Genomic DNA, 72089 nt, shown 5'->3' on the forward strand with positions numbered 1-72089 from the left:
CTGGGACCTAAAAGTTGCATAGTTGGTAGATATAAGTCTGAAAAAAAAAAACCAAAAAACCAACAAATCCTAACTTGGACATTAGCTGTCAGTTTTACAACATCCTGATCAGACAAATATGATCCATACCTCTCTGTAAAACCTGAAATTTAAAACTAAACCTAGAACTGAGCTGCTTATATCATCTACACTTTTGTTCTTTAATGGAGGAAACACGGATTCCTGCTCTGTTTATAATAACATTTTCTTCAAGTGAGATTCGTTTTGGAAAGCAATTTTTTTTTGTAAATTATAGGTATGGTTGAGCCAAACTCCACACTCAGCATACAGAGGTAAAGCAACATCACTGAATAAAGTGGAGCATTGAGAACATGCAATGGGAAGAAACAAGAAGCTTAGATTTGTTCCACTTATTAAGAAATTAAAACGGGTGGAGCTCAGTCCAGACAATGTTTTTGACCAGCTGTCCAGAACTTATTCAGAGCTATTCTAATGATTCTTCTTCATACAAATATATTCTGCATGGAACATACGAAACGGTCATTCATTTTTTATTTCTTGCCCTTTATCTGACATTATAAATAAAAGAGGGTCAATTAGTACATGTTTTAGTGGAGGTTCTTGCCATTTGATAAACTTCATTATAAATGAAATATGACTAATTTCAGCCTTGTATGTAGCTTGACAAATTAACCTTACGCCCTCCATATGGAACTGAATAAAGAAAAGTTATTTGAAAACACGCTGCTGGGAATTAATTTAGCATGTCAGTGGGGCAAACATTTCCTGTATGAACGTGGAGGAAAAGTGCCAAATAGCTAAGTTGTTTTAATTTATTACAATTCCACCCGGCAGGCAGTCTTACCTCTCTCTTTGGAGGAGGTGTCGGAAATTACTTTCTTACACCCAGACCGTGATGTAAACACATCATAGATTTATTCCAGTAAATGCTTCTATGTTGTTCTGCTTTTTTAATACCACCGCTTGTCCCTCAAAAATGGGACACTACTGTTACACCACACAGCAACAGGCAAAATGCTCAAGTGTCAAGCCTGGGAGTTACAGAGATTGACAGGAGAAGTAGTCTAGGATCATAGTTAAAAGCACCAAAAGTGCTGCAGATTTACTGAGGAACTGAGGTTAGCTTTTATTAAAGCACGTATACTGAAATCTATCGGCTACCAGTTAGGCTGTGTCCTTGATGAGACCATCTCACTTGCATCAGACTTTCTCTTCATTGCCTCAAACTGAGATGACATATGTTTCGTCCAGCAGTATTAATTTGCTTACCATTAAAAAAACTCTAAATTACTGCTTAATACTTCTTTCCATCTTTTGCTTTCTCTCTTTTGCCCCCTCTTCCTTTTTTTTCTTGAAAGAAATGGTTGCTAAAACTGTTCATGGTGATTAATAGAGTGTTTCTGAATGCTGGAAACATATCTAGTAATTACACTGTTCAGACATGAAGATTGTATTACCTCAAATTGCCTGGAATGATGTCAATTTATCAAACTTCCTGCAAGAAGTTCATCTCTGCTGTAAAGCGATCACTCTCTCTCCGTTACCCTGCTTTATCTAATACACAGGGTCCAGAGGGGATTTATCCACTCTCTTTTTCAAGTCCATCCTCCTTTGGATTCTGCCAGACCAGTAGAAAAAAAAATGAGAGTATGTTTTGTGACTGCCTTGTTTATTTTATCGTCTTTCAGTGCAGTGGAGGGAGAGGATGTATAATTTGATTTGAAAGCCCAAGACATTTAAGCAACAGCTCTTCGACAGAGCAGCAGTAATCATGTCTGCTTACTGAGGTAAAACACTGTCTGTTTGTATTGAAGACAGAAGATTTCATTTATGCTTGTTTAAGACTAACAGATTAAAAAGTATAAAGATTCCTTTCTTATTACACACTGTTTTAGTGTCTTTAATACAAATTTCAAAGTACATGTCCTGGATGTTTTCCTGTTTGTTTGATGCTGCCAGAAGGAAGAGAACATGTTTGTAACATTTGTCTGCCCATTAACAGTCAAAAGGCGTCTTACAAAATTATTTTTACCCTTGAAATACCAACAACAGAATAATTTACTTAAAGTAGAGTGTGCAAATGTAGCATTATTCCTTGATGTTATTCCAGTGCTTTGATATTAGCTGGCCTGAAAATAAATGTAAGGTTAATTGGAGACTTGTCTTAGTCAGAGAGCAGTTACTCACTGGCAGTTCAGACTATTATCACTCAAAGACTGAAAATTAACATAACTTCTTAGTAACCTGAATTCATATTTTTTAGTTTTTTTTCTTTCAGTCTTATATTATTTCGCCCTCCTCCATCATTAAGATCTAAGTTCTGTCTGTTGTGAAATAGATGATTACAGTTGATTAGGTTGTTTCTCAATAAAATGTGAGCCAAAAAAGGATATATTAATCCTATTTCTCTTTGTTCTATAGTGCTATGTAAACACTAAGGAGTTTCAAGAATGTCACAGACATACAGGCAGAAAAATCAAGTTAAGCAACAGTAAGTACTAACTAAAAAAATAGTTCTGGAATTTCTGATCTATTTACAAAGTTCTTGTTAGCCGAACAATGCAGACAGCAAAGTCATCAGCTGTATTCAGTTAACGCATCTTAATCTTCAAATAGGAATCATAAACAGGTTGGTCCAGTGCCTTCAGGATGCCCCATTTTCTGCTTTTATGAGTGGAACCAAACCTTCTTTAAGATTCGGAGTTTATCTAGACTCAGCTGCTTTCAATATTTCAGATCAAGGAAGAACTTTCAGCTGGAACACTCAAAAAAGCCTTTTGGGACTTTATTAACTTTACTTAGAATAAAAGAAATGTTTCTTGGTTTTGTATTTTACAAAGACACCAAGACACTTTTATCTTTGAGGTAGTGTATCCCTGTGATTTCACTCATTAGGCAACCACAATGATGTACTGCTGGGTAAGTCTGTCAAAACCTTCTACGCTGGATCTGTAGTCCAGAGAACCAGTGAAATAATATAGTGAGTGCACTCGTCAAAGATATTGTTAACAAGAAAAGAAATAGGTGCTAAATAAAATCCAAGCCAGGATTAATATCCTTTGATAACACTTCATCTTATAATTTTCATATTACTGTGCTGCTACATCTATATCCTACACTCACTACAGTTTTGACGTGTCAGGTTTGCATTCTTGATATAAGTGATTTTATCTTTGTTAGCATTTCTTCATGGACTCAGGGAATAACTCAAGGGATTCATGACTTATTTTAAAAATGTTTATCATTATTTCGAGGTTTCATTTAAGCTTAACGATCAGTTCATATATTTTTAAAGCTCTTCCTCAGAAAGCACTACTATTGATGTAGAAGAAAATCTTTGAACTGAACCACCTTTATCAGTTTTTTCTTTAATACAATATGAACCATTATATTTACAGAGGCAATTACAATTATCTCATGCCCATGTCTCTTAAGAATCACTCTAATGATACCTGATAATAGAGATAGATAATGATATCTACCAGTAACAGATAATATCTACTAGTGGTAGATAATATCTACCACAACGACACCTGTTGCTTCTATTCTCACCGACAAGTTTAAAGACTATTTTATTATTTGGTGTCTGGATTTTTTTGCATATGCTTTTTCTATTTCTTTTTAATGACCTAATGGGCTACTTCAGACATCCCTGCTATACAAACTGTCTTGTACCTCCTCATGTCAGAGAAAAAAACTGTTGCTACTGTGCCTACTATTGCTATTAGATTACATAGCATAAAAATCACTGTTCACTGAGAAAGATGATGTTGCCAGCACTGTCTGCCAAAGTGACACTGAACAACTTCAATCCTATCTCCCACTGTGCTGTTCTCCAGGTTGGCACTCAGGTAAAATAAAATGACCATAGCTTGCTGTCAGGCTTAAGAATGTGTTCTCTAAAATATGACGTGAATAATTCTCTTCTTCACCATTGCTTTAGAACTTGAAGTCTCTTGAAGAAAGATCTGTATAATTTGACAGTATTTTTTTATTGTGAAATAAGGGTTTTAACTCTATTTTCAAACTGTGTGTATGAATATTTTTTAATGTATTCTTTACTTACTTACATACAGGAAAAGTCGTGAGTCCCTAGTCAAGGAAGAAAGAAGTTAATAAAGACCAAAGTCTCACATATACATAACATTGAAACTAAAATTGTTTTCTAACTTTATACAATTACAACATAGACCTATATTTTGACATTATAAAGATGCTAAACTTGGAAAAAAACATTTGCATTTAATTGTATGCGTACAACAAAAGCCCAATCATTAGTGAGATTTCTGATATCACATGAAGTGTTAATGTAATGAGAAACATGTCTGAAACTATTTGTATATATACATACCTGTAAGAGAGGTGCAAACTTTAGTTTTGTTTTTATAGTTGCTGCTGCTGTTGTTCATGACATTTTTACAGTATGATTTGTTTTTTAAGGTACTTGGATTGAATGTCATAGTGTATTTCAGGCTGATGCTTTTTTTTAGTGGGATGGACGTGTTCAAATTCCTTAGAGTTTTTTCAAGGGGCAAGTGTCATTGTGAGGTAGATTTGATACAGCGATTGGAAACATGACACTGCTATCTTGTGGGAAATATTTTTCTTCTTTCCCCCATGTTGTGTCACTTCCCTCCCTCCTGATTTCAGTAGAATTCAGCTCAAAGAACATTACTGGCTCTCCCTATATACAGATTTCTAATAGACAAAACCCCACAAGGCATTCTGTTCCTTAATAGTAGGAACTGCTTTGCATGGAAGTAGTTTCGGCTTTGATAAAATATTAGTTACGACTATTTTCTTTCTTTTCCAGCATGACGCAATTTGGATTCCCTATTATACATACATGGAGATGTTTATACAACACTCCAAAATTCATATTACTGAAATAAAATATAAGCTCCTTGTTAAGAGAGTTGTAAGGCAGGAAATGACCAAAATGATATGATCTCTCTTGAATTGAAGATAGGCAGTGTCAGTAGCAAAACTTCTTCTATGCTAAATGCAGAATTTAATGTCCTTTCTCTGTGGTAGATCCCTAAAGAGGCAGCTTGAGATAGAATGATAGAATGCTTTGGGAGAAATCTTAATGATATTCAACAGTATGCATAAAATTCAGTTTTACAGCAGTGGTATATGGTGATAAGGGAGAGGGTGGAGATTTTCAGGGTAGTTGGGCAAGGGGGTAAGTAGCTGCGAAATGAGGAAAGAGGCATTGGCAGAGGCTATGAAAGGTGAGAACGAGGAGACTTATGGGGAATTTGGAAGGGCAAGAAGCCTTTTTTTGTTTCTTTGCTCTCCCCCCACTCAACTCTCTCTCTAATGTAATTTGCAACCCCTTCACTGATCTGATTTTGAAGAGCTGATTTAAATGTGTACTTCACAGTTGTCCTCTTTTTGCTTCTGCCCCTGACTGCAGCCTGTTCAGGTACCCGATGCTCCCATGCTGCTTAGATGTGAGTGGAATGGAAAGAGGGAGGGAAGCAAGAAAAGAAGGAAGGAAAGAAGAAAAGGAGGAAGAGAGAAAGGGAGGAAAGCGGAGGGGAGGGAGGGAATGATAGGGGGAATGGGATGAATGACAATGATGACAAGAAAAGGGAAAAGAATATAAGAGTCTATGTATGTGTCACGGTAGCCACTGCGTTCTTGGGAAAGGATTCCTTCTCTCTTTTACCACACTCCAGCCGCTCTTCTTGTCTCTCCTATGATGGCAGCTGTACCCAGGTCTTACTTCCTCCACCATGCAACTCTATTTGCTGTATTTAAATTTAATTCAAGGGAGTAGAATTGTTATAGTGTGATCTAGTGTAGTTACTGTACCGGTTTGAAAAATTCGGACAAATGTGATGTGATTCTGAGCTTCTAAACTCTTGCTGAATTTGTAATAGAATAAACAAGCAAGAGGGAAACTTCCCTATTGTGGCTTTCTCATCAAACATTTACAGAGTACATACAGAAAGGAGGGAGGCATGAGAGACAGGAAGATTTTGTTTTGTTGACCTTTTTTATTCTTTAGCATAAAACTCAACATTGAAGAATTGGAAAAATCTTTGCAGTGTCTAAGCATTTGGTGAGGAGAGACTTATTTTTAACAATAAGGCACTACGGTTGTAACAGCCTGGCATTATCATTTCCTTAGTACATGACATACAGGAAGACCCACTAAAAGGTAATAGCTCCTGGGGAAGGAGGGAGAAGTAAGAAGGAGCAGGGAATCAATGAACAGACATCTTTGTGGTGACATTCTCATCATATGAGCTGGAAACTGGAAGCTTAAAACAGTTTTTGCACCTTGAGTCATCAATAATTTTCAAACATCATCCTCAATAAAAGATGTGGGCCTGATGGATCGTGATGGAATGCAGGTTTTAAGTCTCCTCTTGGTTGAATTGCTTGTTGGCACTCGTATACTAAAACAAATCTAAGTTTCCTCTGCACCCCCACCTCATTTTTTTAGACAGTAAATATTCTAGCATGAAGTTTTTAAATATTTTATGTCTAGAGTGCCTTTTTCATTAAGAATACACTTTCTTTCCTGACATTGAGAAAATGGATAAGGATCATCACTTAAAAAAATTTTGTTTAAATGCAGATTTTGAATGGCTGCCAGAACTGAATAAAAAATCCCTGCAGAACAAACACTATAAAAATCAATAGTGTTCTTTCCAGGGAGGTATATTTCTCTGGTCATGTCTCCTCACATTTCATTGCAGTACTTTTTGTGGTTTTAAGACTTTTTCCTTTCATAAAAGCGATGCCTTGTACCTGGTTGAACTAGAAAGAAGTGTTGTACTCTGTGGGTGTAAAATAAATAACCGATCATCATAATTGAATAGGAGTTTCTTATGAATCTATTTAACTTCTGGTTTTCAATATTGCAAGGAAGGAATCAAAATTATCTTTAAATTGGTTCTTTAACACATTATTGACTATTTCATATATATATATTATTCATATACATATATGAATACGGCCACTTGTGCACAATCTCACATTTCTCTGCATTTCTCTGGTTCTCCTCTTTCCTTGTTTTTTTGAATAAAGGAGAACTAGTAAAAACGAGGAATTGATTTTGGCTCAGGGCTTTGATGGAGTGTTTTTTTCTGCCTGTGCTTTCTGGACAGATGTCTGTGTCCAACTAGACCTAACCTCATCCTGTTCCTTGTGACAGTTTGTGCAGATCTTTCAGTTGAGGTGGTTTGTGATGACTTGTTAACTTGTTTCAGATTAAAAGACCTACAGTTTAAGCATTATAAACTAGCTTAACTCATTTTCACTTAAATGGGTTAATAAATATTTTTTTTCGATTCTAAGGAAATAGCATCTAGCAGCAAGACAGTGTAGAGCTAGGGGCTGTACAGCTGCATACCACTTCAAGTTGGTATACCTGTAGCCAAAACAAAAGATGTCAAAATGATGATGAGAGTTTACACCCATGGACTACTGATATTCTTGAACACTGTTATTTCCAAAAATTTTATATATCATGTCTAATATATGTACAAATGTCTTCATTTTTTTTTTTTTTTTAGGGAGACGGGAGGAATTAAAACAAATATATGTGAATTCTATATGAAAAAAAAGTCTCATTCTGAACTGGTTCAGCAAATCCATAGCTGGATAAATAGACCAGAAATACTTCCCTCCACACGTGGTACATAAAAGTCTCATTACATGCAAGTAAACTCAGCAATGACCTCTTAGTCTTCTGACCACTGCAGTCTTTGCAGGAAAGACAAAATGAGTGGTTTGTGACAGAGGATTTATCAGATAAATGATTCTGCCGTCTTCTGTAATTGAAAAACAATACTTGAGTAAGCAAAGAAAAATATACACAAGATGTAATTTCCATCATAGCAGTTTGTTGCCCAAATGAAAAACTTGCAATGCCAGAGATAAAATATAGTAAAGTTCCTCAGCTACTACTGAGATATCCTGTCACACAACTGGCATTATTCTAGTGGGTTTTACAGATTATATAGTTCTGCCAGCTCAGAGGCAGACAGAGAGTCTTGCCTATTATGAAGTTTTGCCAAAACACTTTAAAGTGCTGCAAGTGTCTTGTATATCAAAACAAAACATATTTTAAAGTAAAGGACTGGATTCAACTGTCCCCAAATTATTTTTTTTTTGTTTTAGTTCTCATCAAGTAAGTGTGAAAAACTGTCGGGGTATTCTTGAGTATTGCAGATTTAGATTGAAAGTCATATTGTCATTATTAAATGCAAGAAGAGATGGTAGACTTTATAGGTTTTGTCATCAATCATATTTATGTGTCTCCTTTATCCCCTAGACATAGCCAAATATTGTTATGCATGGAATCTACCTAGTAAAAGAAAAGCATCGTGATTGTGAATGCTATTTGGTCAAATTAGATTGCCAGAGAATGACTGTAATGCCATTAATTTATTACGTTCTGATTTGAAATCCTTCCCAAACATATTTCAGTTATTTTGCTTTGTTTGTTCTCTCCCTGCTCCCCATCCCTGGCCCCAATATATGCTTCCTGGCAAGATTATTTGGTTTGGGCAGGATAAAACTCATAGTACACTGTGATCAGTGTCCTCTTGAGGCTTGGTACAAATGACCTACATTTATAGCCCATAGACAGAAACAGAAGTGAAGGGATGCAGAGCTATAATACGAAAGGAGAGCAAGTCTTATGCTGCAGGGCTTTGCTCTATGACATGAAAGCAAGTTCTGCTGCACCTTGTATCCTTCCTAATTCAACTGAAATCAATCCACAACCACAGGTTAAGACAGATTGTAGTACATCATTTACATGGAAATACAGCTTTCAGCCATTGAATCCTAAGGAATGTGTTTCAATACATACTATGAAGTACATTAAAGTAAAATGGTGACAGACTGAGCAATGTATACGTCCTTCAGGCAGGAGAGACAGACATATCTCACAGCCAAGATGTGTCAAAGGTAGCAAGGTAGGTTAAAAAGTTCCCGTCTCCTCTGCTGTGTAAATGTGATGCCCCTGTTGGATAAGTAACAAAATGGACCAACGAAAAACAAAAGCTCAAGTTAGCCTTCATAAAAATCAGTTAAGTAGTTATATTTATTGTGTAGATCCCTAGAAGCTGTGGTGGCACAGCCAAGGCAAAATAACAAACAAAGGTAAAAAATGGTACTGATATGTTATACCATATATCCAGGAGAATATATTGCTAGAATAACAACTTTTCATTTGCTTAATGGAATCCTTAGGTAAATTTGCCCATTGTGTTAAAAAAGAAATACATTGTATTCAAATATAAATTTCCCACTTGCATAAGATTTGACATGCAAACCATAGCAGATTAAAAAATGAGTCAGTCTCAATTAAACATCAAGCTTATAAATTGCATCTGACTAGAACCAGTTTTTACTTATAGAAATGTTGGGCAGTCTTGGGATAGGGAATATTCATAGAGAAACCTGACTGTCTGCAAAGGGATCTGAACAGGCTGGACTGCTGGGCCGAGACCAATGGGATGAGGTTTAACAAGGCCAAATGCCGGGTCCTGCACTTGGGGCACAACAACCCTATGCAGCGCTACAGACTGGGGGAAGAATGGCTGGAGAGCTGCATGGAAGAGAAGGACCTGGGGGTGCTGGTTGACAGCTGACTGAACATGAGCCAGCAGTGTGCCCAGGTGGCCAAGAAGGCCAACGGCATCTTGGCTTGTATCAGAAATGGGGTTACCAGCAGGTCCAGGGAGGTTATTCTCCCTCTGTACTCGGCACTGGTGAGACCGCACCTTGAATACTGTGTTCAGTTCTGGGCCCCTCACCACAAGAAGGATGTTGAGGCTCTGGAGCGTGTCCAGAGAAGAGCAACAAAGCTGGTGAGGGGGCTGGAGAACAAGTCTTACGAGGAGCGGCTGAGAGAGCTGGGGTTGTTTAGCCTGGAGAAGAGGAGGCTGAGGGGAGACCTTATTGCTCTCTACAACTACCTGAAAGGAGGTTGTGGAGAGGAGGGAGCTGGCCTCTTCTCCCAAGTGACAGAGGACAGGACAAGAGGGAATGGCCTGAAGCTCCGTCAGGGGAGGTTCAGGTTGGATATCAGAAAAAAATTCTTCACAGTAAGAGTCATTGGGTACTGGAACAGGCTGCCCAGGGAGGTGGTCGAGTCACCTTCCCTGGAGGTGTTTAAAGAACGGGTGGATGAAGTGCTGAGGGCTATGGTTTAGGGAGTGTTAGGAATGGTTGGACTCGATGATCCAATGGGTCCTTTCCAACCTTGTGATTCTGTGATTCTGTGAAGTTGAAGTTACTGTGGAAAAAATGAGGGATCAAATGGAAACTCTACCAAATCTCCAGTATGTAATAGCTTATTTTTCCACTGTTTACTATCCCTAGTGGCAAGTACTATCTTTTGCTAACGCTGAATTGTGAGGGTAAGTTCGTGAGGAAAAGTAATGTTTTCTGACTTGCTCAGAATTTCAGATTCTGATTTGAACACACTAAGCAAATGTATATTCCAGTCTAGGGAGTGCAGTCATGACATACACATCAAAATAAACTGCAGAGACCTTTTCTTTTCTTGGTAAACTTTTCATAATTTTAGGGATACTTAACCCTGAACATGCTAGTTATTTACATGTAATTCTTTTGAAAAATAATTTTCACTAGCCACAATAATATGTCTGTCTGTGAAAACACCTGCTTACATTTCAGTGACTTCAAAGAAATGTAAGTGTATAAGAAAACACTTAAATTTATACTTGAATAGTTCTTTTTCTCAAGTGAGAAATTTAATTAATAAGTGTTAGATATATTCACGAATGAAATTAGACATGTTTCTAAATTTTTAATGAACAAGTTAATTGTTCTTTGATATACCAAAATGATCTATTACTGAAACTCATCCTTTGAGTACTTCGAAGATCTACATTTCAGCCTTTCACAATACCAGAGCATTCTAAATATTGTGTATAGTATATACATAATTTTTCCTTTTATTACTAGAAATCCTTTCTGTTGATTTGGGAAAAAAAGATCCAATGCAATAATGATCTGCCTATTAAGTTATGCACTCTTAAATAAAAGAAATAAAATTAACATTTTTGGAATTTTTTTCAGAAGACAAGGAAATGTAAATTCATACTTTCATCTTCTGAGAATAGACATTGCTGAGCAAAAGCTGCTTTGTGTTGTGCTCATAGCTATGAAGATAACGTACAAGGTAAACAATAGCTTTTATTTTTCTTACTGTATATGTAGGCACATGACCTGAATTTTGAACATTAAAACTGACAGATGTATTTTAATATTACTGATGTGTTATTGTGAACAATTACATTTGTATCTGTGATATAATTTGAATTTTTCTGAATTGTTGCTGTCTTGTAATTACTTGTTCTTTTTCATCAAAGAAAACAAAAATAATTCCTTTACGTTCCACAATACTATTATCGTTATTATGTCACTTTTTCATAGGTCTCATTTTCATTGAGATGCTTGATTTTACAGATTAAGATTTATATGTTTCAGCACTAGCTCTAAAAAGAAAACTAAATCAATTCTGTATTTCAGCATGAGCATTTCTGTGTTTATTTATAATCACACTGAAATATCAGCCTTTGAGCTAGCTTTCTTTAAAGTTTGTAGTTGTACAACCAAGACCTATACTTTTATCTGTGTGTTTTTCTCTAGAAAATGCAAACACACTAACTAGAAACTGAAAGAAAACCCTTGCAAAAAATCCACTGACTTCTGGAAACAATGGAGTACTGGTAACAGAGAAAAAAAGTGTGCAGGTAATCCATTTTTTTGTCTTCTGATGCCATAGATGGGAATTTTCAAATATATGATTTCTTTTTAAAGACTTTGCAAATAATTTTAAAATGGACATTTTAACAGTTTGCATATATGTATTATTTACTTTCATTTATATTGCTAGGAAGCAACTAGACAGCTCCAAAAGGCTAAACAAATATCTTTGAGGAGGTCAGACTTTAATTAGATGTAATGAAAGATTAGAATCTTCAAAAAGTCATAAGCTAGATAATTATACTTGAAAACACAAATTATGACAGAGCTGTGAATCTGTCAATGTCTCTTACTGTACCGTGAGAGTGCAGATGAACACAAAACACACTTAAATTAAGAAAATAAAGGCTCACACCTGTGGCTGCACTACCTGATTCAGAGCGGCAAATTTTAGTGCTTCAGGGAATAAATTCATTGAGAGTTGGGATCAAGATGAAGTCACCGTCCCTGGAATAACAGAATTGAAAACATCATGCAGAGGCCACATTTTACAAGGTTATATGTTTTCAGAAATAATACAATGGATTAGATGGACGTCTGTTTTGAACCAGTCTTGAAATCTCTGTGCTCTAGGTAATTGTTACCTCACCCATAACACTTGGCACTATTATTAGAATACATCTAATGATGGCTTCTTTATTCTCCCTCTCTACTCTGCCCCTCTGCCAGTTAAACTGTGGAAAAGTATTGTGACCCTTGAAGAAACTCCTTAATGCCATAATCAAATCAGTAATTTGTTCAGCTCTGAGAACAGAGTCACCTCTCTGTATGGATACCATAGGTATCCATACCTGCTGATTGTTGATTTTTTCTCTTTCACTGAAGTTTTTCTGTGGCATGTAAAGTGTCTTCTAAGGTCCGCATAGAAAGACATTCTTGCTTTACTAGGCAGCTTCGTTGTCTTTCACAAATGCAAAGGACAAAAAGATTTTTGAACTCTTAAGAGACTGCTGCGCATGCTTTCTTCGTAAATGATGCGAGTATAAACTAGGGAAGAAAAAAAATGGATCAATCACGTTCCTAAGAAGCATCTCCCATATGAAATTAGAAGAGGTGTCTTTTAAAAAAGAGGCTAATATATATAGTTCTTACAATCAATAAAGGAATAAGAGAAAAATCACTATCTAGAAAAGGTATCCAAAGTATATTTTCTTAATATCTGGATCTTGGCAGCAGTCTCAGGCACCAAACCATTCTGCTCTAAAGAACTGCATCTCCTCGGTGTTCTTCAACTTATTCTTGATATGCATGCAACAAAAGCTGACACTAGGAAAACACAAAAATCAGACATTTCAGTGTCAGATAGGCTTCTGGTTTCGGAATCTTTTACTCTTCTGCTTTCAGGTACACCACATTTCCTATTAGTGCTTTTTAAGCCCCTACCCTTCAGTAAGGCTGTAAGGCAGGTTGTGGTTATCAGGATACTTAAAACATTGGTCTTGATAGAGGTTTCTGGTCATTTCACAGGGCAAAGTTGATGACAATCTCAGAAAATCTTTCAAGTTTCTCTGACAGCTCCAGTAATACTCTTCCAGCACAGAAGTGATGAATCCTTATGTTTTCACTAAGAACATCTTTTCAGACATGCTGTCCTGGGAACTGGCGTTGTTAAAATTCAGCTGTTGTGATGGCACTTTTCTCATTTCACCATTACATTACGTTCTTCCCTATCTAAAAGCTAACTCAAAGATCCTGGACAAACACTAAAGCAGTAAAGATGGTAATGGCTGCTAGTCTGTCCCTTCTGTATGTGGGGGTCTAACCTGTAGCTTCAAGCTAGTTTGCACACACTGGGAATACAGTGAGTGCTTCTAAAACAAATGTTTTGTGAGTTAATTTCTATTAAAGATGTTTGTTTTGTCTTACCCTTTTTGGTAATGTTTATAATTCATGATTTTTTTTTCAGGAAACCTAGGCTTGTTTGTGTGCCATAAATTAAAGTCATCGCTATACAATTCCTGACTGTGGTTTCACACAGTGGAAAAAAAAGGATGTTGTCATTGTTACTGTCTTTTGCAGGGTAAAGTTGATGTGTAACAGCAGATGCCTTTGAAAGAAATATTGTTAGCTCTTGTAAAGGCAGACTGCCCAAAGCTGCATCTTCTTTATTTAGGTAAAGGCCATTGTTTCTTTTGTTGCTAATCTGTCAGGGCAAATCTTTGCAGAAGAGCTCAGGCAGATTGAATGGCACAAAAGGCTTAAGAAACATGGTCACACTGAAGTGTTCATGGATGTTATAGGTCATTGGTCATGCTTGAATATACTCATACTTTAAGACTGTCCTCATGATTGTCTAAACCTAGCAATCCTGAAATTGTAAGACAACCTTCACCTTTAATATATTTTTGTTCGTGTTTGGGGGTTTTACTGTTGTTTTGTACACGTTTAGATGCATAGAAAAAATAAACACACTATTTAACGTAGAGAGTCTTGTATAATAATCAAAAGCCATGCTAAAGCAGATGGAAAAGAAGAGCAATGCAGCCTGAAATTGTTAACTGTATGAACCTGTAAGTATTTTAAAACCCTTTTTTTTTCCAAGTTGAAATTTTGGTAAAGAGACAGTCTACATCTCTAGTTACAATATACACAATAATATAACATTGATAGTTCTCATATTTTGTAAGCAAATTAAAGTCCTGTGCCATTTCATATAAAGATGAATTATGCCCTTGCATACACTGTAACCCTGGATCAGTCAGGTAAATTTTAAGTTATCAAATGCAATATTTTGTGGAAATTTTGGTTGTATTTCTGTGTTGCTAAGCAACATTCAACGTAATTACTACTTTGGCTTGCTAAATCTGCAAATAGCAGTATTCAGTCTTTTAAGTTGCATCAATTAGAAGGAAGTCTGCATGTATGTTTTAAAACACTAACAGCGAAACAATATTGGTATTTGTATTTTGTACCAATGTCACAGAATTTTGTGGCTAGGAAATAATTTTATTTCTTCACAACTTTTCCAACACACTAAAATTCCAAAACTGAATTTAAACTATAGTCAAATGCGAATGATCAAATTGGTACAAATAAAAGTAAATACTTCAATCTTACGAAAATCAAAATGAAATTTTGTGCTACTAATATAAAATGAGAGATGTTAGATTTTTCTCATTTCTGTTTTTTTCTTTAGTTTTAACACTTTTTGGCAAAATTCAGTCTTCCAACAACATTGACTTGTCAATGGAACAGAAAAATTTTTCTGTTTGCATTTTCTAGCTTTTACTGAAGTTATCAAAGTACCTTCAGTCCCAGTTTTTTTCATGTAAAGAGTCTCAATCTTTGTCTTTTTTCTGTGTACCTTCTTCACACCATTCCTGTCTCACCTCTCTCCATTTGAAACAGTGTTGAAATAGTACGCCAGGTATGAATGACTTTTGAGAAGCAAAATGTCCAAATTCAACTCACGGCAGAGGACTGTCTTATTGTGTTGAAAGGAGAATGCCGCACCTAGTCCATTATGATTTGTAGAAAGCTTTATTCCTCTTTCACTGCTGCTGACCTGCCTGTAACACAAAATGAAACAAAGCAACCTCATCTTTTCCATAATTAGGTAGAAATTCAATGGTTCAGGGAGAGGGTGAAATATTTCTTGGAAATGAAACTGTCAGAAATTTTTGACATTTCTATTTCAGCAACGGTTAAGTGACCTTGGAGACCCCTTCAGGAAGAAGACTACTTTGCTCAATAAAGGAGAAAACCAATTTAAATGAATCTCCCCTGTACACATACAACCCCTGTTTGAATATTGGAAGGAGGGGTAATTACAAGAAATATTAAATTTGTATTTGATTTGTTTATCTCCAACCCACAATAGTAAGCTCCTCATACTTCCATTCAGTATTTTAGTTGTCAGCAGAGGTTCAAAGACAAGTGCAGTTTGCTGTACATTGTAGCTAACATCAGGGAGTATGTTCATACTTATGTAGAACAATATCATACAAGAAAGTGACATACTATGATTGCACGTTGCCTATCACTGCACAACATCAAGCTTTGGAAGACACTGCATTTTCTTGCTGATCTATTATACCACTCTTAATAGGCTGTTATATTATGAGAAGTGAGTCATCTGAAGTAGGTTGCCTGGAATATCCTAGGGCACAAAACAAAAGTATGCGTGTGTTCAGATATCCTTCTTTTTCTGCTAGAGCTAGCAGGGCATTTAAGAGACTTTTCAGCATAAGTGTTTTGTTAGTCAGAGTTAATTCTAAAGCTAACTTTTTTTCCAGAAAAACTCATCACTAGCTGGAATGCTGTGTTTCCTTGTGTAACAGCTGCTTACATGCTGTGGCACTTTCCATAATCACAATGAGGCAGCAAACAACCATAACTTTAAGATAAATTCATAGAAAGCTGCATCCTATATCAGAGTGAAAAAAAAAGAGCAGTGAGTGGGGAGAACCAATCTTTAGGACCACAAAAGCATAGTGGCAACTATGAGGCTATCTAAACTGGCTCAGACCACCCTAACCCCACATTTTGACTTTGGTTTCATTTTCACAATTTTATCTTATATACCAGATAACGCATTGTAACCAAACAGACCTGTTTCTGTGCTTGGTCATATTCCTGAAGTCAGGGAAGGTGAAAAAAGAAATCAGAACTGATTCTGACCTGGTATTAATACAATTGTACTGCTCACATGTGAATTCAACCTGAAGTGCTTAGCACACGAGCAGCACTACTGCCACACGCATCACTGCACAGCACCTTGGCCTGAATATGATCAAGGCAAACAAGCACAGCAGGGAGGGAGGGGGTGTGGAATTTAACAGTATTGCACAGTAGCCAAGATAAGTGAAAACATAGCCAAATGTTTCATATACTTAGGAATGATTTTAGGTGGCAGCAGCAGGAAGCCCGATCAGATTACTCAAATGAGGGGTTGAGATGTCCAATCTGTTTCTGAGCTCAGTCTCAGCTCTGGTTATGTGCCTTCTCTTTGGTCAGTCACCAGGCTATGATGGAGCACTCATCACACCATGGATTTGCATACTAAATATCTGAAGAAAGTCCTCACCTGCAGCTAGGATAGGACCCTGTGCTGTAGAGTCAGAAACTTTCATTTTCCCAGTAATCTCCTAAATTAAGTCTAGTTTTGACTCTAAGGACCTTCATTATGTGCCTGTTGAGACGGTTTCAATTAAAAAATACCTTAGTGAGGTAATTTCTTATGTAGCCAATTCATGAAACCCAGGGCTTTTTCATGAATAGAGCAAAACTGTGAGACACTTGAGTTAAAAGACTTCTCCATATAACAGAAAGCTTTGTTTACCACTGCCACTACTTGAAAATTGGAGGCATCACCTGTTATATTGTTTTCCCTTCCAGATCTGATTTTCAAAACATTTTTTTCACAGGATATGAGCTGGTATGAAAGTCTGTGTATTAGGAGCAGTAAACATTCTTACGCTTTCTGACTCATGACAGAGGAAGGGCACCAACAAATTATATATCGGACCACCAAAAGATAAAATGGAAAAGGAGGAAATCTGAAGACAGTACTCCCGACTGCATTGCCTAGAGTAAGTATGTTCTCTCGGAACAATTTTTTGTCACCTTTAAAGCCATGGTAAGTAAACGTATCGAAACATAAAAACCAAATATAAAAATATAGTTTATATATATAATTTTGTATATGGAAAGTACCGTAGAGACATATAGACACAGGTAAATTAAAGGACACTTGTCTATTGCTCCTTCTCTCAAAAATCAGGATGCTGTTAACCATGTGTGCTACTCAAAAGACATTCTCTCTGTGATTTTTAGTACAGCACTAGGGATTTACTTTTTATATAAGCATCACATATTCAGATGGCCTGTCATTCAAGAGGTTGTTGATTTAGGCATGTATACAATTACTTACATTGAATACAACCTCAGCTTTTACTCAGTTTAGAACATCCTCTTTACCTGTTAGGACTTCTCTTTTGTTAAGACTTTGTAACACACATTCTGTGAACAGCATATTAACTCTTCAGAATATTACTTCTCTATTGGAAGGTGACAAACTATTTTGATACAAATCAGCATTTTTTGCCTTCTAGAGCAATTCTTAAACTTCTATACAGCCCTTTTCTGACACTGAACCTTACATTTCTATTAATATGGAACCTGATCAGCCCTATAAGTGGGATTCATCCACATAGCTTATTAACAACACCAGAGGAACTAGCTGTTGATCGGTTTGGACAGATGAGAAATTTGGGATAACTGGTTTGTAAAACAGCCATTGAAAGATGCCACTATGATGACATTGCTGTCAGTCTTGGTAAATTTTCTGAAAATAATATTTTTTTCCTTAGTAATCAGATACAGTAGTTTTGTTTATCCTACAGAAGGCAAGAACCAAACAATCTCTTCTAAAATGAAAATTCTACAATATGTAATCTAGGAAAACCAAGCTCAAACACGGGCCATGCCAAACTGTCATATTTTGTTATGAAATGTAGCAGCTGCATTTTTTCACAGTCAATTCAATATTTTTATTCAAGTTTAAATTGATTATTTGGAAAGTGAAAGAAAAACATTTTTTAATTTAATTTCAACGCAGCTGGCTCCTTAACAGGAAAGTTGAGTAGCATACTAGTAATGCTTAAGAGGTTCTCCAGAATCTTGAAAGCATCCAAAAGTATGATGATTATAAATTTTTACAAGTTTTATGTAATTATGCATGACATTTAATAGAAATCCTCCAAAGTGGCTAGCTGAAGCTTATCTGAGCTCAAGTGAAATTAACCGTTAAGAGTACACTTCAAAAGGATCCTCTCCTTGTTTTTCACATCTGGTTTTACAATAGTAATTTTGACAAAGACAATCAAACTGTAACTAAAATAAGCTGTGAGATGGAAGCTTTATTTTAATTAGTTGTTTGGAAGTTTGGGTTTGTTCTACTTTTTTTTTCTCCCTGTTTTTCTATACTGAAAGCTTAATCTTTGATGTAGGTACTCTGTGTTATGATGCTGTTCTCTTAATGTCTTCCTTTGCAAACCTTTGCTACATTAAAACATGCTGCTCTGATAGCATCATTTTAAAAAAAAATGAGTTATTTTCTTCAGTCATCATTAGCTTGGTGTCCGAACGACGGTGGACCAGAATAAGAGTTTACAGAGACAGGTTTTCATTCGGTATGATTACGTAACAGAATCACAATGCTATTGCTTCAAGGATTTTTTTTTTTTTCTGCCAAAATCCCACTAAATGTTTTAAAACAGAACTGCATTTCTCATAAAAAGAAACCAACCTCAGACAGAGTCTGTCATTTAATGACACAAAGATACTACATAAATTTAAATAAAATACAGAAAACAGAAATAGTAGAAAACTTTTTACTGATGTTATGGTTTAACCAGTTTGAAGCAGAGATTATGCACGAGAAAACATTAGCCATGTGGAATACATTCCGGAAGATTCTGCATAACCTCTGTTCTATTAAAGCAGAATAAGCTGAATTATTAGAAGGATTTCTATCCCCCTGCATCTGATACTCCCATAGTAAATTCTAAACCTAATTAGAATGTAAATTGTTTATTACAGCCCACAATCCTTCTTGAATTTGAACAGCGAAAAACCCCAAACAAACCTATGAGAAAGTTAAATAAACTAACTTCACTCTTCTATTAGAAAGCTTATTACCTTTTTGTCTTTAGTATCAGTAGTAAAGTCAAAGCTAGCTGATGGAAAATGTAGGAGCTTTACAGTAGAAGAGGTTTGAAGGTTCACAGAAAGGTTTACTGAAGAAAATCAGAGTAAATTTTACGAAATAAAGGCTAGGAACAGAATATGGAAACTATTGCTAAATACTTTTATGTGAATCATTAAAAGAAGGGATTTGGGGTAATTATGTGAAGAGTACAATTGTGTAATTAAAATAGTTCTTATGCACATAATCACTTTTATTTCTTAGGCATATTAGAAGCAATGCTAGTGACAGCTGATCCAGCTAGGCTTCCAGGTCTAGTGGTGAGACAACTTGTGCTTGTGTGGGCAGTTGTGCCTTACGCATGTGTCTGATTTGAGGATCTGTAGATCTGTGCACCACGTGTAATGGGACTACAAGGTAAGATCATCATCAGAATCCCCCTGTTTCCTAGCATAGTGTTTCTTTTTCAACTTATTCTTCCATAAACTTCTGTGTGATTCTGTTATTCTGTCTACTTTGTCCATATACCATGAGAATTTGTTACAAAGTAGAGCTGCGATTGCTAGTTCTTAAAGCTCTTGTGCTGTAATTTTTTCTAATAGCAATCACACCTGAGAACATTTCTAACTTGCCTAAGAAGTTTGATTGGGACTTGTAATAGAAGTGAGTGACCTTCATTTTCCTGGGAACGTCTAGAGGCTGCATGGAAAAAAAATATTAATTTCTGATTCAGCATTATCTTATCTTCCCAGTCCCTTCTCACAACGAAGCATATGGAGAGTGTGGCTGCTTTCTTATTTTGAAAAATTGTTGTTCCATTCTTTCAGGTGTGGAGCCATAATTACGTGCAAATATCTGTTAATGCATTGGCCTCCATCAATACTGTCAGCAAGCACAAAGCATCTTTTTCCAAATTCCTGCTCAGGACTTTGAAAGCAGTAAAAGAGTGCTGCAGAAGCTGCTCATTTGGGCTTTTTTTTTAATGCCCTGTGATAACTAAAGGACAAAGTCTTGAGGGAATAATTAGTCCCACATGTATACTAAAACACCGCAGCTCACAAGTACCTCGCTTGAAGCCCTGCATCTTTCATTTAAGGTACTCCAAATTATTCAAATTTAACAACAGCTCTTTAGTAAATACTAAGTAATTTGACTTAAATTCTTCCTGAAATACATTGGCACAAGTCCCATTTATTTTATTTAGGATGTGTGTATGTTGTAGAGAAGGTCAGCCTTCTAGCTTAACATCCTAGACATCATTCAGCTCTTGAGCTATGGCAAATGTTTTGGTTGCTAAGTATTTTTCCGGAAGTCAAACATTTTAAGTTAATCAATGTTACACTTATATGCTAAATTCCTTCTGTGTGGAGGCTGTTTCTTCTTTGAAATACTACTTGCAAAGATAAAACCTAAAACAGGTTTCAGACTTTGCAGTCACATTTACCTACTCAGTGTGGGTGTTTGAGTAGGCTTAAGGCTGAAAGAAGACACTGAATAAAGAAAACAATAGTGACATTTTAATGCCAGCTGTTACACAGTGTGATATAGCTAACTCCAACTGGAAAATGCAACCCTTGCCATATTTCACTGAGTCAACTATGAAACTGAAAGCTTTATAAACATCAAAACTTAATAGTCAAAATTACAAAGGAGCCTGGTGTCTGCATACTAAGTCTCTGCATGTGTGGTGGAGGTGGGGGCAATATTTTTGAAAAGAAGGGTTTGAAAACAGAAAATTCTAATTCTGTAAAGATGAAGACTTTCAGATTTAAAACATGATTCCCTTCCTCCTCCAGCAATATGGAAACATTTTGTATTTTCTGCCTCAAATACATAGGTTGCATTCTTTCGAATGAATGAATGAGCTGATTTAATATGTCCTATCACAGCACCAGGTTTTCTACATTGAACCAGAATCTTTTAGGCTCTACTTGCAAAAGAAGGTATCTACTCTGATGATCATCAGTGCAGCTCTTCTCTGCTCATGTTCCAGGTTAGGCTCACAGTATTATCTGAGCAGTGGCTGCAACTGACAGCACTCAATCAGACCATCTCCATAAAGAGAAAAGAGGAGCATGCTGGAAATAACTAACTCAACCTCACAGCTGATACTAGTGCCTGACAGGACTTCACAGCAGTGGCATGTGGGCTTCCTAACAGTGAGCTCAGGTTTAACATTCAGCAGAAATATACCTGACATTCAATACATCTTCCTCGACATGATGGGCCTGTCTTATAAGCAGCATTCCAGTTGATATATTAGGATTGCCTGCTCCAATGACATTAATACTTCCATATTTCTTTGTGAAATACCTTGCCTGAAAAATCCTAGGATTGCTTTTGACATTTTCATGGCTACTTCACTGAGATGGTTCATAGTAATCTTATAATTGACTAATACACCTAGATCTTGCTCTTCCTCTGACATTTCCAACTAATGACTTCCCATGTGAAGGAGGAAATTCTTGTTATTAATCCCCAAATACATGACCTTGCAGTTTGCTATGAAAACTCATGCCATTTCCTTGTTCCAGTCCTCAAGAACTTCTTTATTTTCAGAGTAAAATTCTGATCTTTTTCTGTATTGACTGTATCTCTACTTTACATATTCAACAGAATTCGCAGACAGATTTTAGTACCTATGTCTTTAATGAGAATATTCAAGTCAGAGCCTAAGATCACCCCTTAAGAAACTTCATTCATAACTGCCTTTGAGCCCGATATGCTACTTTTTAATGTGAGCTATTGTCATCTCTCATTTAGTTTGTTCGTTTGCTAAGTTAAATAGCTTTCCTAGCCTAGCAAATCCTTATCAAAGAAACGTCCTTGATTTTCTTCAAAGAAACGTAACACAGAAATGTCACAACCTACATGTGCTAAAACCATGTTTGCTTTTTGTTCCATCTGTCATTTACTGATTCATTCTTTCAACATTTGTTTTGTACTTCTGGACACTCAATAAAAAGCCTGTAACATCAAAGATTATTTCTTCACCCTTTCTAAAATATTTTATTCTCAGCATGTAAAACATCATCCACAATGTGAACTGTTCTCTAAAAATCCTTGCTAGTCAGTTTTGCACAGCTGAGTGTTGAAAACCAGAGGCACTCAAGTTGTCCTACAGATTGCCTGAACTAAAGGTTACTTTTGTGCAGAAGTCTGATTGGTTCAGTGCTGCTATCATGTCTCAAAGTAAACATAAGACCACTTTGCTCAGGATGTTGTGGCTCTTTGTGGAGCATGTGGAGGTGAGCTAAGCAAAATACTTTGCTCCCAGTCCCAGAGGGTATAACTAAATAGCTCCTTTTGCTTAGGATGTTTAGGAACTCCCGGGTAGAAAAGCACTTTTTTTAACTTGCCACGTGAAGACCTATTAAAATTCAAAAAAACTTTCATCTTTCAGAAACTTAGATGTTCTTGGTAAGTGTATTCAATAAGCACACAGCTCCTATGTGTGGCCGAAGGACACATCTTTATAACGATGAGATTTTTGACCATTCACATCTTTACCTTACAGTCAAAGGAAAAGGAAACTGGTCTCAGATTTACCACATAGAGGTCAATTTAATTGGTTCCCAGATGATATTGCACTATCCAAGATGAAGTGGAGCTTGCTTGTAGTGCAGTTCACCTGGAATCATCATATTCATGCAATGGAAGTGAGCATATTTCTTTAGTATTTTAGTTCAAGATGTTAAGAAAAGATAAATCTCTAATTATATTCATGGAGTGAAAAATGGCATTTGCTGTACATAAAAGTATAACCTAAACAGGCTTTCTAATGAGTACCTTTGAAATATTTTTTGTTCTTTATTTATTACTGTTGGCTATGAAGTCTTTGTTAAATAGCTTAGGAATGTAAATGTATAATCTCACCCACTCCCCCTGCTTGCCCCAAGGCATCTACAATTTATTTTCAGGCAGCTATTAGGATTATAGAGAAAGACTAAGAAAATTAATTAAAAATTGGATATACACCAAGGGTTGTAATTTACAGTCCATCAGGTTCAAAATATTTTTCTTAGTTCATAACGTGTTCTACATGTGTGTTAAAACTCAAGAAAATTAGTCTCAATCCTGTATATTATATTTCACTTTTTCATTAAAAGTTACTTAAATGCTTTCATTACGTGGAACATTTATTTAGATATTAAAGGAAATTATGTTGAAAATGTTAATGATCTATTTGACACCAAAAGGGGAAAGAGGCAGTAATAATTTTAATTAAAAATTCAATCCTAACAGGGTTTGCCCTCGTCAACTCAGAAATATTGCACTGACACTTTATTAAATTACAAAGTATCTGCTTAAAAGCTATTCACTATATTGTGTGCTAAATCATCTTTCTTCACGTTTGATCCAGTTTCTATGAAAGTCAGTGGCAAAACTCTGACTCTAGACGGTGACAGATCAAGTTTATGACTTCACAGTAGTTTCCTCAATAGGATAAAACGGTGTGGCTGGGCTCATTTTAGATCTGGCTAGAAGAATCTACAAGGAGAAAAGAGGAATATGACATACACAGATATACCAGTTATCCTCTGTGCTGAACTGTGGCCATCCCTACCAAAATTATGTATAGGACACAACTGCTTTTTTCTCTTCTCCAGAGAAGATAGACAGAGACAGAAAGTGGAAGAGCTAAAGTGTTTGCCTTATTTTCCATTTATGCTTGTTTTGCCTGTCTTATTTTAGAAGAAGGATAATACTGTCTTACTGGAAGAAGCCATCAACAGCATACTAATTTGGGCTTAGCGGAGGAAGAGAGAGCAAACTGTAGAAGTTGTGGGTACATTTAGAGGCATTTAAGATTTCAGGATCAGAACGCAATTAATGTTTGAGGCAGGAAGGGTTCCCTATTTCTGCTTGTATTCATGTGTGGTAAAAGCATTTGGGCTCAGCGTGACAATCACAAGACAGAAGAAGCTGCCATTGACCTCGGAGTATGGCCTCATGCAATAAGTTTCACCTCTGAGTGCTTTTTTTTTTCCCAATGTTCTTGTTTTTGTAGCCTTTATCAATCTTCTAATTTTAACTATAAGGCTTAGGAGGAGTGTCTCATGGTAGATGCAGTTACACCGCACAATGAAATTCTCTTATTAGCTAAGACCTATATGTGGAGCTGGAATATCGATAATTAATAATAAGCAACCCTTGTTCATGAACTGTGCCTGACTCCTGATTCATTAGAACTAAAATTTATCCTAACTTTAACTGGATGCTGAGATCCCAGTGGACAGGCTGTATGAACCTACTTACAGCCCTAGCAGCTATTTGACTAGTTCATATTATTATCTGATTTAATCTTCCCAGAACTAAATGACCTCGTGCACATCAGCAAAGGAAACAGATTGACATCAGCAAAAACTAGGGCAGTATGAGCTGTACTCTAGCTGGTAAAATATCATCCAAGGAATTCTCAATTCCTGTAGCAGTTTGTAATGCAGTATAAATCAAATAAAATTGTCACAGAACATGGAATTGACTCTCATTTTTGTACTTTGAAAGAATGAACCATTCCTTCTATGTTCAGACAGCCTAAATACATGGCTCTACTCCTTCTTTTTGTCTAAAATTCTATTAGAAGTAAATCCAACAGCTAGGAAAGAGTGGAACTGTGAGAGAATGTGGATGACCGAATCAGGCTACCTGCCTGATCTTCCAGGTCTTGACTGTGGGAAAACTAATTTAATTTTTTGCTAACTAAAATAGTTTGGATAGTGAGAAACCCACCACCATCATCTTTTCCTGGGTTCCCAGTTCGCAGGGCTGTTTCTCACACGGTTTTGCTCAGCCCTGGCTGCCAGGCAGCATTTTGCCCTTTCTGAGCCCGGCTTTCCCCGAGGCGCCCACCCACGGCTGAAGGGCTCAGCTATTTTGTTTCATAACAAAACATACTTGGGGTTTTGGACATCTGTGTTGTGTCTTTTTAAGTTTATTCTGCTGAAGGTTATTATTTAAACCATGTCCTTCTTCTTTTTCATTTTCCTTTGCCTTTGCCATATTCCTTTCTCTTTCCTTTGCCTTTCCCTTTTGTTTCTGACTGTTTTTCATTTGATCTTTCTGTGTGGAAGTTTTTAACATGGGGGAAGTCTTTTCATCTCAACCTAGAGAAAGGGCAACATGAAAAAGTATGTATTTTGTTCTTTGATTGGAGTCTGTGCCATCAGGGACAGTGACATTTGGGAGAAAACCCTGACTTTTCTTTTTGAGCTCCATCTGAAGGGACAAAGTAAGAGTCTGTGTTTTCATGCAAGCTGAGCTTGTGCAGCCAGGGAATATACCATTGGAGAGCTGCCTGCATGCCTCATTGGTACTGCAGTAACATTGTTGAAGACCCAGTTACTATCTTGAACAAATGTGTGCATTTTGTTTTAGTTATTAAACTTGTCCTATCTTGTCAGAAGGAATTCTGTGATGGCTGGTTTTGTTTACCTCATAAGTGTAACATAAAACCAAAGCATAAAACACACATCTAAAATGAAAGTTAAACACACACACACAAACATAGAGCCTGATTTCCCACTGTGCCATATTTTTGAGCAATAATTTATACTGATGCACTGTGGGTTTAATTTCCAGGACCTCAAAGCAACTGGGTCTCTAAGCAAGCATATGCAGTTTTCCTATACGCGAGAATTTTTGAAAACAGAGCCAAATGAGAACATTTATTATGTAGTACTTTTCTCTAGTTGCAGGTGCTATGCATAATACAAGTCAGAGATCATGAAGGTTTGTGCTAATTTGTCGCTTTACTGCTAAATCTTTGTTGCTATAGACTGGAGAAATGATTAGCGTTACTTATCAGTCTTTTTTTTTTTTTTTTAAGTTTTGTTAAATTGCATTTTGAAGAAGGTTTCTAGGTTTACTAAAAGTTCTGAGTTTACTAACATTCAGACCAGGATAAAAACCAAGCAAACTGGTTTAGTTAAAATAGGAAAAGTATCCTCCAGCAGTTAATAAAAATATGACCTTCTTATACTCTAGTATCCAAACAGATAGCATAGCATTTAAATTCTTTATAGTCTAATTGAAACAAACAAACAAAACCAAAACCTTAAGAAACTATGTTTACTCCTGTAAGATTTCTTTGCATAAATAGGATATCAGGAAAGCAAAAAAAAATAACTTCTGAATTTTATTCCTCATGGAAACATCACTGAAATTCTGAGCATTTAGAGATTTAGGGATCTTTCTGCCACTACTTATTAGAGCTACTCAGACACTTGATAAATGTTCAATAACAAAACCAGAAATAGTAAAAATGTAACTTTTGGTCCAGTACAATCCTTTAGTTGGTATTTTTTGTTCAGGCTTTTCATAGCTCCCATTTCAGCATTTCAAAATGCATTTTCATTATGAACTGGAATGAAAAGGCAGAAGTTGGAAAAATCTGTTAAGAAAAATATTCAGAAAAAAGGATTTTCAACTGTATAATATTTAAACCTTATTTGTTTACATAGCATTGCATATTAGTGCATTAACCTTTTTTTAGAAGAAAAGTTAAAATGTAAGTAATCTAAACTGTAGGATTAACACAACAGATTTGGTACTAATCAAGTAAAAAATCATTATTATTCATTTAGAGTCTTTCCCATGAAAGAGTTCATCAAGATGATGATCCAAGAAACACTTCCATGTAATAAACTACATTGTTCAGCTGTTCCTTCAAGAATATTTCCAGTCATACAAGCACACAAGCAGCACTTGAGGATGAAAATGCCTTGGTCTGAGGGAAACACCTTTTCTGACACTATCAAAGCAACAGTAGAACATTAACGTCTCTCTCAGCAATAACTAAGTCAGCAGTATGTGTTCTAAATGAAAAAGAAGGAGGGAGTATATGCCATGTATTATATTGATTTCACTTTTGTATTATGACTCACTTCAGCCTCTGTGCCCAAACCAACATACATGAAATCTACTCATACTGAAACTGATTTTTTTTTTTATACTGAACTATAATTACACCATCTGAGACTGATGTTATAATTACAACAGTTCAACTCCATTAAGAAAATCCTTTAATTTTAGCTTCAAAACAGGGTTAAAATGAGTTAACTTTGCCAGCATTCAAGAAGGGAACTAGAGAAAACTGAAAGGAAATGTTAATGTCACAGGGTCATTTAGGAGATATTAAGGTTTATTCTGCTGTCAATAAGGCACTAATAATTTTTATGTTTAGGAGTACCCAACCAGTAAATCTGTTATTCAGGAGCACTCAGTGAATTTAGTAAATTACATCTTTTAAGCCTTTTTTTGTTGTTTTATGGGCTCAAAGAATATTGTATTAATTCTAGTTATAAATGATTGTTAAAAGCCAGTGAACAATGAGAAGGAAAGGCATATATGTACAGTTCTTTTCATGCTGATAAACAGTCTAGTGCTTTCCAATACAGATGAATGTGAGCCAACTCAAAATCCAAAGCTGTAAGTCATTGTTAGAAAGATGCAGCTAAAACTATCTCACTCTGTCTTTTCTGGGTGCAGGACACTGGGGATGATTAGGGAAGAGTGAGGTAAATCAGAGCATCCCAACCCTTCTTTGCTCTTTAGCATCTTTCCTAAAACTGACTGTGTTTCTTCAGGGACTATCCAAGCGAAGGAAAATCACTCTCTACTTTTTCTATGCTTCCCGTGTGCTTGGAACAACCTGAAGGAAATTGTTCTACCCTTCTGACTTTAGCAGAGGCAAGACAGCTGTTTCTTGCCCTTAGACAGACCGTCACACCAAATGTAGCCCATATTGGACTTTTTTGGAGATTTGAACAAACAGATGTGGGCTTTGAAAAAAATGCTACCTACAGGGGCCAATACCCATAAGGTGTAAGAAGTTTAAACTACTTCGCTTTTAGGGACAACTCCATTTTAATCATTTTGCAGCAAGCCTAAGATTTGTAGCCACCTTAGTTTATGCATGATATCAATTCTTTCATGTGATGTTAAATAGATGTGAACTGAGCAATGTAATGTTTGTTTTCTTCCGAGGTGATTACAGTGTTTAGGAGCAGGGATAGATTCCTCACCTCTGATGGCTCCTAGAAGTCATATGCACTCCACACAGAGCTATTATGTTTTGCTGTTATTTACAGCTAAAATGTCAAGCTCCTCCACGTATGTGAAGTTATCTATATATTGAACTCATGCCAGCAGAAAAAAGAGCACACACAAAGGCAGCTGAAAGCTGTGTTCAATTCCCCTTCCACAGGCAGTGCTTCTGTCGTGCTCAAAGGAAGGAATAAGATAAATAGTTACCATCAATGTACACGATCCTCAACTGTTTGAGGTGCCACCATGAGAAAAAAAACAGCTGTTATGTCAAAAAAGTTAACACCTAAAAAGGTATTTCAAGTTTCCCTCAGTTCTGCTAATGGTTGTGAAATTTCAGGCATGTTAATATTTCTTAATGTAATTTAAAATAATAAATTTGTATTATCAAGTGCCTTATTTTTATGCCATTAGATTCTCTGGTTATACCTTTATCACTAGAAACAACATTTCACTCCCATGAAGTGTGTAGTTGAAATGTTTGAAAGGCCATGCTATTTTTATGCATTTTTTTAGATCAATTTGAAGCTAAATGCTTATGTTTATGGCCAATAAACATATTGAATTTCTTTCCATCTAGCTATGCCAATTCTGTAATCAGATGACTCTTTCACATAATATTTCTTACGTCTTGTCAGTCTAATTGGTAATTAGGATAGATTTTTTTTTTTAATTTGATGCAATTTTGCGCTCATCTCTAGCACAATGTTTATTTCTCTCTCAAGTTTTTCTCCATAAAGAAATATGTTATCTCTTTGACCTTTAATGTCATTCAGGGTTTTATTTTGCCTTCCATGCATTTATTTCTGAAATTTATTTTGCTTGGTGCTCTTGCTGTTGTTTTATTTTTCTTTACTCTCTTTTGGTCCCCTTTACATGTGTATATTTTAGTGGTTTGGAAAAATGTTCATCAGTAACATTCCAATACTGCAATTCCTCTAACTCTGAGATTTTAGAAGTTTAAAGAGGGAGGGTAGAAATATATTAAAAAAAAAAAAAAAGAAATCAAACCTCTTTTTTGCCATGCTTCCATTAACAGTTCTCCTCCTGGATTCCCACTCATTTTGCTAAATTCATTTTTTTTTGACCTTATTACATAGGTTCTTTTAGTTGCTTCCCATATCTCACTTAGCTATTCTCATTAATTCTGAACTTTCCTTCCCTTATATTGAATTCTAAAAATACCATTATGCAATTTCACTGCCTTGGATAAAAATATTAAGTGATTTAAAATTATGTGTTAAGGGCAAAGGATTATAAACTGCTGTGCCAGATAGAAACTTAGTGCCACAGCAAAATATTTGACAATAGATGATGTGTTTGTACATATATAATGATTTTCCTAACACCTTCTGTGTAGAAGTTAGGGAGACTAGGTAGGAAAACTTATGCTCTTGTGTGTATACAAGAAGAGGTATATTGGTATGGTCACAATGCATTTTCATATTTGAACAAAAGAGTTTATATTTCAGCACAAAGATATGGCAAAGCAGGTTATATCTGATGAAAATTAAGTTTCCTTTATGTAATTAAGTTCCCCTCATCTCTTTTTCCAAATAAATAATAAACAGAAAAAAAGACCAAAACACCAATAAAATGTCCCCCCAGAATGACAACCACTCCAAACCCAAGAACTGTGAGGCACAGTAAGCAATGCTTTCCAGGCTTTTTCCATTCCTGGATCCATGATATATCAATTTGCTTATCCACTCTTCCCTAATGAAGGTACCAGTGTCCTGCAGCCTGGGAGAAGAACGTCTCAGCACTTTGTCTTAGCCAGCGCAATGCCTTCCTCTCTGTCGTGAAATGCTGCGTAGTGTCAGTAAATCTTTGCTGATTTACCACCATCTCCTGAGTGGAATGCAATCTTCCCTTTGATGTTAGCTACAACATAAAATATACTGGCTGTCTACATCAGGTAAGGACCACATATGGCTGTGTGAATGAAAGTGCTGTCATAGAGAGAAAACTGTGCAAGAACGAGAAGCTGTCCCTTTGCCTGGGATAGAAATTACCCTGCACTAGAGTGAACTAGTTTCTTTCAGATTCAGGAAGACTTATTCCAGCTTCAGTAACATTATTACACTACCATAATTATTTTTTACTGTTTATGCAAACTATTTCATTCCCTGGCAGACTTCATATATGCACCCAAGGCCTCGCAGCACATTTTTCCATCATTATTTTAAAGTGTGATTGACTCCTTCTTAAAGAATAGAGCTAAATTTTTGATATTGTAAAAGCACTGGGCATTGAACTCTTATATTTATCCTTGGGCTTACTAAAGATGGCAGGGAGGTTCAGAACATCTTTATCCTACCCATAATTCAAATCTGATCTGTAGGGATTGTCTTTTCTTTCTGAGTGAGAGATAATTCAGTTTGGAGAATTGAGCTTGACAGAAATTTTTTTGTCGATTATGTATGAAGTTTTGAGATATAGAATTCTATCCACTAGGGAGCATGGATAAAAATCACAAAATTCAATTGCCTTAAGGATCTTTCAGACCTCAAAAATTGCACTGGATTCTTTCCTACTGAAAGCCTAAAATTTAAACCAAGAAGATAGCTCAACTCTAATCTGTATTATGAATGATTTACCATGGTAAAAGTAAATATATTTATTTTCATGAAAGACAAGGGATTAAATCCTCTGCTTTATTTCCGGGGTTACAATACTGGAGTTACAACAACTTCCAGTAGGACTTTGATTTTCATACAAAACCACATTCTTTATTCTTTATTCTATACAGGAAAGTACTAGTAATTTTTTTCTTTACGGTCTTAGAGGCATCTCTCTCTGGTGGGAATACAATTATAGACATGGTAGAAACTGAAACAAAATATAGAATCTTGGGTATGCAGCCTTGGGTTCCTGTTGTAGCAACTGTACAGGGACTGTATTATCTTGTATTAACTTTTGTTGAAAAGCATATGGGTCTTCAGTTATTTCCACCTTCAATGATGTTTTAATAATAGAAAGCAAACCAAAAATGGATGTCTATTTCAAGAAATGCTAGCAAGAAATAAGTTCTCTCTCTCTCTGTATGATCAGAGTGGTGAGGAAAGTATAGCTGAACCAAAGGCATGGAAACCCCTTCACTTTTTGAGCTTCTAAATCAATCATAGAGAGACAGCCATAAGCAGCAGATTAAAGTAAATGAATAACAAAAAAGCAACCTAAACTCTGACCTCTTATACAAAACCTTCCTAACATGCAAGGTGCAAGAACTGAAGCAGGCTGAGTCAGGAGATAAACCAGTACAGTCCCAGGATATGCATTGTACCCCTGTCATCTTTAATTACTGCAGTGGCAGTTCAATGGCTCTGTGAATTAAAAAAAAAAAAAAGCAAACTTTTTTTTTATATTTCCCAAGGTGACTGGCATATCATCTTCCTTGGTCTGTTTGCCCTCAGCAGAGAAAAACATTGCAGGGACTTCATACGTGAAGTGCGTGATGGTTTGATGCTTTGATCTAACTGCTGTACACATAGCTGGCGAAGGCAGAAGTGAAAGCTCTTGAGTGTAGTTGTCTAATAAAACACTGTCTATTGTGGCTATAAATATGTGTGTTTATGTGTAGATGAACATATGCACCCATATGTAGATATTGTCTTTACAGTTTCAATAACTTTTATTGTTCTCTTATTTCTTAAAACCAGATAATGTATTTTGAATCACCATCGATGAAGTCAGGTCCCCTCAAGAGGACATATTAAAATTATGTGTGAACTTGTACAACAATTCAAGACTGGTGCATGAACTCTAGATATCATGACTGCAGATTTATCATTTTTACACTATTTCTACAGGTTAGTCCCCTGACACATTGTTTAAAAAGAAGCCTGCATGGAATAGAGAAAGGATGAGAACATTTCAGTCTACCGCATACAGATGTAGTGAAAGCAGTGAGTGATGCCCCTCCACACCCACTGTTGTTCCTCTGCTTGAAATCTGGAGCTAATGAGGAAGTTAACAGTTGAAAGTCTTCCCAAAAACTATTAAAAAATGTTGTATCTAGGAAGAGCAGTCATGATACATTAGCAATTTTCCAGCTGCATTATCTAGCGTTTCATATGTGGTCAGTATGAAGTTCACAGATAGACTTCAAACAGTATTATACATGTTTAAATTAGAGTAAGACCAGAAAGGGATCTGAGATAAAACCTTAGATTAAATACTGGTGTGCAAATCAGGATAATCTATTAAATGGTCAATGATACTCTAAGGTCTTCAGCCTTAGCAGCTTATTCCTCTTTAGCCAAAACACAGCTCTCAACTCTGAAATAAGTAGCAGGCTTTTATAATCTATTGATTAGTCACTAATGAAAGACTTTGTGCAATGCATTAGTATCCATTAATAACATCATTAGCATCATGGACACATTAAATAATTTATGTGTGTAAAAATATTTTGGAAGAAATTAACACGTATCTTGCATCTAAATCCACACAGGCTATCACAATGTGACACTTTTCAATAGAAAAAAAATCTGTTTGAATTGAGATTTTAATTCTCAAAATCAAATAACAACAGAGTGGATGTTCTAATTCTTTTCATATGTGTTAAATTGAAATATAAAACCTAAGTCTAATACAAATATTCCATCTGTGGCCAAAGTAAGATAGAATTGTATGAATAAAGGATAAGAATGGTTCGTTAACTATTTACAGGCATATTCTAAAATTCAATAGGCAAATTAGTGTTTTCCATCTGCAATATAATGATCATGTGGAAAACTAAAGAACGTAACAACTACCATGCTGCTTTGCACCAACTAGCACAGATTTGCTATTTTAAGGAACTAACTATTATTGAGGCATGTTTCTAATTGTCACCTTTTAATTTGGCAATCTCACAGCAGCTGCATCAAAAATGCTTTTTGCAGTTGGCTGCTGTTTTCCACTTAATAAGCATTTACCTTTCAATTATGTTTTCTTTTTCTTCTTCCTAAGGAAGATGGTAATTCTAATACCCTAAAATGGATAGGCATGTGTCTCATAGTCAATGTTTTTTTTTACAGGATTTTTGTGAAAGTATAAGCAATGATGTTCTGTTTGCTTTAGTAACAAATGACTTATGCTGAGACATTTTAATAGCTTTGTATTACCTTTTGACATGAGATGCATTAAGATGTCACAGCTGCAGCTGTGTGCTTATAATCTCCTTCACTTCATATTGTGTTTTGGGGAGGGGAAGGGTATTGGATCAGATACACTCCCTGGGTATGGTATGACTTTGTTATTATTGGCACACACAGAGAAGACTTTTCATTTGTTGCTCTATCTTCAGCCTATTCAGGTCACTAGAAAAACTTCTATTGACTCAAGTAGTGCTGGATCAAGCTTTCAGAGAGCTGACAAATGTTATCTAGTCCTTGTCAACTGTAAAAAAGGAAAGCAAGCGTGAGCCACAAAAACTTGAACTGCTTTTGTCTGTGAAGAAAATACCTACTTCCAACTTCTTTAAAGCAAGGAAACTTTCAACAACTGACAACAACTAGGGGATAATAATAAAAAAAAAAAAATCCTTTTCTTAATTGCATTTTCTTTCCTATTTTCTCTTTTTGCTGTTTCTAGTTAAACATTTTTGTTGCGTCTTTCTTTTGTCACTTCCCAGGCTCTTCAGGTAACTTTCAGGCTCCCAAAAATGCCATTCAATATTTCTTCACCCTTACAAAAGAGTATACTACCCTCCCACCTTGGCCTTTATTCACAGTTTTTTTGGTTTGTGGTTTGGTTTGGTTTTTTTTCTACTGTGACCCCTGTCCCACCTGCTTCTACTACCATTTTTGTGTTAAGTTGGCTGTCCTTTCAGTTCTCAGGAGTGAAGTGTCTGTGGAACACTGAATTCTTAGATAATTCTGTAAAATTCCGGTAACTTCCTCTCGCTACTATTTTTTCCCCAAACTGCTACCAGACATAATAGATAGCATCTATTTTTTACTAATCTGATTAAAAGGAGATACCCAGAAAATGAGAAAATTAACGAACAAATTCCTTCTTGTCTTAACAAAATAAAAAGCCTTTTGGCTCTGTGATAATGTATCAAAATTTGTACTGTAACTATTAGCTATGAAAGCAAATTCAATTGTCTACTCCCACTACAATTTAGTTTACAGTAAAACATTCTTATGTCTTCTTGCAGCCCAGGCAGCCAACCATATCCTGGGTTGCATCAAAAGAAGCACGGCCAGCAAGTTGAGGGAGGTGATTCTGCCCCTCTATTCTGCTCTTGTGAGATCCCACCTGGAATACTGTGTCCAGTTCTGGAATCCTCAAGATAAGAAGGATATTGAACTGTTGGAACAAGTCCTGAGGAGGGTGACAAAGATGATCAGAGGGCTGGAGCACCTCCCATACAAGGACAGGCTGAGAGAGTTGAGCTTCTTTACCCTGGAGAAGAGAAGGCTCTGAGGAGATCTTCTAGTACCTGACGGGGTATAGAAGAAAGCTTGGATGGACTTTTTTACAAAGGCTTGTATTGATAGGACTAGGGGGAATGGTTATAAATTGGAGAGGGAAAGATTTAGACTCGACATTAGGAGGAAATTCTTTACAATGAGGGCGGTGAGACACTGGCAGAGGTTGCCCAGGGAAGCCGTGGATGCCCCATCCCTGGAGGTGTTCATGCCAGGTTGGATGGGGCCTTGGGCAGTCCAGTCTAGTGGGAGGTGTCCCTGACAATGACAAGGGGATTGGAATTAGATGATCTTTAAGGTCCCTTCCAACTCAAATCATTCTGTGATTCTTCTGTTTAGTCTAGCCTAATTTGCAACAAAAGCTTGCATTGTATCATGAACCTGAGGGATTTTTTCCAGTCTGCAATAGTTACTTTGTTTTTCAGTACCTAATGAAACATATGAATGAATGTTACGGACCTGGAAGTTACAGACCTGTAACTCAGGGGTACTATACAAACAAATAAATCTGCAGGGTCTAGCGGTGGTGTTCTAGGAATTATTTTGGTATGCACAGATAATTGGCCCCCTTTAGATATAATCTTAGAGATGATCCTGAGGATCAAATAACTTGACACAAGATACGTTGAGTATGGTGGGAAAATAGATGGGGCTCAGAGCTAGTCTTCCGACATCTTTGCTGCCATTTTATATGATGTTCTAAGAATAGGAAATGGCTTAGTGTTAAGAAACATTCACAAGTGGAGCAGACTTACATTTTCTACTACATTATCTTTCTAAGTCAAAGTGCAAAGAATTACCTACAGAAGAAATGCCTTGCTTATTGATTCACTTTTTTTTTTTTTTTAATGAGAACAGGAATGCGTAACTGCCTGTAGATGCAGCAGCAAGAATTTTTTTTTTTTTTTTCACTGAGATTTGACTTTTTAAGATTTTTTTACATGGAGTTAGTGGTCATGAAATAGAAGAAACAGTTTCTCGCATAGTTCTTCATGCATACTTCAGTCTTGACCTCCACAAGGTGCTCTTGATCATCTGCTAAAAGGAATCAGCCAATGACATCAATATTTTGTGATAGGTGCAAATACCGACTAAAATAAAACCATCAGACTGATTTTCACTGGCAGAATGTAGCATCTAATGTGGTAATCTGTTTAACATCATTCAGTCTGTGTGTGTGTACTCTTATGCATCTTTCTTTTTAGGTATCAGAATTCATAAACTTGTGTGTAAAGTAAGTGAGAAGGGAGATCATGATAAGCAATTGGGTGCTAGAGATTGCCACAGTTTAGCTCCTCCCTGGCCAATTTTGGCAGCTAAAACAGAGAAGCTGGGCTCCCAGTTCCCTTTCCCCCACCTATCCCCAGGGTAAGGGGAAAAGGGAGAGGAAAACACTTGTGGATTGGAAACTAAAAGTAAACAAGCTTTAATGAAATAATAATAATAATATACAAATATATGAAATTGCTTACCTACCCCTCAATGACAACATGTTGCCACAGGTGCTGCAGAGCAGACATGGGAAAGGGTTCAGGACTAGGAGTGAGCTGAACTCATGAATTAGATTGAGGAACGCATGGATCTGGGTTCGGGTCAAGTAGACAGACAAGGTCCTCACTGGACATTGGCTATCAAGGAAGAGAAATCCACCCTTGTGATCCCTCAGGTTTTCATCGAGTATGACGTATATGGGATGGAATACTCTCTTGTCCAGTTTGGGATCAATTGTCCTGTCTGCCCCTCCTTGCAGGTGCAAACTTCTTTGCCTCTTTGACTTAAGACACTCCACTAGGTTGAATATGACCTTGGTATCTATAGGAATAAGTACAAGCAATGGACTTTCTACGTAACAGTTCCCTGTGTCATCACTTCTAGAGAGAATCACTGTCTGAAACAGATGCAGTTAACTTTCAGAAAAAGAAGTTACTTAGATGAGACTTATCTGAAGTTAGAAAACTGATTCTACTTTAGCTCAAACTGGAATAGTGATAGAAATAGGGAGAACTGCCAATATAAAGGTATTTAGAGCCTGTGCACCAATGTAGTGCTTACGTCTTCTTGCTCCAAGCAACAACTGCATGTAGACTTAGACTAACAGGAATGTGAAAACAACAACCTTTAACTTTATGCAGCTAATATTTCAGAAAATATCAAAGCAATTGATGTAGTATCTAATGAACTACAGAGTACAATCTTGAATACTTTTATCTGTCTATACACAGGATAAATTACCAAAACTCTCTGGCTACTTTAAGATAAATCTCTTCCCCAAAACCATTCAACAGTGCAATATCGTAACTATCATATGAAGCTTAGTTAACACTGTTGTGCTTGGACACAAAATGAATTTCAATCGTGTAGATAGAATGAATTCATTTTTAACTGTTGTCATGATTACAGGTCTAGCTGCACAGCTGTTGTCCTTTTGGTCTCTGTAAATGCATCCACTGAAGTACCAATTTTCAGGCTTTTACAGTCCTAAACCAGAAATTATTTTAAACATAGTGCGTGCATACCTATTGTACCTACACATATGCAGAGACCTTTGTGCAATGATGAGTACAGTGATCAGTCAACATTTCTAACCAAATGATATTTGTTTACATGAAGAAAGAATACAGATAAAAATTACTTTAAAGAAGGATGCAGCACATAAGACTCTTTAAATTGTTAATGCTTTTACAGTGACCTAGAGTGGAACTGGATTTTCAAAAAAACTTTAAAAACATATGTGGCTGGCTCTTTTTGTATTTCTATCTATTAACTTCCATGTTTCTGTCTGTTAATCATCTGCTTGGCAAAAGGGAGATGACTTTTAATTTCAATAGTGGTTTTCTTTCTGTTGTTCTGGGGAAGCAAGTGAGGCAACGGGTGGATGGATGGATGGATGGATGGATACAACTTAAAATTATGAAAGCTAAGAAATCAGCTTTGTTTGAATAAATCAATTTGCTTGAAGACTGACTTACCTCACCATCATTGAGTTTTCTCCTGTTAGCTTCCATACATTTCAAATTAAACAACCTCAATAATTTAGCCAGCAGACGGTTTTCATAAATTTGTAAAGTGCATACTTAATTCCATGCCAGATGTATTCTCATATATAGGTTGCATTATTTAATGTGTTTTACCTAGATTACAAAAGAGGTGTTTTTCTCAGGATAAGTGATAACCATTGAAATTTTAATAGTAAGTTGTACATTACTCCTCTAAAAAAAAGATTACTGTTTTTTGAGAATACCTTACTGCCATGTTCTAGACAATATAGACAGAAATTGATACAGCTGAACTCACTTCAAAATACCATTGATTTGTTTTTAATTCCCTGATCCTCAAAGGACTTCAGTTTGTGCTTAACTTTCTCCTTTATGACCATGCTCGTTCAAATATGTGGGAGTACAATGAAGATACTTCTAAGCATGGGAATTTTTTTCCGTGTTGCTGGGCCGTGTTTTTCATCTGATTTGAGACAGAAACTTTAGTCTATTATTCTATATACTGATGAAAGGGCAGATGAGAATCATAGAAGCAAAGAATGAAATATTGCTTAGTTAAATCAATTTCCATGTGCCTTTTGATTTTTGTCATGTTTGGCAGCTAGGTTATCAAATCTATTTGCTTGTCAGCCAAGATTTGTTTCCTCATGACCTGCCTTATCCTATTCTATGACTTTGAAAGGAATACAAAATACTGAATTACTTTAGGCTGTGATATTCAAAACAGCAATATTAGAGTCTGACTACAAGACTGAACAGGAAGAGAAGTTGAACTGAGAAACTGCGTATTAATTAAAATATAAATTCTGCAAAAGCAAAGAGCAGAGAAACATAGAACTATAGAATCATTTACCTTGGAAAAGTAAGATCATTGAGTCCAATCGTAAAATTAACACTGCAAAGTCCACCAATAAAACGTATCCTTGTGTGCCACATCTACCTGTCCTTTAAATATCTCCGGGATGGTGACTCAGCTGCTTCCCTGGGCAGCCTGTTCCCGTGGTGAATAACTCCTTTGGTGATAAATGTTTTCCCAATATCTAATCTAAACCTCCCCTGGTGAAACTTGAGGCCATACCCCCTTAATCTATCACTAGTTACTTGGTAAAAGAGACCAGCATCCACCTTGCCACAACCTCTTTTCATGTGGTTGTAGAGAGGGAAAAGATCTCCCTTCATCCTCCAGACTAAACCACAGCTCCCTCAACCACTACTCAAAGTACTTTTACTCAACCCTTCACCAATTTCATTGCCCTTCTCTGTACACACTTCAGCACCTCAATGTCATTCTCTTAGTGAGTACACCAAAACCGAACACAGTCTTGAAGTTACAGCCTTGCTAGCACAGAGGACAAACACTTCCTTACTCCCTTTTTTGTTTGTCACAGAGGACAAACACTTCCCTGCTGTCCACGCTATTTCTGATACAAACCAGGATGCTGTTGGCCTTCTTGGCCACCTGGGAACACTACCATCTTATATTCAGACAGCTATTCATCAGCACACCCAGATCCTTTTTCACCACTCCCACACAACTTGGTACCATCTGCAAACTCACTGAGGATGCACTCAATCTGCTAGTCCAGATCATTGATAAAGATACTAAATAGAACTGGACCTGACATTGAGTCCTGGGGAACACTGCTTGTGACCAGCCGCCAACCTGATTTAACTCCATTCACCACAACTCCTCTGGCGTAGCCATGCAGACACTTTTTAACCCACTAAAGACTGAAGAGAAGAGTCATCCACCATTTGTGGAGCTGAATGTAAGGGAACACGTTTTATGTTTTCTGAATAAATCCACAGACATCAGGAGGTAGCTGTGTTATCCACCACTCAGTGTGTCTTATCATCACTATGCCCATCAGAGAGTATGACTCTTATTGCAGTCCTACTAGAGACCCTGAGTTTTCAGGTTCAGTCTCATGGTTTCATCCCTTGAAATTTTCCATTGTTAAGCCATGGTATCAATCATGTTGACAGATATTAAAACCATAGTACCATAAAGACTATGACACGGTAGATGTTTGTTTCTAAAACGCATTCCAGAATCTGTTGTTGAGAAGACCTTGAGAGTGTGCTTGTGTGTATGTGGCATGGTGCATGGAGGAATTAATAAAGGCGGAGTCTCTGGTTGTCCTTTATGTAGGAGAGCCAGAACTGCAGAAGTGAGAACATTAGTGAAGCAGTAGTGTGACGGAAAATCTCTGTACTACTTAGTATTCAGCAATTTGAGGAGAGAGTTTGAAGCAGTTTTAAATAGACAATTAGACACAAACGAATAGAAGAAGTTACTAATTCACATTTATGGCAATTAAATGACGTATATCTGACAGACAGTGACTATTGAGGATGGGAAGGGCTTCTTCTACAATCGCCTTTCTTGAGTCTTTTAGTAAACATGCAGATTGGGGGATGGCAGATTTGTTCATTCTTATCTCCATAGAATTTCTATTCAACATTTTAATGGTTAGTCTGTGGGTAAAATATGGATTAATATCATTACTACAAATAGGCAAACACAAGGGACGGAACTAAAGGCAGTGTTTGAACTACAATACAAGGAGCTTCGACTTGTTACAAATTTATTGCTACTTGGGATGATGCTACTCTTGACTTTTGTAATTTAAATGAAGAAAAAACACATGAACAAATAAAAATGTTTCATACAGTTTAGATGCTGTGCAAATATCTGTACATGTCGATATGAATTGACCCAATAATATAGAAAACATTCAGATCAAAAGCCATACCAACATCAGAGAAGAACATGAGGAAAATTAGCCTGTCTGACTTCCTTCTTCCCCTTCCTAATGCTAGCCAAACTCATATCCATTCCTGAGTCATATATAGCTCATAGATGATACCTTCATCCAGTCATGAACTCTGGTAGTGCAGCATTTTGTAATTGTAATCATGAGAAAATTAAATCTCCCTGGCTGAACCTTTAGGTTATGTGTTCCACAAAACCAATAAACAAAAGGCAGTACATGTTTGTGGGTATGGATAGATGTGTGATTTGACAATTCCTATGGACATCTTTATCATTCTACAGAATTTTAGGATACTGTAATTTTCTGTGTATTCCTTGTATGTATAATATCTATACACTTATTTTTTTCTTTTTTTTTTTTTTTTTGCAATTGCTATTGCAAAAAAATCCAGAAGATTCTCTGCTAGCTATGCTTGTTTATTCTTTTCAGACTGCTCACTACCTCCTGATTTAAAGCTCCAGAAAGTTTCTGGAATTTTTGCATCATGTAACTCCCCCACACCTTCCTGGGTGGTAGATAGTCCTTGCAAAACTTCTGTTTCAAAGGATAGGACTAACATCTGTCAGTATCTACAGAATCCAAAATAATTTCTTTAAAAAACACTCTCTATTTCTTTGAACAATAGACATGTACAATAGCCACAGAATTTTTAAATTAACCTGCTATAGTGTTAAGCAAGTTCAAAGTATTTATTTTTCAGTAGTTTTTGTAGTAGAAGTTCTGTGAGAAAAGCATTTTTCAGGCCCTAAATTTAAAAATGTGAAAGGTCAAAGTTATCTTACTTATTTAAAGTATTAGGTTGTGGTTTTGTGATTTTGGGGTTTTATTTGGGGGGGGAGGGAGGGCAGGAGGGGTTGGTAAAGAAGTATGGTTTTATTTTGTCCTTTCCTGTACTGGATTAAATTAGTTTTAAACAAAAATTACGTTGGGTTTTTCTGCTTGTTTCTTTCCTGTTTAGTGCTCCTTTTAGAATTGATACTGCTTGACTCTAAAGCTTCAGCTAGAAAATACCTAAATATAAAATAGAAGCATGAGAGCATCTTGGGAAGTTGGTATTATGGATGGAGAGCTGTCATTGCACCCTTCACAATTACTTTATTATGTGCTCCTGTGGTGTACACCTGTGGCTTGTTGGCAAGGCAGTTGATTCTAAGGACTATTGAACACCATGCATTTTCATAGTGAATCAGCACAAAGTTATTTAACACAGGTGTTTCTCTAACTGTGATACATTGGGAGATTCAGTGTTCAGTAGCCTTCAAAATTATACTCTCCACCTGTGTGGTGAAGCAGTTTAGCAATACCTCACTGGTGTCAGCAATAAACTGTGTTGTGTTGAAGTTAGGCATCTGTGTGCATTTATGCTGAGCCATGGTTCAAGCATCTTACAATGAAATTATTTATTTGTGATATTAAAACAGTATTGCCAAATACTTGTTCTCTTTTCTTTAAGTTGTTTTTTAACACAAACATGACCCTCATTCCACTTTTACTATGAAATGTATATATTTGAAATGCCAACAAAAATTCAAAGAGAGCCTCAGCTTTGCTGAAGAGAAAAAACTGTTCCTCCTGAGATGCGCCAGGCACTGCAGAGTGGCCAGTTCAGCTAGCAGACAGGATCTGTGAGAAAAAGGGTCTTGACACATCATTACCAGAGCAGATAGCTAATCTCTCACCCACTGCAGAAATTAGTCACAGGGAATTATGTTCTTTGGTAGGTTCTTGCTTTGCAGAAGATGAGGCTGGTCAGCTATGCTTTGCTTCTGAGTAATGTGGTAGATCCTAGTACCTATGCATTTGGAAACAGTTGTGAATTCCAGTATGAAGCATTCAGTTACTGGCAATTGATTTTCCGTCACTCTTTACAGTATCTGAATGGATTTGGGAGGGACCAATGCAAATGATATCTGATAAACAAATTATTTATTTTAACCACAGTGGTGGCAAGCTCTTCAAAATGAAGCTTGCTTGCATTTCTTTTTAGTAAAGAAAGAAATTTTGTTTGGTCATTTTTTTTTTATTGGTTTGTTTTTTTTCCCTCCTCCTGCCCCCCATCTTATTCTTAGAAACAGCCAAACTAAAAACATCCTCAAAGTTTTCACCAAAGATTGAACCGTTGGGGGATTGGTAAAGTTCCACTTTACTAAGCAGTAGGCCACAAGAACCAATCAGGCAAGTGTAAGATGTTGTGATAAGCTGACTCGTTGCTGTGTCGCTCCTGTTTCACAGTTGTGTAACTTTATTGATTTATTTGATTTTTTAGCTGCAATCACAGCAGCTAAATTGAATCATCTGAAATTTAAATGACAGAAAAATAAAAAGAAAAAAGAAGAAGTGAAATTAAGGCTAAAATTTGAAAGAAGTACAGAGATTCTAGTCCAATATGAGAGGTCGTATTTCAAGGACTTTCACTGCAAGCATGGCAGACGGCCTATATGGATCAGCAAGGAACTCCTGATTAAGCTCAGCTAGATACAGGTGGAACACAGAAGGTGGAAACAGGGATGACGTAGCTGATAGGAATACAGAAGTGTTGTCCAAGCACGCAGGGATGGAGCTAGGAAAGCCAAAGCTCATCTGGAGTTGGAACAAGTGAGAGATGTGAAGGGCAGCCAGAAGAGGTTCTATAAGCACACTGGCACCTAAGAAAGGCAAAAGGAATCTGGGACCACTTCTCAGTGGGGCTGAAAGCTAGTAATAAGTGACTTTGAGAAAGCCAAGGAATGCAGTATTGTTTTACCTCGATTTTTCACTAGCTAGGTTTGCCCACATGCCTCCTAGGTCCTCAAGTCTGTTAGCAGAGTCTGCAGCAGAAAAACATTGCCAACAACACAGATAAGATTGAGTGAAGGCACACTTAAGCCATACGGACATACACAAGGTCAAGGGTTCAAACAGAATGCACAATAGGGTGCCAGGGGAGTTAGCTGCTGTCTTTGTGATGTTGCTGATAGCTTTAAGAAGGGAAATGATACCACAGTCTTGAAGATGTGGAAGAAGGGGGAACACAGAACTACAGACCAGTTAGTCTCATCTCGTGTCCTAGGGAGTCTTCATAGTCAAACTAGATGCTTATACAGGGTGCATTTTCTGTATGTTTCTGGACAATAGTCACCTGAAAAGAGGCTGGAGAGCATGGGTACTATTCAAAAGACCACACTAGCCAGAGAAAAGGAACAACAGGAAGTGAATGAATGAAGTTCAGCTTTAGTAAATATAGATTTCCGTATCTGCAATGGAATAAACTCATGCAGGTCTACAGTCTTGGTGTCAGCTGTCTAGAACGCAGCTTTGCAGAACATAGGACCTGGATTTCCAGGTGAAAAAACAGTTGAACTGAAGAAATCAGCAGTGCACCCTTGAAACAATGAAGGCTATGTGCATACTTGGTTGGAGTAGAACAGTCGACAGTCTGTGCAAACTGAATCTTGTGCCCTACTCAACTCTTGCAAGATCAGATATGAAGTACTACATCCAGCTTGGAGCTCTCCAGTACAACATTAACAAAGAACTGGGACAATATAGAAAAGTGGAGCCAGGCTTTTTTCAGAAGTGCACAGTGGAAGTAGGAGAGGCAATGGATGCAAGCTGGAACATGGGGAAAATCTGACTAGATACAAGGAGAACATTTTCATTGTAACAGTAGTCAAACATGTTGAGAAAGTGCCTGGAGAGGCTATGGGTTTTCTGGTCTTGGAGATGCTTAAACTCAGCTAGACATTATCCTGAACAACCCAATCAGAGGGCGGGAGGATAACTAGCCTGGAGTAGGAAGTTGAACTGGATGGCATCTGGAGGTCACTTCCGATATATGTTTGTCTATGATTCTGCAGAAATGCTGTAGACAAACTTTATGTTCTATGGAGAACAATTGTACAGGGAATTGTGCTCATAGTGACAAGGATGCAGATTCACTTAAATTATCTTGTAAAATTTATCTACTCTATATTTTACAGTTAGTAGCAAATACATCATAATTCTCTTGAATAGAATGCACTGCTTTAACCCCAAGATAATATGAAATCTTTATAATATTGGGGTCTGCTATGCTTTTCCAGAATGCTGACCATCTGGAAGTAAATTTCCATGTAGAATACATTTGTTCAAACACCCCATGAGTGTTTTTCAATAAGGTTTTTCCAAATACACTATAAACAAAAAAAAATTAAGAAATTGAAAATTAGAAGGAAAAAAAAAAGATAAGGTGTATCTCTCTAGTCTCAAATGATGTTTCACTAAAATAATTTACAAGCAGCAGCCATAGCAAGGAAGTAGGTTGATAAATGAATTCTAAAATACAAATTCATAGCCAAAAGTGTTAAATTAAAAAAAAAGTAAGTAAACCTAAATCAATGCCAAATATCTTCCGAGGCCTTTTGGAGGAGGAGAAGTAGAAAGCAAGAACTGCATTTTTCATGGAAATGAGAATTATTACAGAGCATTTATTCAAGTCCCCAGAAGTTCACTTGTATAAATATAGTGCTTTAAGATCAGAATTAATCATCATGCAGTTCAACTGAAAGCCCTAAAGTTGCATCAAGGAACAATGGGTACATTTTTACAGCACACTATCCAGTTGTTGCTTTTCTAATTTGTTCAGCCTGTTAAAAAAAAAAACGAATCCTGACTCCTGAGCCTCCTCTAGTGTTCTAAAAATAAAACCAAATCCTGCATGCTCAAAACAAAGTAAACTACAGTAAAGTACAGAATCATTGATGAAATGCACATCTTGCCAAAAGATATTCTTAAGCCTAGACTTTTTTTCTTCTTAATTTTCATGGTACAAAATAAAAAGTTCCTGTTGGATTCACATCCCCATGTGTTTTCCTATGTTTCTGGATGGTAAAAGATGTAATACCTCAGTGCTGTTTTTTTCACAGATGCTAGCAAAAGTGTTTAAAACTACAAGAAGGAACAAGCAGATTTTTCACTCTGCATTTCTCTCCCTTAGCAGTTAACCAGTTAGTTCTATCTTCTACCTACTCATGTATTAAAATTGAAGAACGCAATTATCTAGGAAGTTTATAGTTTTACCTGACTCCATTTAGCAAGTTGACTCTGTAACATTTTAGTGATACTGCATGTTTCTTAGGCAATTATTTCAATGAATAATCTGCCTGATTTTGCCAGATACCTTAAAATTACATCACAGTCCAATATCACACGATTTCTGACAGACTTCATTATAAACCTAATCAGTGTTTTGAATATTTGTCTTCAAGTAAGTTGTGTGTGCAGTGACAGCGGTATTGAATCAATCCATCTTTTTATGACTATACCCCTTTTACTACCAATTGTAATTTTGCTATTTATTTATTTTTAAGTTTTTACCTATTAACACATGACTTAAGTAGAAAAGCACTCAAATTTTCCTTGATCAGCATTAAGTGTTAGATATATATATATGCACAGTTAAGGCATAAGGAATTGATATAATTATATTTTTTGCTGGCTTATTTTCAGTCTTAGGGACAAAAGCCAGAAAATATGAGGGAAAATATGTTTCTTGGAAAATAAGGCAGGTTCATAGACTGCCATGGACCTTATGTAGTTCTAAAGACTTCATTTGGATGAGGACTTCCATCAAAGTTGATAAAAATACTTTTTGTTTCATTCTTTAATTTCAATTTTATGAACCACAGCGACTGCTGGTTTGGACTCTTACATGACTTATTTAAGTATAAGATTTTACTCATCTAGGCACAGAGGAAGGAAATACAATTCTACCTTATTTTGAATTTAGAAGAAATTATCTCCCTCCCCAAATTCCAAATCCAACTAAGAAATACCATTATTATAGAGCTATTTTCTTTTGCTGTACAGTGGAGAAATCAGTCTTAATACTACTGAAATCTTTCAGCCAAACCAAAGCAGGAGTAACACTATATAAGTTGTGTAATTAAACAATCATGCATTCATATATCTCATGACAAAACAACAGTTTATCAAAGCAAGAATTTGGAGATGCCCAAGTCTTTTATTTTCTCCTCTTATGTAAATATTAATAATAAAGTTTACTTTTAATCTACTTTCATTGAAAAACTGATTCCCTAAAGTCACATTTAGTAATAAATAACAAGTGCATAGGTTATTTTCCAGGGAAGAGAAGGGAGGAAGAAACATATTCACTCTGAGCTGCTTCTTTAGTATGAAAAGGCATCTGAACTGAAAATAGTTCATGATTAATAAAATGTGTAGTCAAGGTCAGAGTAATGCTGACTTTTAACGATGATGAACTTACTCCTCCTTCCCATCTACCCTCAAAAGTCAGGAAAGGTCTCACATTACCTTAAAGTGTCAGTGAGGTTAGCTTTAAAATACCAAACTCAAATATTCTCTGCTTTGTCTGAATTTCTAGCCAGATGGCCAAAAATATAGCAATCTTAGGAAAGAATTTCTTACTCTCTCATGTTTTCTGAGCTGATTCATTGACTCCACCTTAAAAGCAGGAAAAATCCTGAACAAAAGAAAAAAAAAATCAGGTATCCAGCTCTAAATCCTTATATGCCTGGGAGAGACTGGGTTTGATACATTGAGAAAGATTCCTAGGCCCAAGACAATGCTGGGTTATCTTGCAGCTGCCTCCAGAGAGAAGTCAAGGAGATTAACTAGTGCCAAGCATTTTCATAGTCAGTCCCTCTGATTTAGAAGTTTAAAACTGGATATTCTCTTGGATGTCTAATGCTTTCCAAAATTTTCTAGGACTTTTAAGTATACTTTACAAATTTTTAAGCACTGTGTAAAACTTCCTACTGCAGCTGGACAATAAAGAATCAGCCTTTGCTTAAGGTATTATGTTAGCAGTTTTCCATCAGAACAAATTCCTTAGAATTTATGTGAGGCAAGGAAATTAGTCTTCTGCAGTTCTGCTCAGCAAATTCAGAGACGAAGTTGATGTTTAGTCTAAGTATGGTTATGGATCAAAATCAGGTTTTCACATTTATGTTTCTCTTTTAGCCCATAAATGGTTTGCAAATAAATCACCCAATTTTCTTTCCAGGATAATGTTTATTATTTGTTGCATTGCGTATGTACATTACTTCACCAAGAAATTTTTGGCTCTTTCTTGTTATTTTGCTGTAGAAGTAAATATTTACTGGTGAAAAAAAGAAAATAGACATATTGCATAGCAAACTGTATATTTCCAGCATGAAATTTATGAAAATTTGGAGACTTAGTAGTAACATTCAATTCGAGAACACTAATTGAATGTGGATCCAAAATGATTCATTAGTCAAGACACGCAAATAACTAGAAATGGATTTGCACAAATTATTCTGCATTTTCTGTCATTTTCTTATTATAAATTAAAGAAGACAACAGAAAAGTGACCTAGTGTCTGTGGTATGCATATTTGTTGATGTATCTGAGAACCGAAAATGAAAGAAAATCTACAGGTCTTACTAGTGTCAATCATATGAAAGAGACCTGAGGTTCTATTACATCTTGGTAGGTGTTGATAATTTTTGGAACCACTGTGAACTATGTTCTGCAGACTTGTAACAACCCACATTGCTCCCACTTTGTACCCGTGGAACACAGAGCAAAGCCACTCCATCTTTTTCCAGTGTTATTTCCCTAGCCTGTTACAGTGAACACAAATAACTAAAGACAAGTTTTTTTCTGAAAACATTTATGTCTTGTCTTCTTCACATTTTTCCACTCTCTTGCTTGTTTTTCCTTTACTACTTGCTGGAAAACTGTTTATTTTCTATGGTCGTTTTCCTAGTATTTCTGTGTTTAGGAGAGCAAAAATGGTGATGATATAACCTGGAGAAATGAAGTCAATCCTTATCACTGTAGAGGTAAAAGAGAGGAAGTGCATGACTATGAATTACTTCAATATATTTGCACCAACTACATTCTAACCCTGTTCTGTATGTGTGGTCATCTGCTCCACTAAAAGAACTCAAGGAAATGTAGTTAGTGGGATACTGGATTCAAAGGGAAGAGTAATGAATAAGCTATAATAGGCAAAATATTTTCTCTTAAATACCAACAGAAATGTTAGACTAGAGTAGACTGTTTCAGTTGGAAGTGATCTAAAACAGAACAGTCCAACTGCCTGACTAGTTCAGAGCTGACAAAGAGTTAAAGCATGTTTTTAAGGGCATTGTGTAAATGCCTTTTAAACATTGAGAGGTTTCAGACTTTGACCACCACTCTGGTAAGTCTGTTCCAGTGATTGACCACCCTCTCAGTAAGGAAATACTTCCTAATGTCTAATCTTATCTTCCTCTAGTGCAGCTTTGAATCATTTCCTTGTATCTTGTCGCTGGACATCACAAAGAAGGGATCAACACTTCCCTTTCCACTCACTCTCCTCAGGAAGCTGCAAAGAGCAATGTGGTCACCCTTCAAACTCATTTTCTTCAACCGGTTCTTCACCAAGTGCACTGTAAATCGACTTATCCAACAGCTGCACAACTTGTCCAGAAGGAGGCTGTGAGCAACACCTGCCACTTGCCTGCCCTGCCTATCCCTCCTGAACAGCCTGTAGCCCTCCGTCCCGCATCCTAGCACTCCAACTGTAAGACTCAATCCATCAAGTTTCACTGATACCAATGTTATTTGTCAGCTTTGGGAGCTGACTAATGCTTCTGCTTCATCCTGTTTGGTTTTGGGGTGTTTTTTTCATACTGCATGTGTTGGTGTACAAACATTTCAGTTACACTCCTGAGTCCTCCATGCACTCAGGAGACGTGTGAATCTTCTTACTAGGATTGCCACTCTGGCAGTACCATTCCAACACTTCGTTTATCTGCTGTAGTTCTGTTGGTTTCCACTTTGCCTATTGATTCTAGCTTAAAGCTCTCTCAATAAGACCCACACAAAGACCCATTTTTTCCTATCAGCACAGGTGGATCCTGTCAGGCACACCTTATCTCTAAGACTCTTCCATGGTTTAAAAATGTAAAGTTCTGGAGGAGTCAGATATCATTCAGTACAACCCAGTGTAATAACGAATACTAATGACTTGATTCCACATACAAAGGGAAGAAGAGCTCAGCAGATAAGAAAATTATAGATGTGCAAGAAAAGTAACGATGCTTTTTCATTTCAGCTGGGCTGAGACGTTGGAGAGTGTGCCAGCCTTTTGCATTTGACAAAGAAAGGAATTTCCATTATCTAATGAAAACTACATTTTCTGTAGCTAAGAAATCCTGTCACCTGCAGAGATTCATGCTACTTGCACTGTCTTAAAGTGTTATCCAAAGTTTGGACTTTTATGGTGGAGAGGACAGATTATTAAATAATTAGATTTTACCAATATTTTCATATGTGAGCTGAAAGAAAGAAGTTACCCTCACGTTCCTCAGTTACGGGAAAGGTCAGCTGAAGTTGCTTCTGTTGTTTGAACAGTGCTTGGCATTCTCTTCTTACTCTCTCTGCTCCATAAATCATCACACACAGAAAGGTCAGGAACAGAGAGAAGGTAAGATACCAGGATAAATAAGGAGCAAAATATTCCTCTTCTTCTGGAAACTGCCAGAGCAGAAAGGGAATTTCTAGAATCGTTTTGGTATAGGAAAGGACCTGAGATAGTGGAAATGTTTGTATTACACTCTGTGTATTTCAACTGGTTGGATTCAACTCACACATTTGCATAAAATAAGGAATTAACTTGGTGTAAATCTGTCCAAACACACAAAATATTTGCAGCCGACTTTTTTTTTTTTTCTTTTAATCTGTTCTTATTTCTGCTTACAGCATATGGATTTTTCCTCAATTATCTCCTTTACTTTACCCATCTTAACCTTTACTTGTGTTCTTGAATATGGGAAAGCACAGAGGTGATGTGAAAGAAAGGGTGGTTGTTGTTATTTTCTTCACCTTACACAATAATTCTAAAGGAAGTATTTTTAGACTCATAACTTCTTCAAAAAGACTGAGCCAAATTAACCTTTAAATTTTCTATCGGCTAGCAAAAGGCTGTATTCAGAAAACAGTGGCAAAGAAAAGCTATATTTTCTTTGTTTGGCTCCTTACTCATTTTGGTTAGAAATTTCAAATTAGTGAAAAGTTTGCTAAATAATAGTTTTGGAAAGTTTGAAGCAAAAGTCATCAAGAAACTCAGAATGAATTAACTGAAGCTGCAAGCCTGAATCATTTTGCTCCTACAAACTGGACGGCCTCCTGCATACTTTTTTCAGTGTTGTGGGGAATTGGGCTGATTTCCTGATCTTTTACTTCACAGACATTTCTACAGTTCTATGAATATCACCAAAGTGGTCAAATAAGACAAACTTTGAAGGAAATACTATGTCTAGTCCATGTTTTTGTGAAAAAGAATACACTATCTTACAAATCTAAGTTAGATGTAATCACAGACTTTTGACAGTGACTTTTACGGACAATTTAACTCATATCCATCAAACTGAAGTGTAATATCAACTAGACATTCATAAGTTAACACACAGAGACTTGCAATTCTTGATCATTCTATTCGTGGTTTTATACCTTTTTATCATGTAGTATGTTCAGCACTGCTCAAAGACTTTATGTGTTGAAGGAAGAATAGTGGTTATAATATGACTAAACTATGTATGATGGTAAGGCTGGAAGTAATGAATTACCTCTCTCTCTGTTCACATAACTCTGACAAGTGTCCTATCTTATTGCTTGGAAAAAATCTGAAACACTGAGCAGTTCTGGTGAGAGGCCCTGTGATTACTTTATTTTATTTCCAAATACAGTAGAAAAGTGATTTTTCATCAACACAAGTTATTATAATGATAAAATAATATGAACATTTAACAACCCCTTTTTCTTAACCTCAACAAATTAATTATTTTTCACTTTGGTATATAAATAGCCTGTAAGAGTCCAAATGTGGGATCTCAATGCTGAACAAATGTACAATGTGAACAAATCTGTAGGAGGGAACATCTAATATTCTGAAACAAAAAGTATGCAGTGTACAATTTCCAGACATTCTTTCCAGAATGAGGCCTGCAGAGGTGTTCGCACAGAACTGATCCAGTTGGATATGTTCTTACAGAGACCGTGCATGCAGATCAAGTACTTTGAATGTATACATGTACAGATTGATAAAATATGTTAAGATACTCTCTAGGTAAATCTAGAATTGGCACTAATGAACACAGGTTTTTTCAGAAGACTGAATTGGCTTCACAATTTATCTTACTGGCCTTTCTCCTTAGAATAACTTCCTTAAAGGACAGTATAGTCTTGTAAACAAACAAACAAAAAAAAGAGATAGGTTTTATTATAACATGAACTGGAATATCCAAATTCTTACACTGAGAAAATTCAAAAAGAATAGGCGAGGCAAAGCAGAAAATTTCAAAAATAAAAATTACAAGCCACTCCTCTTTCCTGCTTTGTGCTTTCAAGTCAGGTTCTTATTTTCAAACTTAATATACAAGAATTTCCACATTGCAGTGAACCTTCTTAGTGTTCTCTACCTCAAGGAAAAAAAAACTCTTTTTGTGCCCTTTGAGACGCAGCAGTGATCTCCTTAGCAAGCTCCTGGTCTACAGGCACCGAGGCCCTAGGACCTAGATGAGACTGTGTCTCTTTCTGCTCAATATTACTGCTTCCCTCTGGGGGCATCCACCACTACTTTGTTGAGAATGAAACAAAGTATAAATAATACTTTGAGAATAAAGAAATAAATCCACTACTATGTTCCACTGTAGAGGTATTTAGAAACTTATTTCCTTTCTTCTGGAACACAAACACAGCAGAATGAATTAATATGTACAGTTTACCTTTTCCTAGAGAGGCAACCCGTTTTTAAAGGCATGTGTAACCCAGATTCAAATGAACCATCCCTTGTGTGTAGTCACCTTCAACAGGCTGAGAACAAGTATTCTGCAGAACATACTAAGTAATATCAGGAAGAAATTACTTATGTTGCTGCTGTTTACACTGTGTATTAGTCGAGGAATTACTCTAGTTTTGTAGCAACATGTGGCCTAAGGAGCATATCCACCAATACTTCCTTTCAGGTATGTTTTTCTTTCTTTCAAAGAAAAAACTTGCACAGGCACTGAAGTGGTCAAAATACTACCTTGGAGAAGGTCTGTTTGTTGGTTTGTTTCACTGGCAAGATATTATTTAACTACCAAGATACATTGCACAATATAAAATAGTGCAAAAATTCTCAGAAGCAAAGATGTCACTGCTGTGGGAGAAGTATAGTGATTATTGGATTCTCAGTTAGGTGATTAATAGTATATTAAACAGTCATTCTGCCAATAACAACAACAACAAAAAAAAAGCCAAATTACAGTCTCTGTATTTTGACTGAAAAAATTCAGAAACAGCTAAGCATAAAACTTGGAAGGAAGCTTTGCAGTTGCTATGTCCAACATTGTTCTTAATTTTTCCCCTCTTATAGCTGAAGATATGAAAAAATAGTAAACCTAATCCTTTGAATCAGCAAAGTGTGTGTGACTGCTTATCTTGGGGGAAAAGAGGATGCAACAATTAGGCAACTCATTTTAATCTTCTAAGCTAAGACCCTTTATGCAAAGCCCTTGCCTGAAATGAATTTTCAAGGCTGACTATTTAAAGATTAGCAGTAGTTTAAAACGACAGAGCTGGCATAACATTTGCTGCAGAGAGCACATGAATGATGATACAAATGAAGGTAAGGAAAGCCCGAGAGCATTCAAAGACCTTTTAAAACAAAACAGAGGAAGCTACAGCTTGAAAAGATGGGAACTCTTTTAATAGATATTATTTAACATCATTACTTTTTCTTAACACAGTACAGTGCCTGATTCTATCTGTGCTGTTGATAACTGAGCACAAAACCAACTCTGAAGTACGGCATAGCTGACAGTAACCTGACTGTTACCCTAAGTTTCATAAGAGCTAAGACTGAATCACAAAATCAGAGGATCACAGAATAGTAGAGGTTGGAAGGGACCTCTAGTGATCATCTAGTCCAACCTCCCTGCTAAAGCGAGTTCACATAGAACAGACTGCACAGTAAAAAAGTCTCCAGAGAAGGAGACTCTACAAACTCTCTGGGCAGCCTGTTCCAGTGCTCTGTCAGCATTCAGTAAATTGAATCAGTAAATTGATCACCCCCTTCTGATTTATTTGCACATTCACGTATTTTATGTCAAACAAAGATCTAGAGTGAGAGAAAATGTTCTTTTTTCCATTTCATTACCTCATCTGTTCCAGGTGGTACAGATGAAGCATTACACCCTGACAATCCCCTACCCCTTTGCATGGCAACAGAATGCTTATGTTAACATACAGACATTCCTACAGACTGGATTTAATCTTTATGAGTGTGCCGTGGCAGGGATTCTCTGAGATCAACTTTATCAAATCAAGAGATAATTAGGGAAGAACAGTGACATTGCTTCTACAGTTCAGTAGTATTTTCTTATACATTTTAAAGGGCAATTTAATTCAGTTCACCTTCAGAACAACTTGAAATCATTGGGGTTTAGAGTGGATTCCCTTCAAACAAAATAGAATTACAGTTAAAGAAATTTTGAAAGCCAAATTTGTTTTTGTTGTTAATTTTATTTATTTAATTTAAAATATATTCTTGAAAATATAAGACTTTCAAATACACTCCTGAAAACATTAGAAATTATTTTTGTTCTATTTTGGTTTGGGTTTCATATTTTGAAATGAAGAAGTTAAAAGAAGTACTGACTGTTCTGTTCATGCTGTTTCTGTTTGATCTACTGTAATTCCCTGTAGCAAAAAAAAATATATTCCCATGAGGAAAAAATGCTTGAAAAGAAGAAGCAACATCTTGGTAATAAAAAAATTAAAAAAGGGCATATTTCAGGTTGTGGGAGTGCAAGAAAAATAATTTATTGTGTGAACTGCATATCATTTCTTGTGAATGGCAGCTCAAAAAACTGTGTATGTTCTCCTCCTTCTTAGAAATTATCAAGCAGATATATATGAAGGCAGTTTTGATAACTGACCTAATCAAATTCCAAAGAGTAGGGGTGGACAGCTCAAGCTGATATTTTAAAATTTTGGAGAAGCGTGACTGGTGAAAGAAGAATGAATGTCATTTTTTCTACAGAGAGAAACTTAATTTCTTTAGTTTGGGTGAATTCCAGGCAGAGCTAAGGCATTTTTACAATCCTTCTCTTTCTTACACGAAGCAAACAGCTTGCTTCTGTTTACTTAAGCACACTGAGACAGGAAAAAATCCAGAGGCTTACAAGACCACATCTATCTTCCCTTCAAACACTGGCTCAAACCTTTGATGAGAAGCAGTACTGTTTACTTTCTGTGGATTGCAGGTTAAAATGAAACAGGTTATTACGAGGACATAATTTCTTTAGAGATGTGGCTTTCTGGCTGAATTAAAAGATAAATAAAAATGTATAGTTCATTTAAATTATTTTTTTTCCATTTCCCAATTACTTTCCTATTTCATCTAAGTCAGGGCTTGAGTCCAGAGACCTTTCAAATCAAGCAATATGATTCTTCAAATTCATAAGTAATTAAGAGTTTATTGCAGGTTAAGGTCTCTCAAATTGCCATCTCTGTGTGTTCTAAAGGCTTAGTGCTCTGAATCATTACTTTCACAGCTTGCCATCAACCAAGTGTGTAGCCCTGACATAGGTGGTCTTTATTCATGCTTCAGCTTCCAGTATCCTCACTAAGATTACTTGGCCATTTAAGAGCTGCTTACATGAATAGGGCTTGTACAGTCAACTTGTGTTGCTCACCTCCCAGTTTCTTCCTTCTGCACTTTTAGTATTCCCTATCCACAAGAAATTCTGTCTCAATTAACATGAAAATGATCTCAGCAGAGTCCTTTGCAGCACTGTTGATTCACCCCTTCAGCCTTGGGTATTAGCTATAAGAAGAAGATATGAGCATGGGTGAGACAGTGAAACAGGTTGCTCAGAGAAGTTGTGGATGGATCCTTGGAAGTGTTCAAAGGTTAGGTTGAATGGGGCTTTGAGAAACTTGATCCAGTGGAAGATGTCCCTGTCCATGGCAAAGATTTTGAACTATACGATCTTTAAAGGTGCCTTCCAACCAAAGCCATTCTCTAATTCTGTGACTATATTTGGTTTGTGCAGCTCAGGACCTGTGCAAGAGTACCTTGAATGAGACTGGTCTGGCATTTGCATAGCATATAATACTTATCCCTGCAGAAATTAGGTGGAAGACAAACTAGTCTGAACCGGCACATGTTTGTGATCTTGCAGAAAAGCTTATGTATCTTCAAATGAGTAAATGACAGTTTGAGGTATGGAAGTATATTTGCAACTCAAATAAACCCTTTTGCCAAGGAGACTAGGCACTCAACAAACAGATATCATTTTTCATGGTTCTCTAGGGTTCTCTGAAAAAACATTAATGCCAATAAGGGTGTGCATATTCCATACTTTCCTTCTCTCCTCAGATGCCATAGTAGATTCTGCTCAGTTGAGTTGCTCTGGATAATTTGTATCTCAAAGCCCTATGTTCATAATATTTTGTTGTGGGAAGAGTAGGCGGAAGAGATGGGGTAAGTTTGTAATATAATAGCAGAGTTTAGAAGTATGGTCATTTTGTATTAATTTGTATAACACATGCACCTCTCATCTTCAAATTTTAAGAAATTCTGTTATCAAAGATATACACCTACAAATACACAGGCTTACATAGATATTGGCATATATATTGATGGTATAAATTCAAGAAAGTTGCTTGTGATACAGAAAATCTCATAAATAAGAAGTTATGTTTAAAATACTGCACTTAGTTCTTTGTACCATTCATCAACAATTAGTTTTTTGTTGGGGAATGGTGAATCTGAACCAGCCATCAACACGCTTCAGGAACCTATATAAATTTGTGCTAGAGCTAGGAACTGTACTTTTGGAGAAAATTGACATTGAAGCTCAGCAGCCACGCTTTTCTCCACACTAAAGTAAAAGAAAAAATAAACCAAACTATAGATTCTGCGGTGTCCTCAGAAAGTGTGCTATTGGTGTCCTGAGAACACCTAACCCCCCTCTTTGTAGACAAGAAGGTGTGAAGGACTGGTTGCATAGCTTACTTGTAGAACAACATTTATACCCAAAAATGCTGTGTAGACTGGAATGATGAGAAGAGAAAGGCTTTCTGTGCACTTCTAATGTCATTATACCTTCTGATGAAGTTATAATGCAAACAGTATCAAAGACTCACAACTAATCTGTACTATTGACATTCCAACATTGACATTTCCAGGTCAATATACTAAAATTATGATACACTTCCTATGAGTTAAGAGTGAAATTAGGATATGTTTATACACAAACTCTCAAAAAAGAAAAAAAAGGGTATATAAAACATAGCCCTTCAAAAAATCAGTACTTGAAATCAAGTCCTTGGATATCAAGTATCCTCACATGCCTGCCAAGAATCAAGGATATCAAGTTTAGAGGAGAAGTAGAGAGGAGAAGTCTATGGATGTCTACAAAAATATGAGAAAACAGGAGGAACTCAAAGGGAAAAAAAATTATGAGGACTATTGGATGAGGGAAAATTTGGGATACATTTTCTTATTTTATAGGTGTTTTCAAACACAAATAAGCCATATTGCTTCTGAATTAGTTTGTGGTTTTGTTTTTTTTTTTTTTTTTAATACGTAACATGTTTTAATAGCTCTTTATAATACCTTCCTAGGGTCCACATCCTGAGCCACAGACTTGATTTTCCATTTTCACCCTGGAAATGTCTGCTGACCTGGACCCTTGGCTGTCTCTGGTTACCATCCCCAGTCTGTTTTAGCTCTTCTTGTTCAGCTACTGTGGCACAGACTTTGTTGGTAAGGGCATTGCCCTTCTGTCCTTCTTGTTTCAGCTCCCAGCTCCCTGCTATTACACAGCATTACCACCCTTGGTTCTCCTTAAACAGCACTCTCAGACAGCCCAACCAAATTATTTACTTTTCTTATATCCCCTTTTTTTCCTCCTGTTGCTCAACAAACAACCTCTCTTGTTTATGCTTTTTTTTTTTTTTTTCCAAACTAATTTTGCAGATTTTCCACTCTTATATGGTAATTTCGACCTTAGCCATTCACACCAGTAAACCTGTGCTTTCTTGTCTTTTGACACTTTTCACCTAGAAGCAGTCCTGTTGTTCCTCATTCTCCATTTGTAACAGGTTGTAGTTTGCTACGTTACTTCTTACTTACAAGTTGGAGTACACTAACCCCTTTCAAATATTGGGGGTTTGCAGTGTCCAATGTTTTTTCACATTAATATCAAATTTCCTTGATTTGGCCCTCTGCCTGTATACTTTGCTTCAATAATTCACTCTTGAAAAGGTTTTGATACATCCTTCCACAGTGTACCTTCAGCCAATTTTCAACCCATCTTATATCTCACAAAATTTACTTTATCTCTGGGCTCAGACCATGGTGATCGGCACTGGAAAATTCAGCTGGTGATTAGTTACTTAGTGGTGTTATTTCCAGTAGAAACTGAGGATGTTTCTGCTTAATTATTTTTTTTCTTTATGAGTGGTTGATGGGATACAGTGCATGCCAAACGTTTCCAGACAATATCACATTGGCTAGTCACCAGAGGTAAGGAATTACAGGAGAGACCTAAATAAGGCAGAAAACAGGCTGGTGGGTACCTCATGAGTTTCAAACAGAAATACCAGGATCTCTACTTGGGGAAGAACAACCCCGTGTACTGGCAAAGGCTAAGGGCCAAGTACCTGAAAAACAGCTTTTTAGGAAGAGGCATAGGGGTCCATAAACCTAAGTTGTCCATAAACCAGCAGTACATTGTTGCAGCAAAGCAGGCCAACAGCACCCTGGACTCATTAGAAAGAACATTTCCAGCAGGCCAAGGAAATTGATCCTTCCCATCTGCTCAGGGGAAGCGTTTGCAAAGCTGTGCCCACTGGTAGAGAAAACTGAGGAGGAAGATCTTATTGCTGTCTACTACCGTGTGATGGGACAATGTAGAGGAAACCAAGTGAGAATCTTCTGAGTTGCACGATGGAAGGATGATAGGCAATGAGCACAGGTAGAGACATGGTAAATTCTGAATAAGTATGAGATTTGGGGTTTTTTTTACACTGTGGCGGTGGTCAGATACAGTAAGACATGCCCAGAGAAACAGAGACAGATAGATAGAACCTTGGAGACAGCCAGACTTCACTGACCATGGCCCTGAGCAGCTACTCTGACTGGACCTAATCTGAACAGCAGGGATTGGACCAGATAATCTCTAGTGGTTTCTTCCAAGCTATGTATTTGCATAAGATATGTCTTATTAAAAGCTATGGACAGACTTATGCTTTCTAATAACCAATATCTCATTCCAGTGAGCTAGAACCATGTGGGAGTTTGACATACTTTTTATCTTAGCAAAATATTTATAATGATATGTGCATAAATTTAAGCATCCGTGATATCTTACGCAATTGTAACAGAGTATTATATCTAAATCATTACGTATTAAAACTTGAGCTTGCAAATATTTATACACTTGTGTAATTAGTAGTCTTCTAGTTTACTACTTTAATAATAGCCTTCAAAACTATGGGTTTTTTTTTCAGTCTGAAGTTAGTAGTTTCTTAATTGCTGAGTATTTTCAGCAGGACAGTACTTAAGCAGAATTATGGCAACCCATATATTGGCTTATGTGTAGTTCAATACTGTTGCTCAACAGATGTCTGATTTAATTACAGGCACCTCATACACATTTTCATTGGTGTCATGAACCTGTCTCTATGGCCTTAGCATTTCTAAGTAACGTTGCAGCCAACTAATGCAGCAGAATCCATTAAAACACCACTTTACTTCTATACTCTTCTCTCCTTCTCCCTTCCACCCTCCTCCTCCAAAAAGCAGTAACACAGTACCACATCTCGCCTTGTGAGCTAGTTGGGTGTCCACCCTTGTAACCTCACTTCAAAATGTTTTTATCGTATGGTTAAAGGCAGGTCATGTTTCCCTGAAAGAAGGTTTGCATTTCACTATTGGATAACAATATTTCTGTTAGTACATTTAATTTTAGCTAAGTCACTTCACAGATGAGACTTCCAGTAAGAACACAAATATTTTTGTCTTTATTAAGTCTTCAAGATGCTGTACATCCAAAACTGAATCGTCAGTGGGGGCTAGTGCAGGTAGGAATGGGGAAACTGAGGCAATGTGTTTCCTCTTCAACCTTGAAAAAGGAATGTTAATGTCTGAGGTTCTCCATTTGTAAAATGAAAGCTACATACTTGCCTTTCTCCAAAATATGCTTTGTCACTAATGGAGTAATGTAATAAATTCATTAATAAAATTCAGTTTAACTAATAACTCTAAATACGTCGGTATTCAGTATTCTGAGCTATACATTAGTATCTATTGTCCCACTTCAGAACAGGTAATTTTTGATGTTCTAAACTGTTTCAGGAAAAGAAAAACAAAGCAATATGTTTCTATAGGCATCAGATTTAGTCATGAAAGAACTACTAATAGAGTTATTGCTACCAGAGAAAAAGAAAGTACTCATTACGCGGGAAAAAAACAACACTGATATTACAAAGATGGTGAAGGCTGAGAGGTGAAGAAGCAAATACTTTTAAGTCCTTTTTATTTTTTTTCCGGCCCTTCTAGATAAGCAGACTGGGAGCTTGAGCGGTATGTAAAACAGCATTTTTTCCAGTGTTTTACTAGAAGAGTAGAAAAGAGAAAAAGAAAGCAGAATAAATATAGGGGGAAGTTTTTCCTAATAAGAAGACTAGCATTTATTACATCTGTAGTATTTGGGAGCAAGAATTGTGAAGTCCAGAATCGGTGTGGCATGAGAATATGACTGTTTCTTTTCCCTCCCACCCTGCATCCTCTTGTTTAATCCTTTTTGTACTCATGTATCAATCTGCATAGACAAGGTTTGTTAATTGGATAAAGTGACTGCAGCTGAGATAATAAAAGGCTGAAATGCAGTATGGTGCTTTGTGTGAGACTTTCAAAGGGGTTGTCTACTGTCTAAAATTAATTTTTGAGACTGTGGCGCATAAGTATTTGAAAATAAAATGCTAATGCTGCAATCTGCAGTTCTACATTGTCAGATTTTTGGTAGAATCTGATTCTCAGAAGGCTTTGCAGCTCCAGCTGATTTCAGCCAAAATTAATGGAAGCTACATGTATCTGCAAATCCAAATAACACAAATGCATGCAATTTAAAAGTAAAAGGACAGAAAGTCAAGTAGAGGTATGTGCTGTGTTATGGCTGCTACAAATTCTCCATGTGAATCAGATGAGTTCTTTAACATAGATTAAAATTACGAAAAAGTTTCCCCTGCTGTTTCTCTTCCACTATTTGATCACACGAATGTGAGCTCTTCTAGTCCAAGACTGTGTCCTGTGGCCATTTGAGGTGCTATAAATTAGTTCATTCTTTGCCTTAAAGCAACTTTACACATTAATCAAGGAAGATCACAAGTCATTATTCCATGTACCAGCACTTGTAGACTGCAGTGATGAAAGGTGCTGTATACTTTGTAATTCTGAGGAGAATTGAACCAAAACGAGGTATTTATTAGAAGTCAGACAAGGATATGCATTTAGCCAGAAATATCAGTAGAGGTAAAATGTTGTTTATACCTTATCCCTAATTTACCAATGGACATAATGATTTATTCCTCTTCACTTTAGTGCTCAAAGCTTGTAGAAATGCGCTTATGTGTTCCCTTAGATCATTAAGATAAAATAAAATAAAATAATAAAAATAAAATGTTATTTTGCATCTGATACAAATCAACTAAGAATTTGCTTAGTTGAATTTATAGGTCAGATCCTTTTTCCACTCAAGGCAATTCCCCATTGTTCACACTAAAGTGGGGAAGGGAGCGGTGGGAAAATTTTACATTCAGAGTTACATGGAGATGTTTTCACTCAGATTAAACTGGGACTCTAAAGTGGCTATTTATATGCATGAGACCAGCACAAAGTGTGTATTCTGCCTCAGGATTAAAGCATTTAGTTTTTCAAGAGGGAACAGTTCATTGATCAATGCTATATGCCCACATTTTTCATTTTGATAGAGCTTTGCCCATGGACTCTCATTAGATGACCTAATTCCAACTTAAAACTTAAATTTCATTTCAACTCTAGTAGTAAGATGTCATGAAGGACACAGATTGTTCCATATATTCTTCGAAATACAGGTCAAAGCTATATATATATCAAAAGTATTTCATCATCAATAATATGTCACCAAGATGAATTGATGCTGAGAGCTGTAATCTCTAATTACTTACTATGTTTGCAATTAATTGTACGTATAGCTAAGTGCATCTGAATTTTTTGCAAAGGCAATTTTGCTAAACCAATGAATTTTACTGTTAAACATAGACACTGGAATAGCGGTGCCCATTAACATGTCTAGTTTCATATGTCTAATATATGGTCTTATAGTTAACCAGTTTGATAATTTAATTTCATGGTACAACTGCTCCTCTGTTGAATATTTGATATAAGGCAGATTAAAGGTTTGACATTAGAAGGTTCTCCCTCACACTACATATTTCTCTTTCTTTTCCAGTCATCTTCTGCCACAGCAATATACAGTGGCATTTTCCAGTAATTTTTTTCAGCATAGTGCTCCAGTCCAATTTGCTTAAAAAAACACACCACAACCAAAAAGAGACATGGGAGTCATTGGTAGCAAACTTCCAAAACAGTTAAAGGGTTTTTCATCAGACAACACTCAATGATTTAATGGCAATTGTGTGGCTAAATTTTTACATAGGTCTGAATGCACTACCTTCATTATATGCCCTGCCAAATCTGATCTGAATAAATTGTAAAGTTATGGTTCAGAAACTAATTCACATTCATTAGTTTCATGAGTTACAGTATATGCCATTTCACCCTTCAGCAGATGTGTATTTAGATTAGTTTCAGAGCACATTCTAGTCTAAATCCCAAATATCTCACTAATAAACACTAAAATATGCTTAATGTACCAAATATGTATCTTTCTGCAGTTAGAGGCTCCCTGCCATATTCTAAAAGCATTGGACCTGTTCCCAGAGTAAGACTCTCAGTTCTGCAGTGAATCACTCCTATGTGCTGCAGCTAACCCATGAGCTACTTTCAGGTTTTGTACCTGAGATCCACAACATTTCAAAGGTACCAACCCTGAAATCACTCCAACTTATTAGTTTTGATTTGTTTTAATATTGAGCACAATGTCAGAAATAAGTTACCTTTGAACAATTTTGTAGAAGGTTAAATAGTGTAAATAGATCTGTATTTTTAGGACAACAGCACTACATCATGAGAAACAATTCTGACAAATAAAAAACTACTAGTCCCCCAAAACTGTAATGAGATCATGATTAATAAACACTTCTGAAAGGTCTGCATCAGTGTCAAGGCTTTTCTGTGATAAATGTAAACATTCAGACCCTACTTTGCCAAAAGCTGTTTCAGTTATCCAGCTCTCATGATTGATTTGTTCATTATTCTAATAAATAATTTATCACCTTGAAGAGGACAATTCATTATGCAGATAGCATAAACAAGTAACTTTAAACAGCCAAATCTTTAGAAGAATTAGCAGTGATACCAGTGCCATGAAGTGTGTTCCTGATGTAGAATTCAGACTGGCATGAAAACAATTAAATTAGTATAAAAACAAATCATTTCACATAACTCCTAAGCAATAGCCCATGTGAATTCACAATGTAGATCTATCAGAACTCTAATATCTCAGAATCTCTTTAGGTCCTTTTAACTACACTATGCTAGCAATTATGATAACCTACAAGCAACCTTCTTAACAACAGCAACAGAATTAAATTATGGTTTTACTATAATTTATTTCCTAAGTTAGGGACAAAGTCTGTAAGATTTTCAGTGTTTTTATTCTCTCCAAAGTGCCTATATGATTTTGCATAGCAACAAGTGATGGAACAAAGTCGTACGGAAGTCAGGCAGAGTGGGCAATTTCTACAAGTGCAGGAAATACCATTGCGAGAACTAAATTGTAAGTCATACCAGAGAATTCTTTCTGCATTAAAAGTTTAAAAAGGTGGAGATAAGGACAGTTGTATCATGGTAACACATTCAGTGATAAAGTAGACACCATTACTCATCATACTTTTCCCCTAATAAGAAAACAAAGATTTATCTTTACATGTGCTTTACAGCTTTTTTTAAAAAAAAAAAAAAAACAAAAGAAAAAGCAACAAATAACTTTAAATGCATGTAAGAAATTCTTTGTTAAAGACATAAACCCCCTACAAGTAGGTGCCTTTGTAATTAAACGTGTAACATGTGCCTAAGAAATGAGATTGTTCAACAGCATTCATAAAACTGACAGACCCACAAGTCAAAGTCATTCCACCAAGTTTTCTCTTTCAGCAATGCACAACAAGAGAGATGTTTTTGTTTACTTTTTTTTTACGCTATATTATTTTATACTCCCAGGCAATATAAATACACTACACCTTACGCACTCTCCTGCAGGAGAGGAAACTGGGAGCATTTAAGGAATGATCTTCTGTGTTTCATGCACAGTGAAAGTCCTTGTTTTCTTGGGAATTCATATCTACAATAACAAGCACATCTCCAGTCTCGGAATACCAGCGTGCTCCCAGAAGCCTAGTTCAGAATAACAAAGCGGCCACTTCCTTTGTCATCACGTACACATTGCATTCCTGAGTCTAACAGAGATTTCCTTGAAGCAATATCTCTATTACAGCACTATATTTCATTCTAAATTGCAACACTTGTGACTGTGATAATCAGAAATTGCATCAGGTTCTGAATCATGGATCAGGCCGGGGAAGCAAGGGGTGGCTAACACTGCTTTTTCTACTTTACTTGTTATCCTAGAATTTGATCTGGATGTTAAAATGCAGCATATTCCTTTCCTTTGCTGTAGTAGAAGCCGATGACCTAGCTGTTGCACACTCAAAACTGTGGCAGGATGATTCAAAACTGGGATGCTTCATACAGAGTCGCCACTGCCGTTTATATGACTCTCACCTCTATTCAGGGAACCTCACAAAGGTATTGCCTCAAAAGAAAGTGCTGTAGCAACATAATTTGCCCAGGACCATGAATAACAATGTCAGGAGAAAGCCAGGGAAAGTAAATGGTAATACTGAAGCTCATGGTGTCCTTCAGATTCTGTGGAAACTGACTTAAGGGAACTGAATCCCTGTCTTCTGATACAGGCTCAAGGAACTTATATCTCATGGAATCAATCCAGAAACTTTATAAGACAGAGAACTTTTTTTGCCAAAAACAAAGATAAGACATTTCCTCTTGTCATGTATCTTTATGGAAAATGTGGACTTCAGTACTGATGGATCCTATTTCTTTGTGTGGGTTTTGATTGACTACGAATTTCAGTAGGCAGGTATGGTGCTCTAGGCAGGATGTCAAAAAGAGAGGGAAAACATTTAGTAGTAACAGAAAAAATTAACCTGTTGTTGTTTGACATACAGTTATATTTCCTCTGATGTGCATTAATTAATTAAATAGAAGAGTTAACATCTTTTCAATTATGACAAAACACTTCTGAATTTGTGGTAATAAAATGCAACTGTGTTTGTCAGGTGGATATACTGAATCAGCAACATATGTCTTCCATAAAGTTTTATTCCCACATGCTATTCCTTACTTATTAAACTGAACCAGGGGATGTGACCATGGAATGAGCAGAACAAATTAAAGTCTGAACAAAGGTTTCCTTCAAATAAGCCACACTGCAAGCAATAACCAACGAGAAATAGGATACAGCTGATGAGCAGAAAACTTGCTCTATTGATTTTTTTCCTCTCCTCCAATTAGGTTAGGTAGATTCTATTCATCTGCTCCCTTAAATAGATATGACTGTGAACTCTCCAAGGTATTCCTAAGATGTTTTCAGTAAAAATGTTTCCATATCACTGCACTAAGAGGGATTGGAGGTAGCTGACAGCTGCGGGTGTATGAATTAAATGGAAGATTATTGATGTATCTAAAAAAAAAAAAAGCCAAAACAAAAAAAACCAAAACAAAACATGTTTTTTTTCCCTCAAACTTTAGCTTTCCAAAATACTTCAGTGTTGTAAAAACAACATTCGCTTTCATTTTCTATAGTTCCAGATTTATCACAGTGTGTCTGTTTGTAACTCTACAAAAAAAAATCAGAAGTTATTTATCTTTAGATTGGTCCACATATTGAGTTCACAATATCTTATCCATATAGCAGATATCTGAAAACCTATCTCTCCACCTAAGGGATAGTGAAAGATAGATGAGTTTTTGGATACAGTGAACTTGTCCCTGAACCCATGTGAGCAGCTATCCATAAAAAAATGTTCATCTCTGGAGACAGGAAAACCCATTCAATGAGGCTTTGATTCTACAAGGAATAGTTGAGGAGCCTGATGTAGTTTGCATTTTTTGGAAAGTTTCTACAGAATACAGCTTTACTTTCCTCTTGAGGTGAGGAAGCTCAATAAAGGCTATTGTAGTACCTGTTTCTCAGTGAAAATAGCAAAATTTTGTGCCCTGAGAAGTGCCCCAATATCAAATTATTTTACAGTTCTGCATGTAATATAATAGGTACTTTAAATGTCTCTGAACAGCAGAAAAAGTAAAATGCTGCTGTCTGCTATACCAGTCTAGGTATGAAGGCAGTCGTGAGAGTTCACTCATGGTGGCTTGGCTGTAACTAAGAGAAGGTGGTGAGTTGGGGAAGGCAGCCCAGTGAGAACCAGCCATGGTCTGGAAGATAGAGGTTACCAGGTCAGCTACGATTGCTTTGAGCAGTGAAGCAGAGAGAAGAGGTGGGAGGGGGGATCTCCTGAGCCTGTTGAAGTCATGATATTAGGAATATAACTAAATTAGAGAGGAAGAGAGAGGTTGGAATACCATCCTTGGCTGAGACTGAAATGACACAGAAAGATTCCTATAGTGAAAGAAAATACAAGCTCTTAAAAAAATTCAAGGGCAACATTTTAGAAATGTGTACAGGGGAACTTTGCCTCTAACATATAAGAGAAATTTCACCATATTAAATTAACTCCTTTCATTTCACAGGGGAGAGGGCAGGCTATGTCTGAACAGCTACTTGTCTTCTGAATCGCTCTGGAGAATATCTTGCCTTGTAGCTTCATAGACATTTCTCAAGGCATAAAGGAAAAAGGGAGGATAAGAAGACTCCGTTTAGGGAATACCTGCCCCAACCTCCTAAACTACCAGCTTCCTCTGCTCTACGTCACCTGCATCGCTTCACCTGAGGGCTCCCTAAACTCTGGTTTGGTCAAACTGTAGGGGTGACTGCGGTAGGCCTGGAATATTATCCATAACATGCACTGTCATTTGCTTTACTCGATGACAAAGTACTAAATCAAATGAATGCTTCTTTGGTTCCCCTCTGTAATATCTTTTAATAACCAAATAATAATACAATAACAACAGACATAGCTTTATCTACTTTCATAGGCATAACAGCTAACTGAAGTAATCTGATCGTCATTACAAACCACACCAATTTGCAACAGACAGCTGTAATATTGTCATTTCAGCAACACCAGTGGAGTTACTTATGTAACATACTTACATAAGTGCATACTTACTAAACACCCAATTGCACAGGCCAATACATAGTCTATTTATTTATTTTGCAAGAATTATTATTACTCAAAATTAAGGGGATCTTTTTTCTTTGTTTTGGGTTGAAGAGGACTACGTGTTAATTCTGCACACTTAATAAATTAATTTTGAAAGTAAGAATGTAACATTATTGCAGCAAGTTTCCTGGGGAAACATGATAAGAGGAATGCTGCTCCTCCCGTTATCTATCAAGGACTCTGGAAAGTGAGAACATGCCTGATGTGCTGCTGCAGAGGCTTAGCAAAAATAAATAACAGCTTTGTTTTTTAAAAATATTTGTTTTAACTCAATGGTTTACACAGCTTGTGGGAATGAAAGCACAGAGGTTACATTTCTTGATGTTCTTCCATCTCCAAATGTGTTCAAAGCTCCTTCCTTCTTCTTTTCTTAGGAGGCACTAATAGACATCCATAGAATGTCTATTATAATCATAAAATGATACATTTAATTTAACATATTTAGTTTTGTAAGTGCTTTTATTTACTATATTATAATCATGCCTATTATAAATCAATTGCACTGTAATTATATTTACATTTACCAACAACTTCCATTGAATAGGATAGCATAAAGGTCACTGCACTTCAACCTCTGGGTATTGCAGACCTTTTAAACATCTGGCACTGTATTATTAGTACTGTCACAGAGAACTAGGGAACTTTGAGAATCTATTATCATTTGTGTAGGTTATGACTGATGAAATGAGATGTGAGTGGGCTTAGAGACATGTTTTTCTATTCTTTTTTTTTTTTTTTTCTGGAAGAATGCGGCACTATAAACCTCCTGTACTTTTTCTGTCAATAATAATTTGAAATTAGACAGTCTTAGAACATAAGATGTTCGATCCCTAACTATAAATAGTACATCATGAGTTATCTGCTGGGCTTTTCTAGGCTGATTCAATAAATACTAAAAGTGCATAAAGCAAGAGAATTGAAATCAGCTTTCCTTTTTTTACCTGATTGCACAAATTTTAGTACTCCAAAAAGACTTCTCTCCTACAGAGTGTATAGAAGCTTTTCTATATGTGTGTGTGTGTGTGTGTGTATTTATTCTATGTTTGATTTCTTCTTTATATTACATATGGGTTCTTCTTTTTCTCTTATACAATGGTTTCTCCACGGACTCCACTGTGTTAAATGGCTGTTGACTTGAAAACTGCTGCCAGTTTCAGGATCTTTGGCTCTGTTTCAGGGAAGTTCTTAAAAATGTGCTTAATTTTGTACCAGACTGCAGATATTAAGCCTACCAATATAGCTCAGCAGACTTGTAAATAGTCTCTTGAGTTGAGGTTTTAAGAGCAGCTAATGAGAAAAAAAAACTTTGGAAAGTGTTTACAGCAAATGTAGAGATCATAGATTTCTATACCTAAGAGAAATAAGTGGATGACAATTAATTACTGAATACTAACACAATTTAATTAACAGATTTTTCATTTAGCTTATTCCTATTCTTTCATTATGTAGTTGTTAGGGCCAGTTGTTACTCTGAAAGATATTGTACCCACTTACTCTGGTTCTGGGAGCAAATCAACTTATCTTTGGCCATGGGTTCCAGTCATTATTTCACAATCCAGTTTTCTCTTCAAGGATGTATATTTTTGGAGGTAATGAACAACCCAGAGTTCTACCAGAGAATTTTTGCATTGTGCCCCAGCAATAAGAGGAGGTAAAACATGCTTGGAAATACAGATCAAAGACAATAAGAGGAGAAATAAGAGATGCAAAAAATTGAAAGAAAGGCATATCCATCTATTTCTGTAAGTTTAGAGGTTTGTTTGTTTATTTGTTTGTTTAAAAAACACCTGTTTCCTGACACTTCCAGCTACTCTGGACCCTTAGCAGATATGGTAGCAAATTATTTAGACACACAGCACTAGAGGGGAGAACAGAGTTCAGTTTATGCCACTAAATTTTTGCTGTGCTGTATGTTCACTCTTTGAAACCTTTCTATATCCTTATTATAATCAATATGAAATATATCATAAAATATCTACGGGATTTTTAGGTGGTGAAGGAAATATAGGGAAAAGAAAGCAAACAAACTCCCTGTCTGTTTTATACCATTTTCTCTTATTCATTCTGAGATCACAACACAACAGTGCCCAATATTTTCTACACTGAAAAAAATACCAAACAAAAGCACCAGGTTAGTTTATCTGTAAGTTACAGATATTACAGAACTACCTACCAGACCATAGTCTGGATTTGTGGATATTGTACATAGCTGGCACAGGCTTGTGACAGATTAAGGACCACAAGATCAAGAGCCAATGATTTGTTGCCAAATCCGAAAAAGCAAACCAGAAATCAGGGTTATTTGAAAATTTGTTCTTTCTGCAACAAATAATAGTCTATTTGGTTTTATTCCATAGCTCAGCGAAATCACTGGCAGAGGGCTTGAAGTCAACACTGGTCTCTCTTAGTAGCTCACAGAATATACTGTACCAAGAGATGAAAGACAGTAAGAGACAAAAGACAATCCACTGAATATGGTGCAAGACTGAGAGGCCAGGAGAAGATTTTTATTTCACAGAATCACATAGTCACAGAATGTGCTGAGTTGGAAGGGTCACCGAGTCCAACTCTTATCCCTGCATATGACAATCCCAAAATTTACACCAGGTATCTGAGTGCATTGTCCAAATGCTTCTGGAATATTTTCAGGCTCAGTACCATGACTACTTCCCCGGAGAGCCTGTTCCGGTGTATCACCCCTCCCTGAGCAAGAACTGTTTCCTATTATCTAACCTAAACCTCCCCTGGCACATCTTCCTGTCATTCCCTTGGATCCTATTCTTGGTTAACTCCACCTGCCCCTCTGCCTTCCCATGTGAGGAAGCAGTAAATTCCTATGAGGTCCTCCCCAACAGTCTGCTTTTCTCCAGGCTGAACAGACTAAGTGACTTCATTTGCTCCTCATATCACTTCTCCTCTAGACTCTTCACCAAATTTGTGGCCCTCCTCTGGACACTCTCATATAGCTTGATATCCTTTTTATACTGCAGCGCCCAAAACTTCACACAACATTCAAGGTGAGGCTGCAACAGTGTGGAGTGGAGTGGGACAACCACCTCCCTTAACTGGCTAGTAATGCCATTCTTGACGCACCCCTGGACACAGTTGACCCTCCTGGTTGTCAGGGCACACTATTGGCTCATGTTCAACTCACCATCAATGAGAACCCCCAGATCCCTTTCTGCAGAGCTGCTTTCCAACCTCTCGCTCACGAGTCTATATGTATATCCAGGGCTGCTGTATCCCACGTGCAAAACCTAGAACTTGCCCTTTTTAAATTCACGTGGTTGGCGATTGCTCAGCTCTCCAATTTGTCTAGACCCCTCTGCAGGGCCAACATTTCCCCCCATCTATGAAGATATTAAAGCTAACAGATCCTAAGATGGATCCCTTTAGAACCCTGTTAGGGATTTGTTGCCAACCTGATACAAGCCCCTTTACTATAACTCTTTGAGCCTAACCCATCAGTCACTTGTTAACACATTGCATTATGCGTTTATCCAGCTGTATGTGGGACATTTTGCTTAGGAGGATACTATGAGAGACAGTGGCAATGGCCTTGCTGAAATACAGAAAAGTTATGTCAACCGTTTTTCCTTGGTAATATAGGTGGGTAACCTTGTCATAGAAGGAAATTAAGTTTGTCAGGAAGGACCTTCCCTTTATAAACCTGTGCTGGCTGGGTGCATCTGCCACAGGTTACCTCAAAGCTGTTGTCTGATACTGACCCAAAACTCAGCACACCCTGCAGCCCAGGACTTGGACAGCTGCGTGTTCCCTGCACCCTTCCTGGTAACTGGGTGTACTGTGAAGGACACTGAGGGCACAGCCTTTTGCCGAGTGCATACCATGGCTCCTGCTGTTCTCAGATCCCTGGAACAGAGCCCTGCCTGCTCACCCTGTCTGTGCAAACCAACGTACAAATTGACACACCACACCCCTCTGATGCGCCATGCCCTGTTTGACCACTCTGTTCGCTGCGGTCCTTGTTGTGACACTTCCTAAGGGGCATTTAAATCTCCCATGTTTTCTTCTGGGAATGTCCCTGCCACATCAGCTGTGTTCATGGGACCTGCTGGCTCCTGACTGATCTCTCAGCCCATCCACAGGTTTTCCTGGCTCCAGGAATCCTGCTTTTCTTCCACATGTGCTCAGCCACGGCACTTATCACTACCACAGCTGTGCTCCTCATCAACTGATAGATTTAAGACTCATTTATGTAAGATTTTAAAAGTCTATTTTCTGTTAGAATTACCCTTGATGATATTTCAAAAAACAGTAGTCTCAAGATCACCTGTTTCTTATGAATTAAATGGCATCATGAAAAGAATAAACATGGCCAGGAATGAATGGACCACCCTGCACAGCTGTGCGAGGTAATAAAGGAGTGCAGGGGCAGACAGGACAAGACAAATAGGTGCAGTGTCCTGGTAAAGGAAAGAAACCCCTCATTTGGTATAGGTCATGCTGAAGACTTCTTAACTCACAAAGCAGGGAGAAATTGTCAGGTAAAATGTCTCTCTTGAGTGCTGTTAGGAGATAAAGGCTGTTTTGTTGCAGTATCAAGACCATGTGAGGTGGTAGGTGGATGCTCCTGGGGCTTTAAACTGTAAATTACAGGGGGATACTAAACTGATGTGTGTCTACACAAGTAGTTTCACTTAATTTAGCTGTCAATCTGAATCATTTTTACATCATGCTTTTTGTTAAACCATTCATTCTGGGCAGCCTGCCTTTAAGACCTAATCTTGTAATAAGTCCCTGATAGATCTTAGTTGAAGCTAATGGGGCTGTATGTGGTTGTAGGGTATCAATTGCA

This window comes from Cuculus canorus, chromosome 2 (genome assembly GCF_017976375.1).
Source record: "Cuculus canorus isolate bCucCan1 chromosome 2, bCucCan1.pri, whole genome shotgun sequence".
Classification (NCBI taxonomy): Eukaryota; Metazoa; Chordata; class Aves; order Cuculiformes; family Cuculidae; genus Cuculus; species Cuculus canorus.